The sequence below is a fragment of the Suncus etruscus genome, chromosome 11 (genome assembly GCF_024139225.1).
Source record: "Suncus etruscus isolate mSunEtr1 chromosome 11, mSunEtr1.pri.cur, whole genome shotgun sequence".
NCBI classification, from domain to species: Eukaryota; Metazoa; Chordata; class Mammalia; order Eulipotyphla; family Soricidae; genus Suncus; species Suncus etruscus.
The window spans coordinates 81772267-81844355 of record NC_064858.1 but is presented as its reverse complement, the minus strand read 5'-3'; the positions used below and the strand labels follow the sequence as shown (position 1 = coordinate 81844355).

Genomic DNA, 72089 nt, shown 5'->3' with positions numbered 1-72089 from the left:
TGGGGTATGAATACCAGACTGGCACCTTGAAAAAAGTTTTTCATGAGCCAGCAACAAAATAAGAGTGGGGTCTAGTTCTGGAATAGAACACCAGTGAGCCCTCACTATTTCCAATCCCCTCACCATGTCATAGAAGCCCCGAGTAATGAATGAACCCATGTCAACCTAAGTGCACTCAGAGAAAATATGTCACCCTAAAAGACTGAGCGAGTTACACCTTCATCAAACAGACCAGCTACTGACTTTGAATATAGCCAGATCTCTGTGTGAAAATGCCCATCTGTCCAGAGAGGTAGCCATAGAACCCTTTGCCATGCAAACCTGATGCCAAGCATTTGAACTCAAGAAATACCCCACAGCATCAAATGTGACCCCATTGTGCTTTCTGGGAGCACCAAATGTGTGAACCACAAAAGACATGCACACCCTTAGTGAACAACACAACTAAGTGGGGGACCCGCCCACTCCACATGGCAACAAAATCAAGCCAAAGAGAGGGATGGACATGGAAATGTTAATGTGTCCCTGGTATTGGTAATATCATGTCCAAAGCCCCAAGAGAAAATATCATAATGTACAAAGGCAATATTATTTTGGGATTAAGTAATTAGGATTGTTCTCTTTGTAGAGAAAAGGTGAGCAGGTGAATGATGTGCTTGCCATTTGCTAGTAACCTTCAAAAATCAAACAATAAAATACTATATTTTTATTTCTGAAAAGTTGGTTGTGTTTCAGGGGACATGTGAAGTAGGGAGATGGAAGCTGCTAGAATATATTTTGTTTTTCCTATGCCTGAGAGAAGAGAGGAAAAATGAGTATTTTTAAAAGCTTTCTGAATACTTGGATAATGTAGTGAGAGAATAAATTTAAAAGGGGAGAAAATGTTCCACTTTAAGATGAATATAATTTTCTATAGATGCTATTTCAATTTTATGAGATGTTAAAACATATCAGAAGGAAGTGAGAAATGAAAAGTGAAAGCAGGGTGATGGGAGAGTGAAAAAGCTATTAAGGAAGTAAATGGCCCTTGGTTTTGCTTCAATATTCAGTAACTAGATCTGGAATCATGATCTCTAGTTACCAAATATCTCTTCATACTTAGCAGCAAAATTGAAACACTGAAACAAGATGAATATTTTTATTTTATTATCATTTTTTGTATTGTGGCCACACCCAGTGATGCTCAGGGCTCACTCCTAGCTATGTGCTCAGAAATTGCTCCTGGCTAGGAGGACCATATGGAATTCCAGGATCAAACCTGGGCCAGCTGCATATAAGGCAAATGCCCTACTGCTGTGCTATAGCTCTGGCTCCAACTAGATAAATTTATAACCAATCAGATAAGTAACTTACTAAATTCAGATCCATTTTAGTAATTTTCAATATATTGGAGTGATTGAGGCAGGAAGTTAGAACTGTTAAATAAATAAATATGCTTGCATTTGTGGATGAGTATAATAAGTACAAAGCTCCAAACAAATGGAGGATGCTAGAATTTAGGACTTTATGGCTCTTTTCTATTTATTTATTTGTTTTCTAGAACTTAAGAGATAAGGAACTAGCTTCAATTAATATATTTGGGGTTAGTTCTAGGAGGGGAGATAGATAAAAGGAAACTGAGTAAAATGAACAAAATTGCAGAAAGAAGAGAGGAATATTTTTTTATTTTTCAGGTTCAAAATTTTTATAAAGTAGAATTCTTAGCATAGTATATAATGGTATCTGATTGCTGTGCAATTGCACTTCTTTCTAAGAACCTAAAGGTTTTTCATTACTCGTTTATCAAAAAATAAATCACTGTGAGATACAGAGTTAAAAATTGATAGTTGAGTTTTGACTATTATACAATGTTCCAACACCCAAAACCAAAACCTTTCACCATTATTCATTTTTCACCACCAATTTAATCAATTGCCTCTATCCTCTCCTCCCACCCAACTCCCAGTCTGCTCCTATTGCAGTCTTCTTTCTCTCTTTTTCTCTCACTTACTCTCCCTCTCCCTCTCCCTCTCCATCTCCCTCCTACCCTCTCTCCCTTCCACCCTTCCACCCTCCCTCCTTCCCTCCTTCCCTCCTTCTCTCTCTCTCTCTCTCTCTCTCTCTCTCTCTCTCTCACACACACACACACACACACACACACACACACACACACACACACACCTGATAAATACCTGTAGGTCCAAAGTTCCTGTCCTCAACCTAGCTTCTCAGGATGGAAAAAAATGTCACCATATATATATATATATATATATATATATATATATATATATATATATATATATATATATATATATATATATATAATATATATATATATATGTAAAGCAAAGATGCTCATTTGATTTTCTGCAAAGCTGACTGCATCAGATGCTAATCCCCCTGGCTTTAGGGGGCTGCTATACTCACTCTATGACTCTTAATCCCTTTTATAGGCCCCCTAGAGTAAGTGATACTGTGCTAACTGTGTGGATGGAACCCTGCACACATCTGGTCCCAGAACCCTCTGTTCTTCATTGAAACAGAAGGAAAGATAAATTTGGATTTTCTCTTACTCTGCCTTTAAAGGCTACAACCTTATTACCCAAAGTGCTAAGCTCCTGACTCAATTAGTCCACTAATGTGATTATATGATAATCTGGGTTTAATTTTGCATCTGATTTCATGTTTGCTTGATTTTAAAATAAACAGAAGCCCTCTTGAGTATAGTTCCAACTCCTTAATGGGGTGTATGACTTTTTATTCCTGACATGACCCAGGTGTTCTTAAATTCAAGTTAAAGCAATCTAATATGAGAAACTGTATAAAGATACAGCACTAGCTTTTTTCTGACATGTTTTAAATCTTCAGAATTCTATGATCTTGGTTCTTGACACAGAATTATCAATTAAAACAAGAAAGGTTGAAGCCACTTAAATTTTTTTTACCAAAGAAACCTACACAGATTAAATAATGAAACATAAGTGATTCATATAGGTATTTTAATTAAATTTCTTTATATTTAATGATATTTGACAATAATAGTGATAAACATGGCAAATATTTAGGTAACACTTAACTTACCACACAATATTTTTGCAAAGTATCTTTGAAGAAGATAAATTATCTTATGTGTTTTAAAGATAAAGAAACTAAGACAAAAAGAATTTGTATATAACCAAAATCATATTGCTAATAAGAGGCAAATTTAGGGATTATGAACAATTCAATTATTTATTTATGAAAGTTAAAATAATTAAAATAAATAAGTTCATACTAGACTGTTATATTTTTGATGAATGTTGACACAATTTTATAATTAAGCTCATGTATATTTTCCAGACAAGCAAATAATTTTGTTGGTTTCTTCAAATTGACACCTTACATGGAAACACCCAAGGTAAGCATAATTATAGTCTAGCACTGCAGGGAAAAAGTGCTTTATTGAAAATACTTGATTTTACACTTTTAGCACCATAATTTCTAACATTATTCATAATAATTGCACCAAGCATACAATTTCCAACACCGATTTAACTAACAGTGTGACCAACTTTTATTCATCTACTTTCTGAAAAATCTTGATTTTTTGGTTTGTTGTTGTTGTTTGTTTGTTTGTTTGTTTTGGCTATGCTCAGGATTTATTCCTTGCTCAGTGCTCAGAAATTACTTCTGGCTGACTCAGGGGACCATATGTAATGTCAGGGATAGAATCCAGGTGGGCACATGTAAGGCAAACACCCTACCTGCTGTGCTATATCTATGATATCCCCAGAAAAAATCTTGATGGATAAAAGTTCAGTTTGTCTAGTTTTCCTGGAGCCTAGAGTTGGTCTTTTGCCAGAAAACTTCAGGGGTAGGGTCTCCTTGTATTTAGGCCAAGGCTTTTCCTTTCCATGTCCCTCATATTTTGGTGGGCCTATGCAAACAATAATTGCCACTCTAACACCGTTTTTACTGTGCTTCTTTGACTCTAATCTTTAAGAAAAACAACCCACTTAAACTTTTGAGGTTAACTTAAACTAATATGCATGTGCATGGGAATGTAAAAAAGTACTTTGTCTTCAATGTTTAAGGAGTTACATAAGTTTTATGTCTTTAGATTGCTTTGTGTGCTGCTAAGAAATATTATGTACTACAATCTGGAGACTTGAGGGACAAAGTAAATGTACATGGGTTCTGTTTTATTTTTCTTAATGTTCTTTGGCTGAAAGTTCAAAGTTAAGATATCAGCAATGGGACTACTGAGAATTCTGTTTATGGGTAATTGTCCTTCCACTGTAACTTTACCTTGTGCTCTCTCTTTGCATCTTTGTTCTCATAATTAAAAATTAAAAAAAAAGTTCAGTTTGTCTTTTTTTATATATTTTTTCATTTTTAATACTACATTCTCTCAGGGAGAACCATCATCAATGGCAAGAGGCAGCCGCAGAAGCAACACCTAGAGATTTTGATCAAGAGAAAAATGTCAGGGTTACAAATATTCTGCACAATCCTGGTCTTTACATGTGGAAAAATGGAAGAATATTAAAAATATATATGTTTTATTTGGCTCTGTCTTAAATTAAAATAAAGGAAGACAAAATCTAAACCCGAGTGACTGAATACTTCTCTCTCTTAAAAAATTTGTTAATATTGCTTTTTGTTTTCCACATTGTATTCTGCAAGATTTTGCCCAGCCCCTAATGGCAGACTTGCTAAAGCACAGATGGGACCTTTCAACCTAGTCTGAGTTTCTATTCTCTGATTAGCACCAGACTCCAGCCAACACAAACTCCTCTCAAATTGTAATTGAATCCACACTTTTATAGTTCATTACCTCTTTGATAGATTAGATTACATTAGACTGAAGCTGTGACCAACCATTTGCCTAAGTTGGAGCATAGAAAAGAGGTCTTAGATAGAAAGAACATACCTGACAGAATGATTTTTCTTTTCTCTCTCAGACATTCATTCCCTTGCCCCACCAGAATTTTTAAGACAAGCCACATGAATCCACCCTGTAGGAATTAAAAACTGAAACTCTATAAAGTAAGAGACTGGAAGAGATTGTAGGACCTAAAATTTATCTACATAAAACCATTTTGTCTTATAAAACATTCTGAAGTCTAGATGGAGAAAGAATTTCTCTAAAGTCAAAGAGCAAAGGTACAGCTGTGGTAGCTATGGAAACACCACTGAGACCTGCAAGAAAACTTGGTTGACTGACAGCCCTAAGTTCCTTTCTGAGCAGTGTAGGCAGGAAAGCCACTTACTCATGTGATATTCTCAGATAATGATCAAACAAGTTAATTCTTACAAATTCAGGACTCCTCCAGTAGACAGTTTTGCTCAGGGATTCAACACTGGTATAGCACAAATTTTCTGAGAATTATTCTCTAGACCTGAATATTGCTGAATATACTATTTTTTTCTGTTTTTAATAAATAAATTATTTAATTGAATCACCATTAGATACACAGTTACAACGTTGTTCATAATTGAGTTTCAGTCATGTGTTGTACAACACCCATCCTTTCACCAGTGTACATTTCCCACCACCAATGTCCTGTTTCCCTCACTCCCACATGCCTCTCTTCTGCCTTCCTCCAAGATTGACATTTTTCTTCTCTCTCTCTCTCACTCTCTCTCTCTCCTCTCTATCTCTCTCTCTCTCACACACACACACTTTCTCTCTCTCCTCTCTGTCTCTCAGAACTCATGAACATTCCTTCCCTCACTTTCTTCCATTTTGTTCCCTTTTAGACACTATGATTTACAATATTGTTATTGAAGGGGAATCATGAATATTATTTTATCTACTTTAAGCACCCAGTTCTTGTCCAGAGTGAACATTGCCGATATTATTGTCACAGTGGTCTCTCCTCTTTCCTAACTGAACTCTTCCACTATTTGTGGCAAGCTTCTTACCATTGAGGTGGTCCTCACCTCTTTCACTTCTGGATATTAATATCATACATCTTTTTTTTTTTGTTTTCTACAAATAGTAAGGTTATTCGATGTCTATCTCTGTGACTCATTTTACTCAACATTCTATCTTCCATATACATCTACGTATAAGAAAAATTTGAGTTTATTTATCCTAGCAGATGCACAGTATTCCATTGTGTAGATGTACCAGATTCTTTAGCCACTAATCTATACTCAGGTACTTGGGTTGTTTCCAGATTTTGGCTATTGTGAACAATGAATATAGGGTGCAGATGTCTTTTTTACACTTTGCGTTTGGTTCTCTAGGGTATATCATAGGAGTGGAATTACTTGGATATGGAAATGCAACTTCTAGTTTTTTGAGAAATATTCATATATTTTTTCCAAAAAGACTGGTTCAGTCAGCATTCCCACCAGAAGTGATAATACTAACATTTACCACTCTTTTTCTATCCACTCATATTTTCTTTTTTATTTAAAACCTTCATAAACATTTGCTTTCCTATTTTCTCCCTAAATTTCTAGTTTGTCTAATAATATCTTGGAATTGACTCTCAAATATTATAAATGAACCTAACTTATCCCTTGTCTCACATGTTAATTAACAATCACCTCTTCTTCATATAGACTAGTGTGTATTTTACTCCGTAGCTCTACTTTTCAGCATCCTAAATAAATCTATATGAAATTAATCTTTGAGGCCAGAAAGGTAGCAACAATGGATGAAATGCTTGTCTGTTGTGGGCTCTTAGTTATATTTCTGGTGCAAAATGGCCCTTGGAGCAGTATCGTGCATGTCTCTGGTGGTTCTCCGCATCACATGGCCTACGAAGCTTTGCAATGTCAGGTGAACATTAACTCACTAGGCTGACAGAGCTGGACCAAGTACTACCAGAAGTAGTCCCCAAGTCCTTTGAGCTCTTCTTTGGAGACCTTTCATTCTGATATTTGCCTCTATGTTTTTTTATTCTAGCAAAGTTTTTTATCTAGTCACGATCATTTTACTTTCGTTCTAATTTCCAAAGGTCATGTACGGGGTAACATCAGAGAGTCTTCACTAACTCAAATAAAATGGTGAAGATGTTCAGACAATTCCATCCATAAAGTTAAGCTATATACTTAAGTTATATAAGAGCACCATTCAGAACTACTATGTTGTTGTTGTTGTTTTTTTTTTTTACTCTTCTGGGATGATTTCAGCCTGTTTCATCCCTTTAAACTCCATCTTAACACAGACTTTCAAAAATCACTGCCTCGATTTTGAACGAATTAGTCCAAAATTGAAAAAGATTATTTCCACACAAATTCTGATTAAAATGGGCTCTCTCAGACTCAGCTGAAAGATTAACAATCTTTCAAATCTCCTACAGTCACTAAGTATTCAGAAATAACTCTCCTCTTTCCCAATCTTTCTACCAAAGATTAAACTAAAAGACTGCTAGAAAATTCTGTATTAAAATAATCACTTTGGGCTGATAACCAGAATATACAAAGCACCCAGAAAGCTGAGTCCCCCAAAACCAAAAATAGCCATAGAAAAATGGGGAGATGAAATGAATAAACACTTCTCCGAGGAAGACCGAAAGATGGCCAACAAACACATGAAAACATGCTCACCTTCATTCATCATTAGGGAAATCCAAATCAAGACAACAATGACATACCACCTTATACCAGTGAGGATGGCTCACATAAAAAATAATGGGAACAATCTGTGTTGGCGGGGATGCGGTATGAAAGGCACTCTCATCCACTGCTGGTGGGAATGCCCCCTAGTCCAACACCTATGGAGAATAGTCTGGAGAGTGCTCAAGGAACTCAGAATTGAGCTCCCATTTGACCTAGCAATTGCTCTTCTAGGTATCTACCCCCAAGTCGGAAGGACATTCATCCCAAAGTATGTGTGCACCCCACTATTTATCACAGCACTCAGTATAATAGCCAAGTCTTGGAACCAACCTTGATGTCCAACAACAGATAAGTGGATCATTAAGATGTAGTATCTATACACAATGGAATACTACATAGCAGTCAGAAATGATACAATCACAGACTTTGCAGCAATGTGGATGGACCTAGAACATATTATGTTAAATGAAGCAAGCCAGAAGACGAAAGATAAACACAGAATGATACCACTATTTTGAAGTACCTGGAATATGCACCAGATATACAACCAATACCCCGCAATTAAATAACAGGTGAAACAGGATAGAAACCTCAAACACTGTAATAATCACCATAAACTAGGGAGTAGAGCCCAAAACAAAGGGAAGAGAAACAACACAAAGCCCGACTACACATTATATCATAAAGAAACCAGCAACAGCAGAAACAGCAGCATAGAGAGAACAAGTATGTAATTATCGCTTTTACTACAAAGGCCCATAATAATTTACTAGGGATCTTATACAGGATTACAGGTAAAGATTATGACGATAAATTACTGAGTCCAAAGGAAACACTTCAAAACATTATATTTGAATGCCTTAACCTTGCCACATTTAAAATAACCTCTCAGTTTTTCTGTCCACAGGGGTTCCTGGAGACAAAGGGTGAACATTCTATGGTGGTACCTCAGTGCTCAGTCACACGAGGCACCCTACTCAGCTTGAATCATGAAAATGGCCAGATAAAACTCTTTAATATGCCCTTTATCTCTAGATTATGCCTTCTTTTAGGACCTGAAGCACATGACCAGCCAGATCACTGAAGTAATAACCGTGACCTACAGATTTTTACTACAGGGCCTAAGCATTGAACATGTTCAAGCAAACTAACAGGCCCTTGCTCTTGTACCCTCTGTTCTCATTATTTGGTATTTTTGTTGTTGTTGTTGTTGTTGTTTGATTGTTGGTTTATTTTGTTTTGTTTTTCCTTCTCCCACTTCCTGTCTCCCTCTTCTTCCACCTTCTCCTCCTTACTATCATCAATTCAATCTATGTCAAATAAAAACCACATGGTTACCTCCTCTATAGGAAAGGAAAGCTGACTTATAGGGTGCTGTGGACAATACTGCAAAAGTTAAACACCTATATAGATAGACCTCACTAACACAGCGGTCAGTACTCGAGACACGAAACCTATACATATCCAAAAGTTGATCTTTTAGTTTCCTTTCCTTACAAGTACTATATTTACCTATGTTTCTGTACTCAGCGCACCTCTTGCCCTCCACACCTCTCTACATTAATATACACCTAAGCTAACTTCTATATGTTTATATGTGGGCAAGAGCACTCAGAGATAGGAATCCTCCTTAAGGAACAAACCTAAACCACAAACAACCCATACATATACCCCATATAACCCCTCCTATATATTATTCCCTCCTCCTCCTCCTCCAGAAATCCGACTATCCCTTCACCCCTCAATCCCACGCCCAAAATTTCCACCACATTGTAACTCTTCACCCTCAGTTCTTAATCTATTAGGCATCAAGACCGATCTCCTACCCCAACGAACCAGTACCCACTACCCAAGTGAAGAGACACCCACTCAAGCTCTCACCTCGTTCCCGGCAAGAAAATACAACCAACACCCCGACTGACTCATGCAGTGTGGCCCTCCTAATCACCTCTCCCTAATGGGGACTGTGGCTTGATACTGGAAGTAGCTCCAAAGGACCCCCACGGCAAGAACCCTACCCAAGACCTCCCTGCCTGGACCTCATACCTCACAAGGAAATCTCAAAAGACAATGGGGAAGCCTATACTTTCATCATAAGTATAGACCTATATAACACTACCTCTTACCCTGTTTCTCCCCAAAAATAAAATAATGTCCTGTTTCACTTCCTCCCTTTTAGTTTTTTTTTCTTTATCTTCTTTTCTTTTTGATCTTGTCCATTTGTTTTTGTTTTGTTTTGTTTTGATTTTTTGTTTTGTTTTGTTTTTGTTTTTTTTTTTATTTGATTTGTTTTTGCTTCTTTTGGGTAACTCCAGGCAGCGCTCAGAGGGTGCTCCTGGCTCTATGCTCAGAGATAGTCCCTGGGGGGCATGGGGAAAGACTTATAAACTTCTTTCCAATCAAAAAGAGATGAGAATATGGAGTGATATAGAGAAAGGGGACTCTTAGTAGTCATAGGAATATGGAACTAGTTATTCTAGCATGAGATATAATCAGGTAAGTGTTGAAAGTTTGATTTTATATTGTCGTGTGTGTGTGTGTGTGTGTGTGTGTGTTTTGCTTTTTGGGTCACACTCAGCAGCACTCAAGGATTACTCCTGGCTCTACTCTCAGAAATTGCTCCGGGCAGGCTCGAGGGGCCATTTGGGTTGCCAGAATTTGAACCACTGTCCTTTTGCATGTAAGGCATGCAACAACCTCCATGCTATCTCTTCAGCCCCTTTTTATTGTCTTAATAGAGTATGTCTTAATCAAATCATTCCCTTGATTTTTAAGAACAGGAAGTTTACAGTCAAAGTATAAGTGTGCCAAGTCAGAAACTGTCACTTGCAAGTTGTACCTCCTAGCTCCTAGTGTATTCATGTGAAAAAGGAAATAAGACTGACCATATTATTTTTCTCATGTTGAGAATAAGATATTATTCATAATAAACTTTGGAAACTAACCTGCTTGTGTGAATGATTATTGAACGTCACCAATATTTATTTTTCTGTCCTTTTGCATTACCTAGAGAACATAAATTAAAACTAAGCATTTAACTGCACAGCTTCCTTTACAGCTATAGATGATTATGTGATAAATTCAGACCTTTGATATATTTGCAACCTACAGACCATGCTCTTAAGAATCAATTGCTTGACATTAGCTTGTTCTTGCCACTCTGTCTGGCCATGCTTCACTGTTCAGGTTACTTGCTGTGTCATCTGTTACTTCTCTCTCTCTGGCCTTCAGCTACTAGTGACACATCTCTGATTATGTTCGTCACTGGTCTGACTTATCATATTGTAGTCTCCACTGTTTGTTAATACAAATCAATTTTTTACAGTTTTTTCACACTGACTGCCCTCCTGCATTCCATGTCTTCTGTTTACTATATGAATTCTTCCAGTTTTCTACTTGGATCTCTAAGCAGGATTGTTATATCCTGCATATATATATATATATATATATATATATATATATATATATAATACTTATATATACTTATATAATATATATGTAATACTTATATATACTATATCCTACTCTCAACTATTTTTGCTATTTTATTGGTTATAACCCATATGAATAAAATTTTTAAATGACAAAATCATCTTTACGATCCTGCCTCTTCCATGCCTCTATCCCACACCTGGTTACACTATCACTGGAATACTTACCAAAAAAGTCATACTCTAGCAGTGTCCATTTCTGCTAAATAAAAATAAGCTGATATGGTCCTTAAAATCTTATTTATACAAGCTCTCCTACTCTTCCTTCAAACACAAGCACATGCCACGAAATTCTGATGATTGTTAATAACGCTTGAACACCACTGAATTTTCATAAAACCAATCTAAAAGTGCACCCTACTTTTTATTATTTAACGTGTTGCTGAACAGTTTGACACAAAATAGACGATATTAAGATAGGGAAGGGAAAATAATAAAACAGAAGTCATGAGGCAGGAGCAATAGTTCAGCAAGTAAGGCTTTTTCATTTCTGAGGCTGCCCGGATTTCAAGTCCCAGCCCCCATAAGTCCTTTGAACTTTGCAAGGAGTATTTTCTGAATGCAGAGCCAGGAGTATGTCTTGAGCACTTCCAAATTGTGCTCCTCTCCAAAAATAAAAAGTGAAAAAAACAGGTTGACTGTCATAAATTTCTTTTTTTGAGCTCTCTAATTTATATCTAATAACCTTTACTTTAAAAATCATCAGGGATGGAGAGATAGTATGATGGGCATCGTGCTTGCCTTGCATGTGGCACACCTATTCAAATCTTGGCATCTTGTATGAACACCTGAGCTCTATCAGGAGTAATTCCTGACTGCAGAGCCAGAAGTTACTCCTGAGTATCTTTGGGTGTGATCACCAATCCAAAATATAAAATAAAATTCAAATCTTCTTCATCAGGTGCCGAGTGGCAATATAGTGCATAGAATGCTTGCCTTGAACTTGGCTGATCCTTTATGTCCCCAAACCCTATCAAGAGTTATCCCTGAGAGCAGAGACAAAAGTAACCCCTGATAATCAATAGAAATAACCCCCAAATTAAGGGGAAAAACACTTCATTAACATTTATCAGTGCTTTTGGAAAGTTAAATTTATTCTTTTACTGTAGCCTTTAGGGCCAAATAGAACAACAGGATCTTAATGGAGTTTCAGGTTAAAAGATGCCATAGGACAAGTTTCCACTGGAGCTGGGAAGAATAGATATATTTTTATTTTGGGGTCACACCCGGCAGCGCTCAGGGCTTACTCTTGGCTTTGAGCTAAGAAATCGCTCCTGGCAGGCTCAGGGATCCATTTAGGATGCCGGGATTCGAACCACCATCTGTCCTGTGTTGGCTTCATGCAAGACAAATATGCCCTACCGCCAAGCTATTATCTCTCCGGCTCTGATAGAATATATATGTATTTTTTTCTGAACCAATCCACAGATGTAGGTACTATTTCCTATGGAAACATAGAAAGTTTTCTATGAAGAAAATATCCCTCCAAGGTAGGTAAGGGAAGACAAAGAAACCATATCCTCATCTTTCTTTTGCCTGAAAACAAACACCAGCTGACAGAGGGGGAGGATCAAAATCCTATTACCACCTCTGCACGGTCATCAGCAATCCTCACTGACTTACCTCCTTATATGGAGCCAGAAAATATGAGTCAGGATTAAACTGAGAGCCTGCCTGGATCAAGCTCAGGGTCACTCTGCCCAGATTGCTGCAGTTCTTCCATCAGGACCTCCAAATTTTCAAATCTTCAGCCTCATCTGTGAAATATGAATGTGGAAACCACAGAAGATAAGCGGACAGAGATCAGTGAACTAGGAAGGCAATTTTATTTATGTATTGCCAGCTCACCTTACATTTATGTCTATGACTTTGGTTAACTAGCAACAGAAACCATTTAACACTGTCAAAGTAATATTCAAAGAATGTTGTGTAATATAAAATGAAGTCATAGAGCAAAGGTGGCTTCCTAAAAAGTATATTCAGTATTGCTCCTGATGGAAAAAGCTTGATTTTTCAGTGACTCTATTGTACATTTACTGGATACAGAATTTAGCTATATTATATGCATGGGGTTGACATATTTCTTCCTTGTTAAAGAACAATATTTTCTTTTTTTTTCTCTTTTTAGGAACAATATTTTCTTGTATATCAAGCTATAAGATTGTAACAGGAGGTCTCAGCGTGATTTATCTGATTTATACATAGCGCAGCACAGGCAGACCTCAGATAGAAGCACTCAGGCTTGAAGGGTCTAAGATCGAGTCCCAAATCCTAAGAAAATAAACTAGTTTCATCCCACTATTGCTAGTACAGGGCACAAAGCATTCTCAATCAATATGACTAGAAGTTCACTGCCATAGACCTGTGAAAGAACTGTAACTATTGTCAACTTCCCTGAAGAATTATTAGAAAGATGAATTGATGTTCATAGCTACAAAACTGAAAGTGAAGTTGTATCTATAAGTCATCAGGCTTGACTCTCCTTATAGTGCAAATTTCATGAAGCCCTGGATGTATCATCTGAGACTTAGTTTAAGGTGGTAAGAATGTTCTCAGCTTCACCAAAGTTCAGACAGTTTTCTTCTTACTTTCTGTCCAGGTCTCTCTTTCTTAGAATATTATCTTTAAATAAGTTCTCAATTAGAAATTATCTCCCTAACATTTAAAAAATAAATGTTTTTAAAGGCCAGCTTTATAATCCAGGACTTACTTTCTGAAGAAATTGGGAATCATTTCTTTGAGTTCAAGGAAGATAGCACCCTGGTTTTCTAGTTTATGTCAACAAGAAAGAGTCAATGTTCAGAGAAAAATTTGCTTGTTAGAAGTAGCAAAATAACCTATTTTCATAGAGATATAAGATGCCATTTTTACTTCAGATAAAAGTAGCAAAAAGATGGTTGCTGTTTTTTCCTTATATTCAACAGTACTTTTCCATGAGATCACTCCAATGTTTTAAAACTCTCATCTTCTATTTTAGCAGATTTGAGGTCAAACTGACCTCCGGCCTCTCTCCTGTATTACAATAACCTTGAATAAATTCTTTCTTACCTGTTTCACTTTGTCTATTTTATTGTTGCTTTGACAAACTACTTAGCAGTTCTGCCATAATTAACTCCATTTTCCCTTCTTTTGACTTACAATTTTCTATACAAATAAAATGTATGACTTGAAATTTTTACTTATTAAAGAAATATTTATTAGATATCTACTATCAAGTAGTGACCCAATTATAGTTTGACTATTGTCCATTAAAATACAAACTTCCTCATCTGATAAGGGGTTAGTATCTAAGATAAATATGGTAATGATAGAGCTTAACATGAAAATAAAAACTCCATAAAAAATGGGGAGAAGAGATAAACAGAAAATTCCTGAAAGGATAAACACATATGGATGAAAAGCATATTAAAATGGGGCCGGAGCAGTGGCTCAAGCGGTAGGGTGTCTGCCTTGAACGTGCTAGCTAGGATAGACTGTGAATCCATCTCTCAACATCCCATATGGTCCTCCAAACCAGGAGCGATTTCTGAGTGCATAGCCAGGAGTAACCCCTGAGAGTCACCGGGTGTGGCCCCAAAACAAAAACAAAATAAAACTACATAAAAATGCTTCATATCATTAATCATCAGGGAGAAGCAAATCAAAACAATGTGATATCACCACACACACCACAGAGACTAGCACAATTTAGGGAGAATAAAAACAACCAGTACTGGTGTTGGTGTAAGAAGAAATGAGAATACTCTCATTTACTTTTAGTAGAAATGTCAGCTGATCTAGCCTTTATGGAAAATAATATGAACTTTTCTCAAAAAACTAGAAATTGAGCTTTCATATGACTCAACTATTTATTTTTTATATAATTACTTTATTTAAGCAATGTGATTTCAAATTTGTTTCCTTCGCAGAATGTACACACCACCTTCCACCAGAATACATTTCCTACCACCAATGTCTCTCCAGTTACCAGTTTCCCTCCCACCTACTCCACCCATCTGCCGCTGGGGCAGGCATTTTAGTTCTCTCTCTGGATCTCTCTGTCTCTCTGTTTCTCCCTCTCACTCTCTCTTTTTCTCTCTCATTTTATTTTTGACACTGTAGTTTGCACTACTTTTAATGAAGTGGTACAATGCATATCACTTTATCCCCTTTGAGCTTGTCTCATACTCAGCTGGCCTTTCTATCTCAGGCACCCTAATGATCCGCCAAGCCTGCTAGAATTCCTAATTTCAGAATCAGGAGTAAGCCCTCTGCCCCAATACCTCCCCCAAAACATGTTTTCATGAAAAGGGGCTGGAACTTGTGCAGTAAAGTACACAAGTAAAGGCTGCAAACCAATGCACAGAATTCATTGGCTTTTATATGAAAATAATTAAATAGAAGAGATAAAAAATTCTAGATTCCCAGCATCAAATGTGGTCTTGTAGGCACTACTGTGGTGATCCTTGAGAACTGAAGCATGGATAAACCCTGGGCAGCACTGGGTGTGGCCCATCCGAGTCGCCCCCCCCCCAATAAAGAAAAATATTGATAATTTTGGCAGAATTTTAGAGACTGGGTTCAAATTAATCTAATACCATTTTATTTAAGCTAAAAATGATGTGCAATTGCTTTTCAATTGATCTTCTTTGGCATGGAAAAACAGATTCATGCTTTCCTCCACTACCTTATTGATATATAACATTTAAAGGTGATATGCATACAACTACTAATATTAAAAAAACAACTACTAATATTAACTTTTGATAATTGAGTTTTTTAATTAGAAATATATGTCAGAATAATTACTAGTATACATATATATGACTTATTTTGAGACAGCTCAAATGTGCACTGTTTAAAAAAAGATAAAAATTAAAGGTAAAAAGGCTGGGAAGATAGCACAGTGGCTAAGGTACTAGCCTTACTAGATTCAGATTTGATTCCCAGTACCCATTTGGTGTCCTGATCTCTCTAGGAAGGAATCCTGAGTGAAAAATTAGGAGTAAGCCCTAAGAAAAGACCGGTAAAGCTTATGAAAACAAAACAAAACAATGCAGATAAATTATGTGAGTTTTTGTTCAACAAGACTGCATACAGAATTGCTTCTAAAATAGCAGTTATTCAGTTGATAAATTGTTACTTGTTTACAAAATTGATATTCTGACTCTCAATTACAAAAATAAATGCCAATGAATGATAAACAGAAGGAAAAGTCAAGAATAAGGGGGTCAAAAATGTGCAGAGGCAAGGAGCATTGGACTTATCTCATCTAGGGAATAGATGCAACATCTCTCTCTCTCTATCTATCTATCTATCTATCTATCTATCTATCTATCTATCTATCTATCTATTTATTTAAACCACTATATTGAACACTATAGTAAGCATGGAACCCAAACAACAATGAGAACAACTTAAAATTTAACTGTCAAAGAGTCAGGTTGAAGGTTTGCAAAGAAACTAGAATAAGTGGAGGAACAGGAACAAGAGACTGTGGAATTGATGATGGGAATATTATATGTCTTAAAAACAATTTTTTAAAGAAGTATATAAAATTGGTGCCCAAGAAAATACTATTTTAACTTAAAATTGTTATAAACCATAACAGATGTGTACAGACAGTGTCTGGAAAAATGACCATATTTCAAAGCTGAAGGCCAGCTGAAGGGGAAGCATTGTCAGGAGAGCAGTTTTAAGCTTTCATATATTTCCTCCTGCCCAAATCCCCAGCTTTCTAGTTAGTTTATATAGAATTTCTCTCAACCTTCCTCATTTGGGGCTTTCTATGTAAGTAAAAGTCCATTCATTGTTAGGGTAGTTGCAAAGGGGGTAGAGCTGAAAATTGATGATAAGTTTTTTACATTCTTTTCCTGGCCTTTATTCTTACTGTAGTTCCTCTTGGAGGGGTAGCCATCCTTCCCAGTTCCTGTAGTGGCACCAGGTAATGGTCTTATCAGACCTTTACTGTATCCACAAAATAGGTCCTGGTAGGAAGCTAGAGCTGTTAGAAAATCAAGCCTAGGGAAAGGGCACCTCCTTCACATCCCATTTCTTGGCTTTATTATATCCCAAGGACTTTTATTGCATCCCAAGAATTCATTGCCATGAGAAGCAGCCTTTTCTTACCTGCCTGATTGCTTTAGAATGGAGATCCTGAAATTAGGAGGTTATGATGATGAGGTAGTACTAAGAGTAGCTTTGAGTCAGTGGATCACAATTTGAAGGTCTCAGGTTATATGATAGGGAGAGTTTCACATTAAAAGGTAACCATAAAGGGTTAGTTTTAAATTCAGTAATTCAGTAATATTTTTCAAAGATTATAGAATATCTGGTTTAAGTTAATCATACAAGCAGTCAAGAATAGATACATGTAGAAGGGGACATGGGGTGACCCTGATATCAAGACCAGCTGTTGAGTATTCAAACACCTGCTAGGGATGCCCTGGGGACACTAGGTCTGTTCTGCTAGGGCCCAGCTGCCACAGGGGCCCTCATGACTTCTCACAATAAGCAATTGAGAGGTCAGGAGGGAATAAGACAGGCATTATAATGAGATTCCAATGCTATAGAAAAAAGAACAATTGGGACAGGGAGGGAGAAGCCAAGTGTTTCAGAACTCTGTAGAACTGAGAGGGAAAAGCAAATGTGATAATAAAATTAAAATGACTCAAAATTTATGGAACTATCAGGCAATGAGGAAAGAGGCTGGTTTAATTGTGTATTTCAGAACAGAGAAGGTCAGCTTGGGAGGAAACAGTATTCCTTGTTCCTGACCTTGGACTAGGTCTGTTAATAACACTGATTTGCCTTGCCACTTGAATCTGATCTTGTCTGTAGCTCAGCCATTTATTCTTGGGTGAATTCTATTAATATTTATTAAACTCTTGCCATATATCAAGCCCTTGTAAAGTAATAAAGACAGAGATCTGCAATTCCTTTTCCTACTATTCATTAACTAACAAACCTCAGGGTAAAAGAAATTAGAAATATAGTATTTTAGCAGATTATAACCAGGATTCTAGTAGAAATGGAAACAAAATTCTTTGTGAGTGTAAGCAAAAGAGCTATTAATTTACTGAACAGGATAAACTTAGCTGAGGAGATGTTTATAGTAGAAGAACCAATATCTGAGCTACATGTTAAAGTCTAAGTAGGATTTTGGCAGGCAAAAGAGCATAAGAGTTGGGATGGACATTGTGCCAAGTATGCTAGAAATCAGCTGGTAAAATATACATCAAATAAGGATTTAGAATGTCCAGAAGCTTGGATTGATGTCAAGATAAATGTATTCAGGTAACTACCATGCTTAAAATTAAAACTTTAGTTTGAAAATTATCTGTGTAGCTGTTATTTTACTTATGTTTGCAAGTAGCAAGATGTCTGTTCTCTGTTCTCTTTGATTTTTTTCCTTGTGCAGAAATGCGCCACTGGTTTGGGTAAATGTTTGTTTCAGCATTATATTTAGAAGATAATTTTTAAAAATTTGTCTCTTTATTTAACTATGTTAATAATGGAAGAAACATATTGCAGCAAAAGATATATGGATCAGGTAATCAAAAGGCTCAAACTTGTGCTCAGGGAAGTATTTAAGAGACAGAGTATGTGTTTTTGTATGAGGCCCTAAGTTTTACTTAAACTTATTTGTTTGTATAAAAAGACTTTTGAAGCTAAAATGATTTAGCTCTGAGTCTTGAGGAAGGCATAACTGTTAAGATTAATAATATGGGGGCCGGAAGATAGCATGGAGGTACAGCATTTGCCTTGCATGCAGAAGGACAGTGGTTGGAATCTCGACACCCCATATGGTCTCCTGAGCCTGCCAGGAGCAATTTATGAGTGTAGAGCCAGGAGTAACCCATGAGTGCTACCAGATGAGACCCAAAAACCAAAAAAACAAGATTAATAAAACTTTTATAGAAAGGCTAGTAAAGTAGTACAGGGGTCAAGGCACTTGCTTTGCAGGTAGCTGGCTCCTGTCCAATCTCCAGCACTAAATGATCCACTTTCAAGAATCCTTTCTGACATAGATCAGGACTCGTGTCTCAACAGCAATGGGTGTGGCCCCAATATATATATAAAATAAGACAACCCCCCTCCAAAAAAAGACAACCCAACAAAAAAAATCCATATCTATATTGCATAAAGTGGGCCTCCAGATTTAGACTTAAGGAAAAAAGATATTAAGTAGGTAAGGGACAACAGTATGAGTTCAATGGCTTATTTAAATAAAATCACAAAAGTATTGCTAATAAAAGGCAAAAGCTGACCTTTTTCTCATTTGCTAAGAATAGTATTCTACTTAGATATCATCTACAACAGTGCTTTTTAACTAATGATTCACTCATCTTCGTTGGTTTATTGATATGAAAAGATTGAGTGCCACTGGTCTAGAGTTCAAAGGGGCCAGAGAAATAGTATAAGATGTAGGATACTTGCCTTGCATGCAGCCAGTTCATGTTCAATCTCCAGGATCCCATGTGGTCTCACTAGCCTTCCAGTGTAGAACCAAGTGTAAGCCCTGTGCACTATCAGATACAGTCCCAAAGCAACAAAACAAAAATATAAATAACACTCCTCTCAAATGTTGGACCTAGGTTATTGACAATGACTGTCTATGTTATAATAGATTCTGAGTTCTATCTAGACTCCATAGAATATAATCATACCTCATTAATGGCATCTTAGAGGCAGACTCTGAAGGAAAAAGTGGGGATCATTTTCCATAGTTTTCAGTGAAGTATAAACCTAATCTTTGAATGAAATGAGTAAATAAGTGAAATCCATCAAGATGACTTTTTTCTAGTTAGTAGACTGCTTGTACTATCCACTGTATAACATGTAACTGAATAAAACTAATAAAATTTTAAATTCAGTTCTTTGTCTTGTATTAGCTAGTGTTCACTATAATAGAACATTTCTGACATTGTAGATAATTCTATCAGACAGTACTGATAGACTGAGCAAAGATGTATGCAAAATTGCCTGATTAAGTCTCATGTTTGCCACTTGCAATATAACTATTAACACAATTATATTACATTTTATATATAAAATAAAATACTAGCATTAATTTCTCAATGTAACTATAAAAGTTATACTATTGTGTCAAAAATTAAGAATATCACTTGTCATCTGGTTAGCATTTCCTTAGTGTTGGCTATTCTGAATATTCCAGTGATTTTTATTTGTTTTATTTTGAAATTTGATTTTCAGGCGACACCAAGAAATGGTCAGGACTTACTTCTACCTCTGCACTAAGAGATCACTCCTGGAGATCCCAGGGTATCATATCAGGTGCCAGGGAACAAAGCTAGGTTACCAGGGTGCAAGGCACACACTCTACCTGTATTATTTCTTTAACCCAAGTGGTCTTCCTGGTTTTATGCAGAAATCTAAGGGCAAAACTAAATACATAAATAAATAAAAAACAAGAGAGGCCTTGGTACCTAATTTCTCTCTCTACTTCTTGCTCTTATTAGTGAACAGGCAGAATACCTTTTTCTTACAACCCAACACATCTCTGTTCTTACTCCATTTCCGTATTTCTATCTAGTGGAATCTCTCATTTTGGGCAATTTTTTGGGCAATGCCCATGCATCTCTCCCTCCCTTTTGCTTTGCCTTTTATCCACTCTTTGGGAATCCAGACTTCTGAGAACTGCTTGCAACTGCCATCTCTTTTCTGAAGCTGCTGCTTGAAGACGGGGCAACATGGTTCAGTGGTGCTCCTTCTCAGTACTAATTTTTCTTTTATACTTATTCTTGAAATTTTGTTGCACTATGTCACAGCAAGTACAGTGTCAGTTGTCCCCATCCCTCCCCCTAGTACCTGATGCTTCAGCTTTAGGACCCTCTGTATTCAGTCTCCAGCTGAGTCACACACTCATGAGTGCAACCAGTAATGTCTTCTGAGGAGTTTAGTCCCTAATATCAATTGCCTCCTCATAGATCATCTTTTTTTCTTTTTTATGTCTGTCATCCAAAATAATCTGTGAGTCTCTACCTAAGCTATGCAAACACAAATTATTTGAACCTCTTTATAATTATATAGGAAATAAAACACTTTTCCCGAACTTATATGAGTTTATAGGAATGGAAAGTTAACACTATTCTTAGAACATATTTAAATTGATAAAATAACTTCTCAAGTAGTTTATAAACTAGTGGAAGCAATATATATGGAAAGAGAAATTTTACCTCTAAGACCAATTATAAAGATTACCTAAACTCTAAAATAAGAAGTGAAATATTAAATTAATATAAAAGAAGCAAAATATAATTAAAGAAATAGATGGGAATAAATGCATAACTTTAAAAATGCCAGACATGTTTATCATATTTGGTAAAAGACTTATCATGGTGCCATTTCAGTGAAGTTTGAAATATAAATACAATTTTAATAAATAAAAATAGAAGCAATAGCACTCCAGGGAAAGGCACTATAGAGTAAAGATAATACAGCAATTTCACTTCACAATGATAGAGGAATAGTGATCCAAATAAGCAATTCAAGTTTATTTCTAGGGATGAGATTTAGGGAGAATAATAGTGAGGGGATATGACTTTTGATAAAAATGGGGAGAAGATTTGTTTGTGTATGTGTACATCTAGAAATGCAGATCATTGCCAAGTGTGGTCCACAGTGCTTAAAGATTAGAGTGAAAAACGTATATATTTTTTTCTAAATTAGAAAATAAAGTACCGGGGCCGGGTAGGTGGCGCTGGAGGTAAGGTGTCTGCCTTGCAAGCGCTAGCCAAGGAAGGACCTCGGTTCGATCCCCCGGCGTCCCATATGGTCCACCCAAGCCAGGGGCAATTTCTGAGCACATAGCCAGGAGTAACCCCTGAGCGTCAAACGGGTGTGGCCCAAAAACCAAAAAAAAAAAAAAAAAAAAAAAAGAAAATAAAGTACCAATGAAGGTAGGTTTGGGCTTAAGAAAATGACATAGTTGTGCATTTAAGATAATAAATCCTTTATAGGATAATCTTATAAAAATAAATATATCAGATGCAAAATGGTTGGACTTTGAAAGAGCTCTATTGCACAAATCCACAAGTATAAATACTGAAGGTCTGAGTCAGGAAAGTGACAGTGAAGACGAGACTACAGGAGTGAAGAAAGGCTAGCATATTATGTTCCTTTATGTGTTATTTTAAAATGTTGCTCATTTTATGCCACTCTATGGCATTATTAGAAATTGCTACCCCCCTTGATTATTTCTCTCAGTACCCCTTCTGTAACTGTATATCTGAGTAAATGTAGAAATCTGGGTCAATTCTCTCTCTCTCTCTCTCTCTCTCTCTCTCTCTCTCTCTCTCTCTCTCTCTCTCTCTCTCTCTCTCTCACTCACTCTCTATCTCTCTGTCTCTTCTGTAAATGTAGATCTCTGGGTCAATACTCTTTTCTGTCTCTGTGTCTCTGTCTTTGTCTCTCTGTGTCTCTGTCTCTCTATCTCTCTGTCTCTATCTCTCTCTCCTTCTCCCCCTCCAGCAGGGTGAAAAGACCAGGTTTTTTTCCCTAAAGCATCTGTTTGGGTGAGAAAATAATCTGCCAGTAGCTGCTTAAGATAAAGGTAGACTTCAGAATTTCAAGTTTCATTATCCAAACTTCTCCAAAACTTGTTTCCTTTGTAATCCCAACTGGTCCTCCATCTGTCTCTGTGTCCCAGATCTTCCTGGACCGGAATTAAGTAATTGCACCATTCCCATCACTATGTTCAGGGGATTGGCAGGAAGGAAGCTTCTGGCTGGCTCCATGAGCTCTTGGAGTGCCAGACGCATGCCTACCTGAATCTGCTTCAACTGAGGTCAGTTTTCAGAAGAAAAGAGAGTTAAATTTAAAGAAGGAGGAACATTACTTAGGGTACCAGTTATAGTTCAATAAAAAAAAAGAATACACATCACCCTCAATTTCTCACCTCCTTTCTCCTTATTCAATCTTTCTAGTTCAATTATAATTGAATAAGTTCAATTATAGTGAATGAATAAAAGAACTCATGCTATATATTTGCTAAGAATTAAATTTCCCATCCCACAAGTATTTTTATTTCACTTTAGATTGTCACTTGATATTGGAGTACATTCAAATACATGTGTGTTTTCAACATGCACCAACATATTTGTTTTCAAATGAGTGTGCTTTTACAGTTGTTTATATACATACACATACATACACATTGCATGTTTGTTTAATATGAGAAAATATAAGTTTGGAAGGTTTTAATGAGTTACATGCTTTGATTTCATTTTTGCATTTCTATATTCCTATGATATCAAAATCTACTTCAATGGCTTATTTTGAGAACCAACCTTAAAATATTGGGAACTTAGTTTGACAACCTTGACCTGGCATGGATACACAAAACTATCCTCTTCCAAGTTTTTGAGTTTTTATCAATTTTTAATTTTTCTTCAGTTCACAATTAATAAGCTAATTGGTTTACCTTTTATAAAAAATAAAAAATATCATTGTGTACTAAAGCATTAGGATGAAATTTCTTTAAGTTTATGATCACTTAACCCTAATTACTGTTCAACCGTCCACACTTAGAGTTGGCCACAATTTTCTTTGCATTAGATAATATTCATTTTAATTAATTTTAGTAATTATAGTAAGATAATTTAGGTCTAATGGGTTAATTAATTTTGCAGGAAAAACACACTCAGTGGTGTTTATGGTCTACTCCTACCTCTGTTTTTAGATATCACTGCCAAGTGACCATGTGAAACACCAGGGATCTAAGATGGGTCAGCTGTGCAAGGCAAGGAATCTACCCACTGTACTATTCCTCCACCCCCAAGTTAATGAATTCAGCCAGCTATTCAACTAGAAATTTACCAAAAATTATTATGAGAACCTTTAACATTTTCAAAGAAATATAATTTAAGGACACAGAGCAGGAATTAATATAAGACCACATGTCTGGCATATACAAGATCCTGAATAAATCGCTGGGTTATATGATCCCAAATTTCCTGTGTACCCTCAGTTTGGCACCATAATTTTTTTTGGTTAACTGTAAAATAAAATAATAATTTTTAAATCAAACATTATAATTTTATAGTTTCTGACTTACATTTTACTTGCAGGTTTTTTTTAACTATACTTGCTTTTCTGGAATTCAGTAAATACCAAAATTTCAGTTTCTAATTTCAAATATAAATATTTTACTAACAAATAGTATCTATAATATTTAAACATTCTGCCTCACATTGCTGGCAATACTGAAAAACTTAGAAAAGACCTTATTAATGTATACTCTGCCAGACTATAAATCCTTAAAACATGGATATATATTTATTTCTGTATTCTTTTTATATTTTTGTTTTTGTTTTGGGGCCACACCTGCTGTTGCTCAGGGGCTACTCCTGGTTATGCGCTGAGAAAACGCTCCTGGCTTGGGGGGACCATATGGGATGACAGGGGAAAAATAACTATATTAAGAACTGTCCTAACAATGAGAATGTATGAAGAAAATAGAAAGCCTGTCTAGAATACAGCCAGGGGTGGGGTGGGGAGTAGGGAGATTTGGGACATTGGTGATGGGAATGTTGCACTTGTGATGAGAGGTGTTCTTTTCATGACAGAAACTCAACCACAATCATTTTTGTAATCAAAGTGTTTAAATAAAATAGTATTTAAAAAATAATTTTTAGAGATTCTTCAAGCCTTTTTCAGATACTATCAATATTATCAGTTATATACTGGGGCAAAGAGAAATGTAAGCATGACAATTAAAAATGAAAAATAATCTGCAAGGTAATAATAACCATATACAAAACAACTGTTACTGTTACACATATAACATCTCAACAATTCATCATAAGAAACCTACTCTAAAACTATTATTTCCACTTTTAATTTTAGAGAATTTAGAATCCATAAGATTATTAATTCCTATTAAACCAAGATGTTTTTATTTATCAAAGAGGCAATGTTTCTAATTTATATCAAGCTATACTTTTATAACACATAGATTAAAATGTAATTTTATGTATAGAATGGCCTGTTACTTTATTTTATTATTTTCACATTAATAATCTCCTGTTAATTTTTTCTACAACTTTGAAACTGTATAACACAGAAAAATAGATTTAGCTCCTTGGACAGATGGGTAATTTTAAGAAAAACTAAGCATTGTTCTGTGATGTAGGCATATGATATTGAGAGGTAATGTATAATGCAAGTTGAATTTGCATTGCTAGAAAGTTTCTTCAGATTTTATTACAGAGCTGGCATGTAGACCAGATTGACCATAGATATCACAGAAAACCATAAGTAAAAACTGGATACCAAAAGATAAATATTTTAATGAGAATAATGGAATATCTCTTACAGTAATAATTTTAGTATTGAATTAATTAATGTATGTAAATAACTTAGAAAATAAATCTATAGAAGTGTTTTCTATTTAAATATTGACAGAGAAGGGGCCGAAGAGATAATAGCACAGTGGTAGGGTATTTGCCTTGTAAGCGGCAGACCCAGGAGGAACCTAGGATTGATTCCCTGTATCCCATATGGTCCCCTGAGCTTGCCAGGAGAAATTTCTGAGTGCAGAGCCAGGAATAAACCCTTAGAACTTCTGGTTATGGCCCAAATATACATATATACAGAGAACATGGATATTAGTAGGAGAATGGCACTTTTTATTTTATATATTTTTTTATTTCTTAAAATTTTCTGTCAGGGTCAGAGCAATAGTACAATGGGTAGAGCACTTGCCTTGTATGCAGGACACCTTGCTTTGATCTTTAGTGCCACATATGGTCCCTTGCCAGGAGTGATCCCTGAGCACATCCAGGTATGTACCCGCACCATACACACACACACACACACACACACACACACACACACACACAACTGAAAAAAGTGAGTTGCTTGTTCTTTGAATAATCAACTTTGTTTCATAAGTGATTATGGTATCATAATTATTTCTTTATCATCATTTAATGCACATAAATAGGGCCCTGAATGGTTAAAAAGCAAGAAATTTTAGAAAAAATCTGCAAGAAAACATATCTCATAATATTTTGAAAAGTTGGTATTCTCCACATACCTCGTGAATAGTAGTTTGTCTACCTATAGTCTACTCTCTATAGTTTAATGACCAAGATTCTCCAACCCTTGATTTCTGACCATTTTTCTCCTCAACTACAGATCAGATGGTGAAAGAGGCAAAGATGGGCATTTCTAGGGTTCTAAAAAACTAAGTACTTATTACTTATACTTAATTTGCTTCAATTCATCAAACCTTCTTTCAAGATCACCTGAATTATGGAATGTCTTCATCATCCTCATTGGCCAGATACTACTCTACTGAACAGTAAATGAAAATAAGAGTGAAGAAAACTTTGAAAACTGACACGCAATATCTGTTAAGACTCACAGTTTTATTTTTCCTAGAAAAAAAGAGAGTAAAATGCTAATTTTTCTTACAAAAATATTGAAAAATTATTTTTTACTTTTTTGGTAAAATTCTCAGAAGAATGACACAACCATTTTTTGAAGATTTGGTTACTTCTAAGCATACAGAATTTCTAAATTTTCATTCAATTATAAAATACTTCCATACAACTTCACAAAGGCTTGGTTCAGAGATACCATACTTTTCAATAGCATAAAATAAAATTTTAAAAAATTATCTGTGTCTTAAAATAATGGAAAACAATCTATCAAAATAATTTGCATAGCCATTAACATTATTGCTGCCTTTTACAAAAACATTACAAGTAATCCTGCTCTTCTTCCTCTATACTTACCTTCCAAACCCAGAAATTCCTAATAAAATTATTAACCATTTTGTTCAACTAAAGCTTTAGAGTTTGCAAGTTTATGTACAATACCCTAGTAATTACATAAAAGGAAAGTAGAAATAAATTAAATAAATAATAGCTAATAAATAAATTTGACATCATTCATTATCTACAAACTTAAATGCTAACCACCAGAATAGTTTGCCCTATAGTCTTCCATGAAGGTAAATGCCAGTATAGATTCAGAAAACACATGGAAAACTTCATAAATAGTTTAGCTAGTCTATTCCCTCTAGGACCATAGTGGGAAGGAGAATCATCTTGGTAGATGGTGATTTTAAGATATCTCTACAAGTATTCTTACAAGTGGTTTTACAAAACAAGAGTGAAAAATAGAACAGGGTTAGCATTGCAAATAAAACAAAATGAAAATAACAAGTTGCAAATAAATAATAAATTAGAATGTCACCTGTAATAAGAAGAAAAATAAATATCCTATAAACAATGTTTGGTAAAAATATTCACTGAGCTTGTATTTCATTTCTGCATATAACTAATATATCTTAAATGTGAAGAAGAAATAACAATCAGTGGAAAGAACAGTAGAAGTATACACATAAGGGAAAAATTCAAGTTTGGCCAATAAATTCTTTGATGCTGTGTTTCTAAAATAATATGAGATTAGTGTAGACAGAGATCAGCAGTTTACTTTAATCAGTACTCTAACCAGTTTGCTTTGATCAAATGAAATGCATTTTGCCAAAAAACTCTATTGATTTTTTATGGCAGTTATGATCTAAAGAGAGTCTCTAAATTCTGGTTAGTTAGTATAGCATATAGTTATTTTATTGCTCTTGAATATGATCTAGGTTGTTTATAATTGTAGCACCTCAGCTTTATCAGAATTCCAACAATACACTGGCTATGGTTTATATGAACTGGTGACATATATAATCTCATTGAAGTTTGATTTTTTAATTATTGCTTACTTAACTTCTAGTACTGAGAAAAGTGCTTCTGAAATGTTGTTAAGAATCAAATTGCTGGGCCCGGAGAGATAGCACAGCGGCGTTTGCCTTGCAAGCAGCCGATCCAGGACCAAAGGTGGTTGGTTCGAATCCCGGTGTCCCATATGGTCCCCCGTGCCTGCCAGGAGCTATTTCTGAGCAGACAGCCAGGAGTAACCCCTGAGCATCGCCGGGTGTGGCCCCCAAAAATAAAAAAACCAAAAAAAAAAAAGAATCAAATTGCTATGAGATCACTATGTTTCTCAAATTATTAGGAAATATATATTTAAGTTGGGAAATAATACAAAAAATACACTCCACCTGAGTTTAATTTCCAGTACCACATGTCACTGGAGCATCCACTCGTAGAGCTCTAGAAGTTCTCCTAAGCACCAAGATGCTTAGGAGATGTCCTGGATATTTTTAGGATGAATGGGAAGACCCCAGGTATCCTCAGCACTGCAGGACTCAGAAAGTGTCAAATTCTCAGCCTAGTTGACTGAGAATTACTAATGAAACCCTCCCCAAATAAAAAAAGCAAACAACAACCCCCCAAAAAACCCGAAGAAATTGTTCAGATTTTAGCACAAGAAATAGATATTTCTTTAAAACTTTGAGTGGTTATTTATAGTAACAACCAAGTTATTATTTTAACCTGATGGGCTATTTTTAAATAGATCCAAAGGAGTTATTTCAATGAATTAAAACAAATTTTGCATTCAGAAACCTAGTGTTCCTTTGACAATTCTCTTTTGTCATGCTACATACATAGTATCATTTTCTATTATTGCTCAAGTTTTACATTTAAGGAGTTTATAGAAATGAATGCCAAGCTTACAGCATTTTTAACTATGAAGGACTTTAGAAATCCTTCAGATTAAAAGTAACTGTCTCACCAGTCATTACACAAAGACCAAAATGGAAACTTTTTGATCTAGATTATTCAACAAGATTTTTGAACCATTAAAATGGAATCCAGAAGTTCTTTTCTATCCTCACATAATTGTAAACAATTAAACAATTTGAGGCCGGAGAGATAGCATGGATGTAAGGCATTTGCCTTGAATGCAGTAGGATGGCGGTTTGAATCTCGGCATCCCATATGGTACCCCGAGCCTGCGAGGAAAGATTTCTGAGCATAGAGCTAGGAGTAACCCCTGAGTGCTGCCGGGTGTGACCCCCCCCAAAAAAAACAATTAAATAATTTAACTTGAGAAGCCTAAATAAAATAATCAATACAAATTGAGATGGTGAAAAAAGAAAGGAGCAGATCTGCTAAATGGTCTATCACCATTGTATTTCACATGTATCTATAGAGTCATTGAATCTTCAACATATTCACTTCAATTTTGGAGAATGTCTCCACATCATGTTTGATTGTTTGTGTTGAACTGTCCTAATCAGTAAATATTGTATTTATCTGGGCCCCAATTTCATGGTGGTGATAGGAATCATAGGACATATCTATGGGAACATCATAGCGAGAGGTACCAGATTGAAAGGGAGTTGAATGCACATGCCCTGAGCTTATACTTGAAGAAGGGTAATGTGCTATGAAGCTGTAGGATTTTTCCAGGTCAGGAGAGGCATCCTGCTTCAAGGAGAAATTCCCACTGATACTTAGAGGTGGAGTAAGTGAGCCCTCGTAAGGAGGGGTACTGCAGTCAGGTGGATGGCTCCCAAATGATGATTCTCCCAAACTCTTGAATACTGGGGGCTTGAGATTAATAAGATGTGTTTCCATATGGCCATAAGGAGGGCTGGGGAGCCCAGGAGACTGATAGTTGAAGTTGTGAATAGAAATGGCAGTGTCACAAATAGATGATTTCTCCTCATGCTTCTCTAGGATAGACTGAGGGCCTAGCTGGAGGCATCCAGCCACCAGGTTACTTGTGGGCTGCGAGAGCCCTTTACAGAGCATCTCCACAAAGCCCTTCCCCTCAGGTGTCTGGCCAGTTTCCAGGACCTCAGACAAAGCCCAAATATAGTTCCTGGCCAGTCTTAGAGTTTCTATCTTAGAAAGCTTTTGGGTCTTAGAGTAACATGGCATGACTTTCCTGAGGTTGTCAAGGGCATCATTTAGGCCATGCATTCTGGTCCTCTCTCTTGCATTAGCCTTGACTCTTCGAGCCCTGAATCTCTCAAGGCGAGCTTTGGTCATTTTCTTTTTCTTAGGACCCCTCCGTTTAGGCTTATCACCATCCTCTTCCTCTTCTTCCTCAATACTGTCATGATCTTCAGTTAAGTTGCAGATCATCCCATAAGCAGTAGGTTGTCTTTCCTCTTCTTTTAACTCATTCTGTGAGCTCACACCTTTGTCCATCCAGGACTGAGTATTGACCAGGTCTGACACCTCCTTTGGTTTCGCATAAATTTTTTCCATCTCCAGATTCTAGAAAACAAAAGTTAGTGCTTGTGAATATCTAATGTGATTTTAAAATAAAGTTCATATTTTAGCTTAAAATAGATATATAGACATACTTAACCTGAACAAATTATTTTTCAAATAGAACTTCTAAAAGCTAAAATAATAATAATCATATAATGTAAAAACTACATAAGTAATTTGAATACATTTTGAAAAAAATCAAACAATAGCAAATGTAAACCATTTAAATATACACCAGAAAAAATTGAAAATGTGATTAGATGTTTTATATAAAAAGTAAAATATATACATATTCTACAAAGAACATTTCAGATTCCTTTGAGAAACACAGCACTAACATTTAATCTAGAAATTGCTGTTTCCCATTCTCATTGGCAATTGTTGGCTTCAAGCAACTCCCAAAAAACAGCCATGGCATAACACACCATATGATCAAGAAATATTTAATTACTATCCAAAAAGCATTTTGTTTTTCTGAAATCAAGAGCCTTTGGTTTGCTTTGTGTTAGCAGTATTAAATGTATTGGTGATGTGGTGTTTAAAAGCATCAAATATAGGAATAAGGTACACCAATGAGTGTCTTGCAGTTTGGGGTTATATGTTATATGACATATATATCATTATATATGTAACCAGGACCACTATACAAGAAAATGGCAATGTTTTGAACTATAAACTAGAAATTATATCAAACCTACAAAAATAAATTTGCTCTAATATTGCAATTGTACTTCGTTAATGGTTTTTATATAATTTGAAGCAAATAATACACTTAATAAAATTTAGTTACTTCAAAAATAAGCAAGGACTATTTAGGAAGATATGAAAATAACGTGCCTAATTCAATTGTTTGACAGATAGTTCAATTAGGATTTTCCTGAAAATTTGAAAACTCTATGGAAAAAACTTTATAAACTTTCATAAACACTTTTTCATTCAGTTTTAGAAAATTTTAAATTGTATTCAAATTTGTAGGTGTATAATTGATTGGAAGAAACTTAATTGGTAAGTTTTGATGGGAAATTTTCAACTTTCCATTATTTGTATATGTAAGAAATGGGAGAGAGCATGATGAATTTTTTTAATCCTTGGTGCTTGATCCTCAAATCAATACAGGGATTAGTGCATAGTTTTAAAAGTAAATATATTATTTAATTCCTTTCTGATAATTTGAGCTTGTTTGCTTTGAAACCTCATTTACCTCCTATAAATAATTAATGACACTGCTTTGCAAAAACAACCTAGGTTTCATGTTAATCAGCATAGAATCATGTCAGCTTGACTTACTCACTTAATAAGGCTTCCTGGGTAAGCAGCTTTATTGAAAACACACATTGAAAGCTATTGGACAACTGACTGCAGAGGCCAAGTCAGAAAATCCCACTTTTAATATGGATGATGGAGCTTGTGTGCTGAGCTGCACTTCTAACTCAGGCAGATATCCAGAGGGAGAGTGAAGCACCTAATTAACTTTCTGTTAAAGTAATACAGGATTTTCAGAGGCAGGTGCACTCTGAAGCTAAAGAGGATGGAGTAGGCTTGGGAAGGGTAATGTTCCCCCACATAATTATAACAACATTTGTATGTTTTATAGGGTAACTTTGAGAGAGATTGAGATTGTTATAGGGTTTTAGGGTTGAGGTCACTGTGGGTCATGTAGATTCAATGATAAAAAATATAGAGACATAGACCTGGTAAAACAGGATATAAAACCAGCTTTTTCAATTCCAAATCCTAGGGGTTTTTTAGTTCATTTACATTTTTAATTGAATCACTGAGAAATAATTACAAAGATGTTCATGATAGTTTCAGTCATACAGTGTCTAACACCTATTCCTTCACCAGTGCATATTTCCTGCCACTAATGTCCTGTTTCCCCCTTGCCCTACCCCTGGCCCATCACCCTGCCTCTTTACCTGCCTCAAAGACAGAAATTTTTCCTCACTCTTTCTCTCTCTCTCTCATTCTCTTTCTTTCACCTTTTTCCTTTTAGACAATGGTTTGTAATATTATTATTAGAGGGGTATCATGCATCGTTTTATCTCCCAAGGCACATCCTAATAATGGTTATCTGTGATTTTTAGCCTTTCTTCTGTCAATATTAGAAGAAATGTTTTGAGTGCAGTGCATGAAGATCAGACAGCCAGAAGTAACTTTCTTCTTTGGTTCTAAGGATAAAAACTCAGTCTTCCACGTGTAAATCAAATGCTCTAGCTGTTGTAATATCTCTCCTTTCCCCAGTGGTGTTTTTAATCACATAGTATGATTGGTTCTTTTTTTTTTTTTACAATTTTTGTGCTCTTTTGACCATTAATTCCTCTTCCTTCTTTAACTAAAGCTATCTACATTTTTCTCAACACCTCTGCTTCATACCATGATCATTGAGTCAAATTTACACACACAAAAAGGTGAGAAAGAATAAAAAATCATTTACTGGATTGCTCCCTAAAACTAAATTCCAGCTCCTTCACTTTGACTTTATCATTCTTGTGCCTGGCCTCTGAACTCCAATCAATTTCTATCAATACTCACACCCATCAAGAAAGAATATTAGGGGCTGGAGAGGTACTCCAATGATAGAGCATTTGCCTTGCATGCAGCCGACTAGGTATGGATCCGGGTTTAATTGAAGGAAACTTATATGGTCCCTGAGCCTGTCAGGAGCAAATTCTGGGTTCAGAGCCAAAAGTAACCCCTGAGCACGACCGAGTGTGGCTGAAAAAAATAAAAAACAATAAATGAAAGAAAGAATGTTTGGAGAATAAAACAAACTACCTTTTTCTTTTAACATAATTTTGTATTTTAAATCAAATATATGCTTTCAAATGAAGTGTTGGCAGTATGAAGGGAAGGGATCAACTGGCTTTGGTTAAAACAACAGAAAGACAATCCCTCTTAATTTTCTAGATTTTACTAACATGGAAAAATATGTGTGGTCACAGTTTAATGAATTTTCCCTCATAGAAATATAGATTTATTTCAAAAATATCAAAACTGGAATAATATACACTTCAATTCTAACACTTAATTTTTGGTTGTAGCTCTCAAACACATTTTAAACTCTGACATCTTCCCTTGCATTCTTGATAAAAGAGAGTTGAAGTATATTATGTGGTTCTTGCAAAACAAATGTGAGAGAAATTTTAATTGTAAATGTTTCTAAGTAGTATCCATATATTTATCTTGAATCTATTTATTTTTATTTTTAATATAATTTATTTACATGTTTGTCTAACATTAGAAAATGTCTACTACAGGTCTACAGTAAAAGTACATTTCATTGTCAACTGAAATATTTTTTATTGACTTAGAGCAGGGGTCTTCAAACTACGGCCCGCGGGCCACATATTGTATTTATTCCCATTTTGTTTCTTCACTTCTAAATAAGATATATGCAGTGTGCATAGAAATTTGTTCATAATTTTTGTTTTTACTATAATCTGGCCCTCCAGCAGTCTGAAGGACAGTGAACTGGCCCCCTGTTTAAAAAGTTTGAGGACCCCTGACTTAGAGAATTTTACCTGATAATTATTTTTTTATTTTACCAGTGTTAGTTAAAACACTTGCCTTGAATTCAGCTGTTTCCAGTTGAGTGTCATATGCTGCAGATGATCCTTATGGACCTACAGTGGTTGTTCCCGAGCAAATTTAGGGAAAGCCACTGAGGACCTCCTCAAGTGTGTCCACAAAAAACAAAATTCAAATAAAGTACTCACCAGATGTGTGACTGTGGACACAATACATGCTTTCTTTGCCTCAGTTTTCTCCTCTTTAAAATGGGAGTAATAGTATTTCTATCTCATAGAATAATATTATAAACATAAAAAATCATATTCTGACATCATAAAGGCCAAGAGTTAACTACTCCACAAGGTGCATAATTTTTCCTGGTTGTCTAAACAAAAAATTAGTATAACTGAAATTTGTGGTTAATATTTATTTTAATCCCTAAGCCAAATTATTACATCTCAAAATCCATTTTCCCAATTTCCTGATTGGACCAGCGATGCAATGCAAAGTGCTTACAAGTGTTTACACTTGCTTGCAAGTGGCTGACCTTGGCTCAAGCCTTGGCATAACATTCAGTCCCTGAGTAACACCAGGTGTTAACTCCAGCATGAAGCTAGGATTAAGCCCTGAGTACTACTGTATGTGATCCAAAGACAAAAAAAAAATCACCTGATATAACCATTCCCCTAACCTCCTAATGAAACCAAATATTATAGTTTGAAATCTGTTTTAAAGGTGAAAATACAGAACACTTATAAACTACATCTACTTAAATGTCAAAAACTCTTCCATAATGTGGTAGCAGAAATTTTGCCACAGGTATTTTTTCTAGTAAGGAAATAGAAGCTTGCCAAACACTCACACTTGAATTTTCAAGTTTATGTAGTTTCTGGTAGCATCTGGATGTGGGGAGAGAGGGTGGGGAAAAAAAGAGGGATTTCTGCAAGCTGGCCTAGAATATAAAACAAAGTCTCTGTTCAGACACTTGTGTTCCTACTATTATGAGTGCAAGATGAGCCTAGGAGAAAGTCATCCAGGTCAAAGAACCGGTCTAGGCTAATAGTGCCATAAGCATTGCAACCGCTTTCTTCACATACTTCCTGATTTAATGATGCCATGAGTATTGCAACCGCTACATGCTTCCTGATTTAATGATGTCATGAGCATTGTAACCACTATCTTTGCATACTATCCAAATCAATGATGTCATGTAACTCGTGACTGTTGTCTCTGCGTACCGTCTTGTTGCTCAAATGTCTAAGCTGTATTACTCACATTCTGTTTCCCGCTTAAACTTTACCATTAATAGCCTTCTCCCTACCTTCAGAGCCTATTGCTCTGACAATACTTTCTACGAGCTGTCTATGGCTCACAGTTTTCCCTTCTTTTCCTGAATCTGGCCTCTGGATCTACGGGCTGGAAGAGACCCTTACCCACCCTTTGCATTGGCCTCATGGGGGGCCTGGCGCCAGAACCCTACATTTGAACATCATTTTCATTTGTCTTTGAATGAACTTGTTCAGAGTAGTATTGAAAAAAATTATGAAACTGAGACCCTCATCAATCACTCATAAAAAAACATATAAAATACTTTATTTCTTCTATTATTAAAACAAAATAATAACAAATAATATTTTATAGTTCCTATCTTATTTTAAATATGTATCAAATATTTAAATATTTATCAAAATCCAAATATAAGTATTTTCTAAACTTTAATGCAAAAATAAGATTGATAGTAGTTTGGTATTAAAATACACTATTGTATTATTTCACCAAGTACTATGATATACTATTTATAGGTCTTCCCAAATTGGAGGAAAAAACAAATTTCAAAATATACATGAAGCTATCATCAATATGACAAATACTAATGAATACTCACTTCAGAATATAGTCCTATATACAAACATAATTCTTATCCTTAAAAATTACATTTCAGCTTTTGGCCAAAGTATTTTAACTTCCTCATGCATATGAACACTTTAACAAAATTTAATTTCTTTCTCTAGCATGAATCAGTACATTTTCAAGTTTAGTCAATTCTCTAAAATTCTAAATATTTATCTCATAATTTTCAATTATTTACAACAAATGTCCTAGGTAATTATCATAATTTTCAATATTTTATTCTTAAGCCTTGGCTCATTGGACATTACTGCTACATAGAGTTGTCCTGGAAAATTAGCCTAGAATTACACTAATATTTGATTGGTTCTGGAAAGTTTTGATTTACTAATAAATGATTAATAAGTATATTACTTGTGCTTATAATAATTGATGAATATTTTCAACACAAATGCTGTTTAAATTTTGAGCCTGTGACTAAATTCTAAATAAAGCAGAAAGAATATAATCAGTCTAGTATCTAAAGAAACTAAGTACCAGAATAAACTAATGCTTTTCTCAGTTTTACAGTGTATGCACTCCAAAAAAATGCATAATTTGAAATGTAAGTCAGTGGTTCAGTGCATGCCTTGTGTGTATGAGGCTCTGAGTTGAACTTTCATCATTGCAAAAATAAATAAATAAATAAATAAATAAATAAATAAATAAATAAATAAGGAAAGTAGGGCAGAGTTTGCACAAGTTGTACTGTCTGAAAACAGCCAGTAGACTATCCTCCTTTCTTCCTTTATACTCTATCAGTTTTCCTTCTGATTAATATCTTTACACTTGCAGGTGCACACCTTATCTAGCATGGCCAGGATAAATTTTAGTTTTCATATGCTCAAGATAGATTGGTGAGTTTTACAAACCTAAAGTTTCTTAATTCTCATTTTCCCATCACGGTAATAAGTGTTTTGTTTGTCTTTGGTCCCTCTGTCAAGAAAAGGGGGCAAACACTTTATACTATTAATTATAAAATTATGAATGTTTAAATATAATTATGAATATTTTAAAATATAATTTTAGGGGCCGGAGTGGCGGCACAGCGGTAGGGCGTTTGCCTTGCATGCAGCTGACCTAGGAAGGACTGCAGTTTGATCTGCTGGCGTCTCATATGGTCCCCCAATCCAGGAGCAATTTCTGAGCGCATAGTCAGGAGTAACCCCTGAGCGTCACTGGGTATGGCCCCCAAACCATTTATTTGCTAGCGTAAAATTATATATATTATATACATAATATATTATAATATATAATAATACAACATATAATTTTAAGCTAGTGAATAAATTAGAATTAATTTTCCGCCTAGAAGGACTCAGGTAAAGAAAACCCCCAATTTTATCTCAACAAGCTGAGAAGTTATAGTAGATGAAAAGGTGTTAAGACATTCTTTATTCTACATCTATACTCCTCCCCCCCCCCCCCCGCTCCTCACTTTGCAAAACTCTAAAATGTAGTGTAAAGAGTTAACATTGAGTGAAGTGGTTTAGGTTCATTCCTGCAGTCTACTCACCTTGGTAAAGCAGTTAACGTTGCAACATACTATTTTTCTGCTTTAATATCATAAAACTGTTTTGACAGAAATGGGAAGGTATTATAATAATAAGCAGTCACTAGTTCATTAAAATGTTTTAGAGTATCTAAGTTTCACTTTGAATTGCAGTTGCTATGAAAATTAGTAGTGTTATCAAAAATTTAGTATCTGTCCCTAAGTAGTTTGACTTCTGCTCCTCTGTTCAAGTTTGTAAATCCTGTTCCCATCTCACTTAGCCCAGAAGAAACTTACTTCTATCACGAGTGTTCTGGGTCTCTGGGAACTTTCCGCAGAAACTTTGATAGATTCAATATCACCCCATCCTCTGACTTACCTTTGTCCTTGGCCGTCTCTGGTATAAATAAACCCTGAACCCTTGTTCTGCAGGAAAATCAGAGGAGCGATTCTTGTGATGATCCAGATAAAGGACTTGCTTTTAGCGATCCATGTGAATCCCAGTCGCTGCCTCTTAGGAATGTCAGGTCTGTTTTACTTATTCTACTCCTTCTTGGAGTTCCTGATGATCTAGTTAACCTTTTGTGCTGATGCCCCTATAAGGAGCTGGTTTTGTGAGCTTCAGTACCTCTAGTCCCTGGTTAGTTCCCCGAGCGGAGTTTTCAGGACCACGTCCTCTGGGCAGCTCCTATGCGTGGAGAAGAGCCTCTGAGTTACAGCAGTTTTGGTCGCAGTCTAGTGGCTGACCCTGGGAGCCTGGCTCAAATGGACTCCGCCCCCTTCCCCGGTCTAAAGACACACCTACTTCAAAGGGCTCTTCTGTCCAAGTCCTGCAGTTTTCACTGGGTTGTTTAATGGGAAATAGAAATCGATAGTAGAGGAATAGGAATAGGAGAGCTGCTCAACTTTAGGGGTAAAGAAAAGAGGATTGAAAATCTTTGAGATTAAAAGATGAGAAATAGGTGTCTAGCAATATGGGGGGAAGGAAGGAAGGAAGGAAGGAAGGAAGGAAGGAAGGAAGGAAGGAAGGAAGGAAGGAAGGAAGGAAGGAAGGAAGGAAGGAAGGAAGGAAGGAAGGAAGGAAGGAAGGAAGGAAGGGAGGGAGGAAGGAAGGAAGGGAGGAAGGAAGGGAGGGAGGGAGGGAGGGAGGGAGGGAGGGAGGGAGGGAGGGAGGGAAGGAGGGAGGGAGGGAGGGAGGGAGGGAGGGAGGGAGGGAGGGAGGGAGGGAGGAAGGAAGGAAGGAGGGAGCAAGGGAGGGAGGAGGGAGCGAGGGAGGGAGGGAAGGAAGGAAGGAGGGAGGGAAGGAAGGAAGGAAGAAAGGAGGGAGGGAGGGAGGGAAGGAGGGAGAGAGGGAGGGGAGGAGGGAGGGAGGGAGGGAAGGAGGGGAGGAAGGAAGAAAGCTAAGGGGGTGTAAATGAAAAAGTGGTCCCAACTGAAATAAAAGGGGGAGCCTAAAACAAGATGTACATAGTTTTACCTAACATATGTAAATTAGTGATTATTGCTTTAAAACTTAAAAATTTCAAAAACAAAAGAATATAATACCCTTTTCATTTTTAATTAGTGAATTGAAGTCATCTGTATTTGTTGTATGGTTTGTTTAAACTTTATGAAAGCAAGTAATTATTTTTTTCATTTAAGGACAGTTACCTTTATTAACTAGAAGACATTTAACTTTATATTAAAACCTGAGACTCTATATTGTTTGAAAACATATGGTATCAAGTATTTAAGAAGAAAAATCCACCTGAGTGGCAACAAATTTGTAAGGAAATAAGGACATACATTTCAAAAAGACTTTTGCAATATTATTCATTGAGATTAAATTTTTACATGAGAAAAAAACCCTACATTTTGAGTATTTTAAATACATGAACAGACTTTAATAGAGAGCTAGCAAGTCAACGTATGGAATCTTCAGTGTTAGAGATTGGAGAGTTTAGAGTATCACCTTATGCAAATCTTTATCAAAGTCAAATGAATAATTCTGAGACAATGATTTTCATCAAAAAAGTTTTTTTTAATCTTCTAGTGGTTTCAAGGAATAAAGGGAAAAGTGCTTGGATTATGCAATTAAGCAATAATCTTCAGTAAGTTATCTTAAATTATAGCATAAATTTATCAGTTTCTATATCAGTAAAATAGCATATCACTTTATATATTTTCTTAATAGCAAGCAAAATTTATATTGTTTTTGTTTTTGGGTCACAACCGGCAGCGCTAAGGGGTTACTCCTGGCTCTACACTCAGAAATCATTCCTGGCAGGCTCAGAGGACCATATGGGATGCCAGGATTTGAACCACCGTCCTTCTGCATGCAAGGCAAACACCCTACCTCAACACTATCTCTCCGGCCCTCAATAAGCAAAAAATTTTAACAAACCTCATTCCCTTTATGAAATTAACTGGAAGAAAATCATCCAAAGATTTGGAGGCTTGGAATTTGTATCATTAACAATTGTGTAAAATGTACAAAAATCTATTCTTATGTCTGTGCACAAAAATGATGCAAAGAATTAAAACTACAGGTAATTTTGTCAGCAATGAAGTTGAAATAAATATCTTCAGTGTGAAATAAAGAATTTTTGCTGTTTTTGCTGTAGTGCTAGGGATCTGACATAAGGTTTCACACACTCAAAGTCCTGTATCTTGACATCACTTTTTAAAAAAATAGATTTTTATGCTCAGAAAAAAATTAACTTTACTTTCTTAGTAAAGGAAAGGAATACTCTAAGGAATGGTCGATTTCTGAAACCCAAATGAGAATCTACCCATAAATCAGAGAAAATATAGCTATGGAATCATTTGTAATTGGCATAGAATGAGCACTTATAGAATTAATTATTTCCTTTATTGTGTACTTGGATAATTAAGAGTTGATAACACACAACTGCCATGTAATTTTGGAGTGGGAGAATAGGAAAGGGATTAGGGTTTCAGTGACAATATTGAGGCAAAGATGAGAGTGACATAGACAGAACATTCTGTGATGCTCCTTCCTTTCTGTAACAGTTACAAGGAACTGACCACAATAGGATTAGCTCTCAATCCATTTCCAGCAGTGATTTTGCGAGTGTACTAGCACGTGCAGTCTGGGGAGGTCGTTGAAAGAGGACATGCATTTTCTTTCAGAACTGCCTTTTGCTGCAGAGGGGTGGAGTTTTTTTCACAGGGGTCACCCTCATCACAACTTCTCAATAGTTGTACAGTTAGCTATTCAATTCTGAGAGGGCAGAAAGACTGAGAGTCAGCAGGGGAAAGTGGGTGTTGACTAATGCTGTAAATTTGCATCTATTCTCCTCCCCACACATGGCTCCAGGACCACAGGGCCAATCCTCAGCCCTTAGGTCTTTACTGGCTGCTTTTTGTAAAGCCCTGAAGGAACCTGTTAGAACCATCTGCTGGGTGGGGGGGAAAGCAACCAGCATTCAGTTGCCAGCTCACAGGCCTGATGCCAGGGAGTCATTGAAGCTGAGAGAAGGGAGGCAACAGGCAGATTTATGGACAGCAATCTGTTCCACTCAGCCCCCAAGGCCCCTCTACCAGGAGACAGCTTGATAATCCATCAACCCCACTAATGAATTAATTAGTATTCCCAGTAATCCTGACCCCCAAAAGAGACTGGCCCATGGACCCCTTGGGGGATGAGAAACTGCCTTCTTGGACCAGATATTTAAGACCCTGGACCAATGCCTTATATTAGGCCCCAGGGTGCTAAACTGTAAGCCACAGAGCTTGTGGTTAATGATCCCCAGATGTCCTCTCCTTTCCACCTTCACTTGAGAGACTGTTAGCTTTAACTAAATTAAAAACAGTATATAATGGAGCCAAGAACTGTAAGTCAGAGCCTATGAGGAGCAAGACGATGAACTTCCTAGAAAGGTAGAATTTAGATTTCTTACATATATAGTGTAAAGTCTGGGTATTTTCAAAATCTGTTCTGCAAGTAATATGGGGCTAAGATGGGTCAGAAAACAGAAAGTAAATGAAATAACAGTCATTAACTCAAGGAGCTCAGCATTCTAGGAGGAAAATGATGAAAGGTAAAAAAAATGATTGGAAAACAGAGGCCAGATAGTAAAGGTGTTAAGATGCTTGAATACAGCTGTCCCCTGTTCAATTCCAGGTACAGCATATGGTCCCAAAGCTTTGCCAAAAGTGATCCTTGAGAACTGCCAGTTGAGGATACAACACTCCCCCACCCAAATAAAAATTGTGAAATAAAGATTGAGAAAATATTTAAACAAAGAAATAAATGAATGAATGCTGGATTAAAATTAACAGTCTGAACACTGGCTCCTGAGTATTCAATAACCCTCTCTAACAACTGCAGACTTGTTCATTTCTAAAACTCTAGGAAGTAGAATTTTACAGAGACAAAAATTTGGGATAAGGAAATATTTTCGACCTCTAATTTTATAATTTGTGCTCTTAGTTCTCTGGGTCTTACATTTCATAGGTCAGCGATGAGGCTAGATCTTTGGTTTCTGCTAACATTCAATGATAATATCATAGTAGGAAGTTTTAGTTCTCTTCTTGTAAATCACAGTAGCACATTCAAAACTGTGTAGCTCATGTCTTTAAATTTAAGTAAGGTAATAAGCCAGGTTCATAACAGAAAAAGGTAAAATACTTGGGTATTCTTCATCTGGTCTCTTGAGAAAGTCACTTGATTTTCTAGCTCAGTCTGTCTAGTCCTGTGATTTTGAGTACTCATAGGGCATAAAAAGTGATGTTGTTGACATTTGTAAGAAAGCTTTTGAAATTTGAAAGCTCAGAACCATCTGACTCCAGTATCTTTATTTTAAGTCTCCCTAATTCTTCAGAGTAAAGTTCTTTAGGATTCAATTGAATTCCAACATTTTCATTTGCTAATATATTTACTTCAGGCAAGAATTTTTTCTCTCTAGAAATAAACACTTTGATAAAAAAGAAATACAAATGGCCAAAAGGCACATGAAAAAATGCTCCTCATCACTAATCATCAGGGAGATGCAAATCAAAACAATGATGAGATACCACCTCACACCACAGATATTGGCATACATCACAAAGAATGAGAACAATCAGTGCCGGCGGGGATGTGGAGAGAAAGGAACTCTTATCCACTGCTGGTGGGAATGCCGTATAGTCCAACCTTTATGGAAAGCTTATAGAGATTCCTCCAAAATCTGGAAATTGCACTCCCAATAGACCCAGCTATTCCACTCCTAGGGATATACCCTAAGAACACAAGAACACAATACAAAAACTCCTTCCTCACACCTATATTTATTGCAGCACTATTCACAATAGCCAGGCTCAGGAAACAACCAAGATGCCTTTCAACAGACGAATGGCTAAAGAAACAGTGGTACATATACGCAATGGAATATTATGCAGCTGTCAGGAGAGATGAAGTCATGAAATTTTCCTATACATGGATGTACATGGAATCTATCATGGTGAGTGAAATAAGTCAGAGGGAGAGAGAAAGACACAAAATAGTCTCACTCATCTATGGGTTTTAAGAAAAATAAAAGTTATTTTTGCAACAATCCTTAGAGACAATGAGAGGAGGTCTGAAGCTTCCAGCTCACTTCATGAAGCTCACCACAAAGAGTGGTGAGTGCAGTTATACAAATAACTACACAGAGAACTACCATAATCATGTGAATGAATTAGGGAACTGGAAAGCCTGTCTAGAGTACAGGTGGGTGTGGGGTGGGATGGGATGGAGGGAAATTTGGGACATTGGTGGTAGGAATGTTGAATTGGTGAAGGGGGTGTTCTTTACATGACTGAAACCTAATCACAATCATATATGTAATCAAGATGTTTAAAGGAAAAAAAGTTTCATAAAGGGAAAAAAAGAATTTTCTCTCTCAGATCATAGTTTATCTTTAACTAAAAGTGATAATATTAAAAAAATATTTTGTTTTGTGGGCACTCCCAACAGTATTCAGGAATGACACCTGGCTATGCACTTAAAGATTACTCCTGTAAGGAATAAGGGGACCCATAAGGGGTATCAGGGATTAAACCAAATTGACTGAGTGCAAGGCAAATTACCTAACCACTGTACTATTATTCTAGCCCGAAAGGATGATAATATTTATTAAGAAATTTGTTCTGGTAATTATAGCAATAGTACAGGGGGGTAGAACTTATGCCTTGCATGCAGCATGCAGCTGAGCCAGGTGGGAGTCTCAGAATCACATATGGTCTTATGATCACAAGAGTGATTCCTGAGAGCAAAGTCAGGAGTAACATATGAACACTGCTAGAGAAGGTCAAAAAAATAAACAAATAATTTGATCTGGTCAGTCAGTATATTGAAACTTCTCTGAGTTGACTATATATTTATATATATATATGTGTGTGTGTGTGTGTGTGTGTGTGTGAGATCTAGCAAAATATCTTGTACACAGTCTCATGCTTAGCAAATAATCAATAAATAAAGCTATTATTGATAATTTATCTTAAATATTTAAGTCTAACATTTCATTAATAACACTAGGAAAAATGATGTCATTATCTTATAGAAGTCTCTCTCTTTAGAAAATGGAATACTATGCAACTGTTAGAAAAAATCAAGTCATAAAATTTTTATATATGGATGGATATGGAGAGTATTAATCTGAATGAAATGAGTCAGAGAAAGAGGGATAAACAGAATAATCTACCTCATTTGCGGTAATAAGAAAAATAAAAGATAATATGGTAATAATATCCAGAGACAACAGAGATGAGAGCCAGGAGGATGTTAGGAAGCTTGCCACCAAGAGAGTGAGTGCAGTTGGAGTAGAAAAGGGTCTACTATGACAATAAAAGTTGGAACTGATCACTCTAGATAAGAACTGAATGCTGAAAGTGAATAAAGTGATATGTATGATATGCTTTCATTAACAATAGTGCAAACCAGTGTCATAAATGAAAGTGAAAGAGAGAGGGGGAAGTAAAATGTGTGCCTCAAAGGCAGGTGTGATGAGTGTTAGGAAGGAAACTGGGAACACTGGTGGTTGAAAATGTGCACTGGTGAATATACATTCTATGGCATAAAGTCAATCATGAACAATTTTATAAGCATGGTGCTCATATAGATTAATTATTAAAAGAGAAACCCTATCTCTCACCCTAATAAAATACACATTTATTCATTATTACCGTTATGACCCTGCTAGCAGTGACTCTTGCTCAGGATATTTCAAGATTGATTTACAATGGATTCAGATTAGATACTTACCAAAGAAGACTAATCTTTTTATAAATTTTTGGAGGGCCATATTTAGTAATGCATAGATGCTCTGTTTTCAGGGACCACTCTTGGCCAAGTTTGGGAGACAATATGAGGTGCTATTCATTGAACTGGGGTTGACTATATGCAAGGTGTTGTGTAATTTTTGCCTGTCGCCCCACCTGGATCTTCCAGGTGGGGGCGATTAAGAAAGAATAAAAAGCTTGAGGAGGCTAGAAAAGGCTTTTTTTGAGAACTCTCGGCTGGAGTAGGAGGCGGATTGAATGGTCCGGAGACTGATAAAAGGTTTTGTTGCCGAAACTTTGGTCCAATAAATTCTCTGACTGGAGTGGTTTATTTGTGGGGTACGTGCCCTAACTGCTGTACTTTCTTTTCAGATCTTTCTTTGTACAAAAATGAAATATACATGGCTGTGAATATGTTATTGCTATTCAAATATAATTAAAATATGCTCTCTTTAAAATTGTACTAACCGGGGCCGGGCGTTGGCGCTGGAGGTAAGGTGCCTGCCTTGCCTGCGCTAGCCTAGGACGGACCGTGGTTCGATCCCCCGGCGTCCCATATGGTCCCCCAAGAAGCCAGGAGCAACTTCTGAGCGCATAGCCAGGAGTAACCCCTGAGCGTCACAGGGTGTGGCCCAAAAACCAAAAAAAAAAAAAAATTGTACTAACCACTTTTAGAAAATTTGTTTATAGGAAATATCTGCTAGCTTTTCACCTTAAGAAGACTACATGGGGCTGGAGAGGTGGCGCTAGAGGTAAGGCGTTTGCCTTGCAAGTGCTAGCCTAGACCGCAGTTCAATCCCCCGGCATCCCATATGGTCTTCCCAAGCCAGGAACTTTTTCTGAGCATATAGCCAGGAGTAATCCCTGAGCGTCACTGGTGTGGCAAAAAAATAAAAATAAAAAAAAAAAGAAGAAGACTACACTAGCTCTTATCAACTCTGCCTCTGACACTGAGACTCAGGAATATTTACCTAATATCAGTATCAAGCTTTAAATTGAATTAAGGACTTTAATTATGTGGCTTTTAAGCACTTAGAAAAATTTGGTGTTACTATTCATTGTAGCACTCAGTCCAATAGCAAGACTTGGAATCAATCGAGGTGTTCAACAACAGATGAGTGGATTATGAATATGTGGTACATGTATTCAAGGGAATACTATACAACTGTAAGGAATTATTTAATTATGCACTTTGCTGAAACATGGATGGAACTTTAAGATATTATGTAAATGAAGTAAGCCAGAAGAAGAAAGATAAATACAGAATGATACTACTTATACGTGGTAATTTGAAAAACTGCACTAAGAAATGCAATAGTTTAAATGGGAATTGTCTCAGACACTGGTCCCAGAGTATAGCAAAGAGAAGGAAAGAAATTGAGTGAAGAAAGAGAATAACACATATGAAAGGATGGGGTCATGGGCCAAGTGGTCTCAGATATGATGATTGCATTATAAAAGGACAGAACTTAATATTCAAGACAAAGGAAACAACAATGGAATCAAGAGGCCTAAACTTTAACAATCTAAACTTAAAAAGGGCCTGTTATATACTGGCAGGGTGGGGGCAGGAGGGGTATTATGGAGTATTATGGTACTTGGAAAACATTGGTGAGGGAGGTCAACACTGGTAATGGGATTGGCCCTGATTCATTGTATTACTGAAACTCAGCTATAAAGGACTTTGAAAATCACAATGATTTCAGTAAAATAAAATAAAATTTAAAGGAAAGAAAAATTTGACGTTGACTTTGATAGATAGCACAGAAACTAGAGCACTTGCCTTGCACATGGATGACCCACTTTAGATTCCAGGAATCCTATATAGTCCTATGAGCTCCACCAAGAGTAACCCTGAGTGCAAAATTAGGAGTAAATCCTGAATATAACCAAATATGCACCCCCAAAAACCAGAGAGGTATTTAATGTAGTCAATGAGAATTTTCTAACTCATATCACTAGGAGAAAGGAGAAAAGAGAGATGAGAAAATGTTTTCTGAGTTCATAGTGCTATAAAACATAAGATAAGGTGTCTCACTCATCTATGGGTTTTAAGAAAAATAAAAGTCATTTTTGCAACAATCCTGAGACAATGAGAGGAGGGCTGGAACTTCCAGCTCACTCCATAAAGCTCACCACAGAGAGTGGTGAGTGCAGTTATAGAAATAACTACACTGAGAACTACCATAACCATGTGAATGAACAAGGGAACTGGAAAGCCTGTCTAGAGTACAGGTGGGGGTGGGGTGAAGGGAGATTTGGGACATTGGTGGTGGGAATGTTGCACTGGTGAAAGGGGGTGTTCTTTACATGACTGAAACCTAATCACAATCATATTTGTAATCAAGATGCTTAAATAAAGATATAAATAAAAAAAGAAATATCCTAACAATGAGAATGTATGAGGGAAATAGAAAGCCTGTATAGAGAGAGTACAGGGAGGGATGGGGTGTGTAGGAGGGAGAATTGGGACATTGGTGATGGGAATGCTGCACTGGTGATGGGGGGATGTTCTTTACATGACAGAAACTCAACCACAATAATGTGTGTAATCAAGTTGTTTAAATAAAATATTATTAAATGAAAAAAAGGTGCTGGTTTTGTGTGTCATTAATGCTGGTTCTGTCATTGATACTGATATAATCTCTCAAGTTCTTCCTGTGACCAGTCCTGAGCATAGAGCCAGGTACATATCTAAGACATTTTAACACCCAGCTAGCACCTTTTACATCTAAAATACATTAAAACCCCTTAACTTATGAATATATCTTAGATTTAATATACATTATATGATCATAATATTTACACTCAATATTTCAAACTTTCCCATACCAGGACTCTAGAACCATCACTTCTCTCCCTTGCTAGCCTAAATTTATATTATTAAAGGCAAACTACCTATCCCTACACATCTCGTCTATTGTCCCTCAAAGATCTGGATGAAGGAAGTAGGAGGAAAAGTGTGGAGATAGGGTCAAGGCCAAAGAAAGAAGTTAAAAGAAAGAAGATAAAAATAAGCAGCCTGAACAAGTGAGGGAGGGAGATGCTAATAAGCAAAGGCAAAAACAAAATCCTTGTGTGTTCCTCATACAGTGAGCCCCATAAAAATCCCCAGGCTCAATTATTTGATATTTAGCCCCCACTCTTTCTACCTCTACCAGCTGAACCCAGAATTAGAAGCCCAAATCCAGCTTTAAGAATGGGACCAGTGGTTTATTCTCCCCCAGGCTAGAAGGGATTTAAAAGTCTTAACAGGCTAAATTAAGGCTGAATATTTTCTGTGGATACCAGCTGAGGCCAGATTAAAATTGTGTCTCTGTATCTCTGGAAAAAAAAAAAAAAGAAAACCCACAAACAAACAAAATAAAACACTTCCATACAATGTTCTATAGGAAGAGTTATTCAAAGTGTTGGTGTAATCTTTCATTAAATATTATTTATCTGCTAGCCACCAACACCCAGTTTTACCTATAGTACTGAGATTTATTTAACTAGGATTTGAGAGTAAATGAAATGCATCCAAGTTGGCTGAGTCCTTCAGTTAGTAAAACTCTGTCCTCCTTCTCCCCTACATCAAGTATCTGTACTTGATATCTCTTATATTTTCTAACTGTTCCAGAGGACTGTCAGTCTCAAAGGAAGTGTTTTCTTCTTTTTTTCTCTCTTAAGTCTGCTCTCTTTTCTAGACTTTAAGGGGATCTGTCTTTCTATTTCAGCCCCTATCATGCGCCCTTTCCCCCCTCCCATCTTTCCCATTCTTCCCTGCACATGTTCCTCAATTTGATTTACTTCTGTACATTGTGTCGCTTTTCAAAGGTTGGTCCTTAGAGAGCCCTCAAAGGGGGCACTCCATCTGTCTCCCTTTCACTGTCCCCTCCCTGGCCTGCAACCATAGTTCCTCCCACCCCCTTCCCGGTGGACAGTCTCTAAGGGAGCTGTGGAAGATTCAGGCACACTTCCCCAAATCCACTTCATCCCAATTTAGCCTTCACTTAAGGATTTTATTTTCCCTGCTTTCTTCCCTTCTCCCTCAATTTGATTCTTATCACCTTTTTAACAAAAGTCTTTGAAGTCACAAAAGTCAAAGAGAATGCCAAGTCCAGTAAAGATCCAGTCTCAATCTTCTGCCTTACTGAGATGCCTGATGCTATATAATTAACCCTATTGATCTAACATTATACTGAATTATCGGTAAATTCAGGATTAGACACACACCAAGAGTAGGAAGCAATACTGCAGACCATTTCAAACCGCAGATTATTCAATATGATACCTCATTAAACAAAAATCTAATTGTTTAAATCTTGTGAGGTACCTTTGAGAGACAAGAACATGAATAAAATGAGAAAAACTTCAAGGGTTCATTATTGAATAAAGATTTTTCAAGTATCCTTAACAGAGGAAAAAATAAACAATGCATGCAGAGTATCCACTAGAACTTTAGCAGGTGTCTGAGGTGTCTCCTGGATCAGGAATGTCTCCAGAAGGAAATGGAATTTGAGTTCTACTTCAGAGAGACATGGCTTTTTAGTGTTTTTCAATTAACTCAGCATAAACCAGGAACTGACAGTTACATGTAATTTTCAATAAATCTTCATAATACCAACCAGTTGCTCTGCACAAGTTAACTCTCAGACATTTAATTAGTTTTAGCGCAAAACTTATTGTGTTGTTTTGTGAAGTAAATTCTGAAGAAAAATCAACAGATTTTCTCATTATTTATTGGACCTAATAATTCAATTAGTACTTTTTTCTGGGAAATGCGTTACATGATAGCATTAGTATTTGTTTGTTTGCTCATTTTTGGTTTTGTTTTTGTGAAAAATGAGGGCTCTCTTTGGTAATTCTGAGCAAACTTGGCTTAGATTCAACCCAAAGACCAAAGGAGCCACCCAGGGACTGTTTCTAGTGGTACTCAGGGGAACGTGTTTTACCCATAAAAACCATAATAAGCCTGGTAGACACATGTTAGGAATGCTCTTACCACCATAAGATCTCCAGGCCCAGTAAATAGCATGAGCTTTGAAGATTGTGGCAGTTTGGAGATATGGAGATTACCAAGTCTATGTTGCAGAAGTCTCTAATATCTTTCTTATATTTTCCTCCCTCATGCATAAAAACTATATTATTTTGTGAATAGGAAAAAATAAAAGAAAAATATACCCACAGAGAGAAAGATCTGAGATGATTTGACTTGCAGGACTGAGTCTTATCTAAAGACAATAACAAACAAAAAAACTATAAATACTTTTAAGTGTAAATATATGAATGAAATCATTTGAGTCCAGAATATATATCAAATTACCTATCTAACTTACTCTGAAGTATATATAAACTAATCTTTGATGAAGGGTCAAGAAATATGAGATGAAGCAATTAATACCTCTTCAATAAGTAGTATCAGGAAAATTGGTCAGCTATAGGCAACAAAGTGAACTCACACCTCTTTTTAATGCCATTCACAAAAGTAGAATTAAAATACAATAACAACTTTGATATCAGACCTGAAACCATAAAGTACATGGAGGAAAATGTAGTCAGAACACTCCATAACATTAAAGTTAAATGCATCTTTAAGGATGAAACAATGCTGGCCAACACCATTAACAATAGAACATTAAGCTAAACAACTTCTGCACCTCAAAGGAAAAGGTGACTAAAATACAAAGACTACCCACAGAATATGAGAAACTATTCACCTAATATCTATTGATATGGGATTAATATCCAAAACATATAAGGTACTACAAATGGCTAAACGGCACATGAAAAATGCTTCACATCACTAATAGGAAGATCCATATTAAAACAATAAGGAAATATAATTTCACACCAGAGTTTGGCACACATCACAAAGAACAAAAGCAACCAGTGCTGGTGTAGATGTAGGGATAAAGGAACTCTCATTCACTGTTGGTAGGAATATGTGCTGGTTCAGCCTTTATAGAAGACAACATGGATATCTTCAAAATAACTAGAAAATTAAATTCCTTATGACCCAGCAATATCAGTCTTAGGAATATACTTCATAGCCCTAAAACACAACGTAGTAAAACTCTCTGCATTCCTATATTCATTACAACTCTCTTTACAATAGCCAAAATCTATAAACAACCCAAGTGCCTGAAAACAGATGAATAAAGAAACTGTGGCACATCCACACAATGGAATACTCTTCAGCTATAGGAAAAACAAAGTCATGAAATTTGCTTATACATGGGTGGATATGGAAAGTATGCTGAGTGAAATGAATCAGAGGGAGAGTAATAGACAGAATAATTTCACTCACTTGTAGTACATTAAAAAATAAAAGATAGTATGGATGGTAATAATATGCAGAGGCAATAGAGGTGAGAACCAAGGGAACCAGTCCATGGTAGGAGGCTTGCCATAAAAAGTGGAGGAACACAGTTAAAATTGATCACCCAGGAGCCAGAGAAATAGTATAGCAGGTATGTATTTGCCTTATATGCAGTCAACACAGTTACTTTGCTGAACATTTCCTTGTAAATATTATGCCTTACAGACCTAAAAAGAGTTTTTGGGATACAAATTCAAAGAACTTAGCATAATGTCTAAATATGCTACTCTTTCTTTCATTTCTTTCATAAGAGCAAAATTGCTAACATTTTAGTGCCTACTACTAGTTAATCATGACATAAAATATTATAGATATCCTTAATTTTTCAAAAGTCATATAATTATCTTACACATAACTAATATGAATTATCTGTGAATATAAAGTTATATTCAGAATAATAAGAGGCCCTGATACTTTTTTTAAGCAGGGGAAACTCACCTGGCTCTGTTCAGGGCTTACTCCTGGCTCCTCACTCAGGAATTACTCTTGGTGAGGTTCAGAGGATAATATGTGATTCCATTAGTTAAACTTGGTTCTACTGTGTGCAAGACAAGCACCTTACCAGGTGTTCTATTTCATTAGTCATCAATTCTTTTATTTTCCATGTCACATATATAATGAAGAAATTGGTTTACAGCAAATATGCCATAATTTGATGAATATACTTTTCCTTCACAGATTTATCATTTGATTTTAGTGTATCTCTGCCACACAACTAGCATAGTGAACTTACTATTATATTTACTAAATACAATTGTGAAAGGTTAAGTTAACAACACCCTGCCAGTAACAGAAAATCTGATACTAACACACAAATTTACTAAGCATGTAGGATTTCTGGGCACAGTACCAGGAATTAGATATCTAATAGGGAATCAGGATTACAGGGTTCTCTCTAATTACATAATATTATTTATGTTCTAGTAAAAACTAGAAAATGTAAATTTACAAGTGTTTTCAGGAATAATTTCATGAAATTGAAATTTAGAATATTCTTCCTTGGTTTCAAGTGTTTTATATGCATTCTACTATGAGAAACTTTTCTTTTCTTTTTATTGATAGGTCCTCTTCAAAATTATTAATCACAAGATTATATTCGTCGTAGGTTTCCTAAGAAGCTTATGATTTTAAAAATGTAAAAGACATTAAACAAGAAATTTACATACATACAATTAAAAGTTCCAAAGGGAAAATGAAGTTAGATATTAAGAAATAAATCTGAAATGTTAATTGGCAAAAATTAATTATTATATAAAAATTAAACACAGAATCAACCAAATTTGGAAAGAACCACTTCACACAATGTTTATTGCTTAATACTGTGTGTTTTCCTTCATTCTAAATCAAATTTGTCCAAGATCTGGATCTCTCTCTGGTATCCAAAGTGTGCTTCACAGAGGAATAGGTAGGCACATAGATGCATGTTTGAGAGACAGATAGACAAAGACTGAGAGACAGAGAAAGACAGAGACAGAAAGGTAGGAGACATAGGTAGATAGAGGTTGACAAAGAGAAAGAATATGTTGAGCCAGAAGGACCAACTTTGCCCTGAAATAGCTCTCCTTTATACACACTGGATTTATAATGACAGGGTTCAGATATACCATGAAGGCCAGAAACAAATTAGCTAAATATGTAAAAGAAAAATAGAACTTCAGTAAATTAAACCTACTCACAAATACATATTTGGTTTATGTCCTGACTTAATTAGACTCTGCAACCTCTTATTCTCAAATAGTGTCTCACTTGTACAATGCATGTAGTAATACCACAGTAGTTGTGTGGGAACTACTTAAAGCACAGCAAAAGAACAGGAAATGACAATATTTGCTTATAATGGGTTTCTAATTGAAAGGGAGAGACAATCAAGTAAATAAAGACCAAACAAAATGTCAAAAAAGTTCAATTGGTGAGAAAGAAGCATTGATGAATTGTCAAAGGACTTGGATTTCAATGCTGAATTTGTCAGTGGTTACCTCTGTAAAGTCCAGCAACGTGCTTCCTCTGTGAATTAAGGATCATATACTGAATGTTTAGCATGTTTCATTTCAGATGTAGCTTTTTGAGATCACATTAAGAAGGCTCTGAATGACATCACATAAAATCTGTGATCTGTAATGGGGAGACAGGCTTCCTGGAAGGGCTGATGTAGATCTATGAAGGGATTTCTAGACTAGCAAAAGGACTAAACATGTATATTTTCTCTTCTCTAAGCTTTGCTCTTAGATTCTTTGGTAGAAGTGGATACATATAAAAGTGTTTGAGAGGAGTACTGAAAATAAATACTGATCTAAGAAGTTTCAGGGACTATATAACATTTAAAATTATGAGAAAATTGCATGCTTCTCTCCCATACCCTGAAGGCAGTGCTGTAAGCTGAATATAAAATAATTTACATTGTTTTGTGATTCCTTTCTCAATTTTATATTAAACACCAGTTAATATTCGTTAGTACTTTGTAGAATATTTTCTAGTAGAAATATATTTGAACTGCATTTAGTCCATCAATAAACAAACTCTTGGTGTTTACTTTGACATAGGAGCAGAAATAAATGATGATACATAACTCTTATGAACCATCTCTGCTCCTTTATTAGGTTCTTGATGTGACAAGTTTACAAAAGCAACGCTAGGAATCAAATCAGCCAGTGCCTGGGGCCTGAGCAATAGCACAACAGGTAGGCGTTCTCCTTGTAAAGGAAACCTGAAAAGAGCGATTTCTGAGCTCACAGCCAAAAGTAACTCCTGAGTGCCCCCATGTGTGGCCCAAAAACCAAAATAAAATCAAGCAATGTTAGGAATCAAGTTTGTGATCTCAATTATGTAAGACAAATGTGATTCACATGATCTCCCACTTCAACTGAGCCTGAGCAGCAGTGCATTGGCAAGACTAGTTGGAAGATACCATTGCAAGTCGTATCTAGAACCCAACCCCTGCTTGTGGGAACACACACACACACACACACACGTGTGCACACACATATGCAAAGTCTAAATAGCTGATTAAACATTGCTGTGTTTGGAGCAGATGTCTGTTTAGGTTGGCAGAGCTGGGTACAATTTAATCCACAAAGAACGTGAGTGGAACTAAGAAAGGCAGATTAGCTTTCTACCTGAGTCGAACATTTCCTGTCTTAAGATATCAGTATTTCTGACCTTTGAGCTTAGAGTAGGATTGACTCTCAGGTTTTTCAGCCTTTTGTATTGAAATTTATACAATTAGCACCCCTGGTTCTCAAACCTCTGAATTCAGAATGAATGATACTATCAACTTTTTCCAGATTATAGGAGCATATATGGAAATTAGGGCCTCCATTGTATGAACCCATTTTTATTATATTATTGTATGATTGTATGAACCATATTATAGATAAATATAAAGAACTACAGATGTATTGATATCTATATATAGATAATTATCCTCTAAGTTTTGCTCCATGTGAAACTACTGAAATGTATATGTGTATAGTTTTTAAATAGTAATATTGTGTTTGTCCTTTGGATTTGACTAAGGAGTAAAGAAAAGTAAATATCCAAATGATCAATTTATGCTATCCCAGTGCCATGTGAAAGTCCTCTAACCCACATTTATCTGATTGCAAAAGTGATCATATTTTGATTATCTAAAATGGATGGACAGATATATAAGACCTGTGAGTAAAGAAAAATGTGAAATTAAATAAGAATTAATAAAATTATTATAAACACATTTATAATAATACAAATAAGCTTAATTAAGATGTAGTGAGAAAGTGTTAGGATTTCCAGTGACAATCAGCTTAAGATCGAGATCACTCCTTCTAATATAGCCAGCAACTTATATGAAAAAGGGATCTAAAAAAATAAGTGTCAATTGGCCCATTGTCTTAAATGAAAATGAAAACTCAAGTTTTCATTCAAGCTTTATATAAAATACATGAGTGAGGCCTGAGGTGCAATTCCTGGTATCACATGAAAAAAATTTGAAGTCAATACAAAGTTAATCTTTTCTTTTAATTTGTATTGAGACCAATGTGAATTACAAGTCTTTCACAGTTATATCTAAGGTACATAGTGACAGTGAATTAGGGCAATTCCCACCACCATTGTTGACCTCCTCCAGCCTCTGTTCTCAGCATACGTCCCATAGCTTCATCCTTAGCCCCCTTGACTGCTAGTGTAACAGGTTCCATTTGTATATAGCTTGTTGTAGTTTGGGTCTCTTGATTCTATTGTCATTGACTTTGGGTTGGGTATTGAGGTCTGATCATTTTTGATTTCCACTCAATGCTCATGAAAACGTTTTGTCCCTAGTACCTACTACTTATTTTTTTCTCAATTTGTCGGAAGCCATAAAAATATGAGGTCAAATAAAATGATTCATGTTCTATGATTCTGTAAAAAATGAAAAAAAGAAAAAAGAAAGCTGATGGGATCCCCTGTCTAGAAGCTATAAATATAAATTTAAAAGGACAACAGAGAAAGAAAGAACTACGAAGTTAATTGTACCAAATTTTAAAGACAGAGCTTGCATAGTTTGCTTAAATGTGATCACCTGTCATATATATAATATTTAAATATATATATATGGATATCTAAAGGACCTAGGGAAAATCATCAACAGGAATGCTCCATTTTACACATTAGTAAGGCAACTGTGTGTATTAATTGTCTTTCTCTTGAGAAATTAAAACAGTTACATACATCTTCTGTTAAGAGATGAGATTTCAGTTCATCTCTACTCAAGAGTTCCACTTGCTTTCCTAAATGCCTTATTCTCCATCCTAGGTATCACTGTTGCTACTTTCACTTTCCTGCATAGTCTAATAGTACTCCTAAAGGAGATATTTCCTCCTAACTTCCTAGACCCTCCCTGATGTAACTTTTTTTATTCATCATCAATTAATATTATTTATCCCTATTACTTATAGAATTCAGTTTAACAAAAAAACATTTTAAAGAATAAGTTAATTAAAACAATAGTAAAATACAAATTTTGATCCCTGCAGTTTATATTTTTTTTATATCAAGTCTTTCATTTATTTATCTCTGGAACATGAGGTCATGAGGTCAAATCCCAAAGAGCAGTAGTGCTCAAGGATTACTCATTATTTTGAGTTAGCAGAATTTTTTTAGTTTTTTTCTTTATTTAAACATCTTAATTACAAATATAATTGTGATTAGATTTCAGTCATGTAAAGAACATCCCCTTCACCAGTGCAACATTCCCACCACCAATGTCCCAAATCTCCCTCCATCCCACCCCACCCCCACCTGTACTCCAGACAGGCTTTCCAGTTCCCTCATTCATTCACATGATTATGGTAGTTCTCTGTGTAGTTATTTCTATAACTGCACTCACCATTCTTTGTGGTGAGCTTCATGAAGTGAGCTGGAAGTTCCAGCCCTCCTCTCATTGTCTCTGAGGTATGTTGCAAAAATGACTTTTATTGTTCTTAAAACCCATAGATGAGTGAGACTATTCTGCATCTCTCTCCCTCTGACTTATTTCACTAGGCTTGATAGATTCCATGTACATTCATGTATAGGAAAATTTCATGACTTCATCTCTTCTGATGGCTGCATAATATTCCATTGTGTATATGTACCACAGTTATTTTAGCCATTCATTTGTTGAAGGGCATCTTGGTTGTTTCCAGAGCCTGGCTATTGTGAATAGTGCTACAATAAATATAGGTTGAGGAAGGGGTTTTTGTGTTGTATTCTTGTGTTCTTAGGGTATATCCCTAGGAGTGGAATAGCTGGCTCGAATGGGAGCTCTTCACTTTCCATAGAGGTTGGACTAGATGGCATTCCCACCAGCAGTGGATAAGAGTTCCTTTCTCTCCACATTCCCGCCAGCATTGATTGTTCTCATTCTTTGTGATGTATGCCAATCTCTGTGTGTGAAATGGTATCTCATTGTTGTTTTGATTTGCATCTCCCTGATGATTAGTGATGAGGAGCATTTTTTCATGTGCCTTTTGGCCATTTGTATTTCTTTTATATCTAAGTGTCTATTCATTTCTTCTTCCCATTTTTTGATGGGATTAGATGTTTTTTTCTTGTAAAGTTCTGTCAGTGCCCTGTATATTTTGGATATTAGCCCCTTATCTGATGGGTGTTGGTGAATAGTTTCTAACTTTTAAAATAGATAAGCAAACTCAGCACAATATTGTCCATATTCATACATTTATAAACAAAATTTATGACATAAATTTTCCTAACAGCAGAATAGTTTTCTATTGTGTACATGTTCCTCGGTTTCTTTAACCACTCATCTGTTCTTGGGTACTTGGATTGTTTTCAGATTCCGGCTATTGTAAATAGTACTATAATGGACATAGGAATGCAGAATATTTTTACATTGTTTTTGGGATTCTAGCATATACCCTTAGAACTGGTATTGCTAAATAATATGTGAGATCAAGAGCTAGTTTTATCAGGAATATCCATAATGTTTTCTAGAAGAATTCAGTCAGCATTCCCACCAACAATAATGAGATTCCTTTCTCCATCTGCTCCAGCACTGATTATTCTTGCTCTTCGTGATGGGTGCCAATTTCTGAGGTGTGATATGTTTATATTTGTATTTTTATTGCATTATTATTAATTATTTATGTTATACTTGCATTGTTTATATTTGCGTTTCTCTGATGATTACTATGTGAAGGATAGTAATGTGCCATTTGGCTATGTTTATTTCTTCTTTGTGAAAATGTCTGTTCATTATTTCTCCTCATTTTTGGATAGGGTTAGATATTTTTTTCTTGTTAAGCTCTATTAGTGCCTTGTATATCTTTTATATTAATTCTTTATCAGAAGAACATTGTGTGAGTGGTTTTTTTATTCTATGAGTCTTTGTATCCTAGTTGTCATTTTCTTTCTCGGATGAGGAATAAACATAGAATGATGTCACTTATTTGTGAAATATAAAGGGGAAAAAAAAGATTCCATGGCAATAATAGCCAAAGGCAATAGAGATGAGGTTCAGGATGAGTCATTGATAGGAGGCTTGTCACAAATAGTGAAGTAGTACAGTTAAGGTAGAGAAGGGAACATCGTAACAATGATTACAATTGTTGAAATTTATTACTCTGGATAAGGACTGGGTGTTGAAAGAACATAAAGTGATATGTATGGCACTGAGAGAGAGAGACAGAGAGAGACAGAGAGCGAGAGCGAGAGCGAGAGAGAGAGAGAGAAAGAGAGAGAGAGAGAGAGAGAGAGAGAGAGAGAGAGAGAGAGAGAGAGAGAGAGAGAGAGAGAGAGAGAGGTAAAATGTCTGCCCCAGTGGTTGGTAGGATAGAGTGCAGGAGAAAAAGAGAAACTGGGACATCAGTGGTGGGAAATGGGCACTGGTGAAAGGAGTGCACATTGTGTGACACAAATTTAATCATAAATTTGGGACCTGAATTCTGAACAAGGAGGAATGCCATTTTGTAAAGGACACATGGCTTCTTCTCAGGTTCGGAGCAGGGAGAGATGACATTTTGTAAGGACTACATGGTGTAAGCCACATGTTACATCTTCACAAGCCTATTTTTATAGATCCCGCCCCAAGCTACCTGACCATACCAGGTTGCCTATCAGGAAAGGACAAGGGACCAGTAGGAAGGTACCTCTAGACAAGAGCAAATCATTTTAAGGACCATTAAAAAGCTGGAATCTCCCTATATCCCTTCCCTATATAAAATTCCTCATGACTTTGGGCGGGGCTCATCTTCTTCGAGGGATGACCCCGGCTGGCCAGACTGGGGGTTTTGTTGGCAGATGAATTAAATTATTAAATTTTATTCCAGTAGTGTGGTCTCATCCTTCTACTCTGAAACTCTACAATAAACAACTTTGTAACCATGATGTTTGAATAAAGTATTTAATTAAAAATAGCTAAGAAGAGAGAATTGAAGTGAATATGGGTAAATGGGTGGATATGTAGAAACAGTACAGCAGGTAAGGCATTTGCCAGACATGCAACTGGCAGAGGGTTAATCTTCAGCATCCCATATGGTCCTCCAATAACCACCAAGAATGATGCATGAGCACAGATTCAAGAGTAAGACCTGAGCATCACTGAATGTGACCATAAAACAAACAAAACTATGGGTAAATGTTATGAATCTGGAATACTTTTTGGGTAACCTGGCCTGCTCAATGTTTGGGTGCCCTAAGCATACTACTTATTCATTCAGCATGCAAAGATTTATTTCTCCATACTTCCTGGTACATTCACACTTTTTCTATACTTTCAAAACTTCTCCAATTCTATATCCCACAACATCCATTCCCAATGACTTAATTTATTTTTCTTTTGGTGTTTGGGCCCACCTGGTGATGCTCCAGGGTTACTCCGGCTCAGTGCTCAGAAACCACTCCTGGCTTGGGTGACCATATTAGATGCCAGGGGATTGAACCACAGTCTATCCTAGGTCAGCTGTGTGCAAGTCAAACACCCACTGCTGTGCCACTGTTCCAGCCCCCCTTTGATTTAATTTTTACTTGAGTTTCTGTATCTAAAGTTCAATTACTCATGCCTTGAGAAAAGTTTTGATTCATCTTCAAAGATGGAGGTGCTTATTGCAACGAAATTGAGATATCCCCAAAGGATGTGCTAACACCTTATTTTTAGTACCTTAGAAAATTTGGGTGGAAAAGGTTATTGTGAATGTTAGATAATATATTTTTAAAATTTGGGGGGTGGTGTTGAGTTACATTTGGTGGTTCTCAGTGCTTATTCCTGGATTTGTGCTCAGGGATGACTGTTTAAGGTGCTCAGGGATCACTCTTTTTTTTTTATTTTTGGTTTTTTGGGCCACACCCATTTGATGCTCAGGGGTTACTCCTGGCTAAGCGCTCAGAAATCGCCCCTGGCTTGGGAGGACCATATGGGACACCTGGGGATTGAAACACTGCTCTTCCTTGGCTAGCACTTGCAATGCAGACACCTTACCTCTAGCGCCACCTCGCCGGCCCCAGGGGATCACCCTTTAAGGTACTCAGAGATCTCTCTTTAAGGTGCTCAGGGAACTATATATGTGATGCCAGAGAACCTTACCATCTGTTCAATCCCTCCAGCCCTCTGTACTTAATATGTTAAAATTAAAATGAGGTCACATTGGAAAGAGCATAGGATCTTGTACAAAGTGACTGTTTTTTTATAAGATTAATATATGAAACAAAGATAAGAAAAAAGAATGCCATATATTTCATTACAAGTAATAATGCTGAAGCTTGCTAGTAAAGCATCATAAAGCATGAAGAGAAAGGAGGAATTTTCCTACTGACTTGACTGAACATTGAATCAGCTAGCACCTTCATTTTGTACTGTCAGCCTCCATAACCAAAATTTATGGAGAATGGGCTCAAAGGGCTCAACAAATGCTTAGCATTTCCACTGAACCTGTTCCATTTTTTAAATCATATATGTAATAATTCTTCTTGTCTGAAATTCTTATGGGAAATGACTCTTTGTCATCAATGCCAGATCAACTCTAGGATACTGCTTACTATACAAAAGGATCTAAAAATATATGTACTCTATGATAGAGAAGTAGAAGGGACTAGGGATTACATGAGAGAACATTAGAAGCACTATTTTCGTTTTACTGCTTTTAATTATTTCACCTTATAAATGAATTAGCATAGAAAATAATCTTTCAAAAATGGAACAAATATGTGGGACACACTATTTCCAACAATTTAGAGATGGAAAGTTAATACCAAGGAAAGGGTCTAACTCAGGTAGCTCAAGTGAATAAGAAATTTTTATTTCTACAAAAAAGACCTCAATGAGGTGCTCCAAAATATAGCATTCCTCTCCTTATCAAGATTCATTCTTTGGCTAATCCTTATATTCTATTTCTTATTATTTCTGATTATGATATTGCTATGCTTTTTGTTTTTTGTTATCTTTCTTCTCCCAGAATTCATCTTCCAATTTTGTTGATTTTCTCAACAACTTTTCAGAACTTTACTCAAGGACTCAAGAACTTTACTCAAGAAATAATGAACAGACATTTCCACAAAAAAGAAATAAACATAGCCAAATGGCACATGCTCTTTTCAGAACTTTACTCAAGGACCTTTCTGATTCTTATTTCAAGACTCCTGGGCTGCAGTCCTGGGACCTTCTGCAGGGATATACATGTTCAGTTTGTAAGGCCCTGATTTTGCTGAAAGTAGGTATCATAGTTTCACTCTGGGGCATTAGAGAGTGCATAGTTAATGTTGGTGATGAAAGATATAAATGGTTTTCTAGACAAATGGGAACTTTTTTTTTTTTTTTTTTTTTTTTGGTTTTTTGGGCCACACCCATTTGACGCTCAGGGGTTACTTCTGGCTATGCACTCAGAAGTCGCTCCTGGCTTGGGGGACCATATGGGACGCCGGGGGATCGAACCGCGGTCCGTCCTAGGCTAGCGCAGGCAAGGCAGGCACCTTACCTCCAGCGCCACCGCCCGGCCCCTGACAAATGGGAACTTTTTAATTTTTTCAGCCATACATATAAAAACTGGAAAGTTGATTATGAAATTACTATTCTAGGGCTAGAGTGAGTACAGGTGTGAGCCTTTCATGCAGTGGACCCCAATTAGGTCCATAGTGCCGTTTATGTTCTTCCAAATACCATCAGGAGTGACTCCTGAGCACAGAACCAAAAGTAGTCCCTGAGCACTGTAGAATGTGGTCTTACTACCCCTCTCACTCCATCACCACCACAAAAATTTACTGTTTGGGGAATAGTTTTGCTTTCTGTGAAAGGCAGAATTAAAAGAAATAAAAAAAACATTGCATAACAAGTGGCAATAAATATTTACAAGAAAAACTTGAGATTTTGAAATAGCAGGAAAAATCCAAACAGGTAACAGTAGAACAGTATTCTTGAGAAAAAGTTCCAGGCCCTTAGGTCTTTCTTGACCTGCCTAGGTAGGGTAGCCAGGCACAAGCTGAGCTAGCCTGCTGGAGAATGGAGGAGGGTTAGGAAGATCCTTTGAGTAAAATTCTTCGCTCATTCTGAGCTAATCTAATTCAAGGGGCCCAGATCCGTTGAGAAAGACAAAACCACCCTGGCAAGAAGAGTCAAATAGCCTCAACAAATATTGGCAGTGCTCATTTGCTCTCCATTGGTTCCGTACCCCAAAGGTGAGGGCAAAGAATTTCAGGCCAGAAAATATAATTAGTCAGCCTGCTGGTTTAGGCTCTAATTTAATCTGGGCAGCTGTGCCAGGGGCCTGTATTAGCATGACACTGGGAGGTGGAGAATATAATTACTGAGCAATAGAGAAGGGGAGGAGAGTGGGATGGTGACCAGTTTGTGCCTGTGTGAGAGAATGGGGGTGGGCCTGATGTCAGCAGAGACTAAGGATTCCCCTGAGAAGGGGATAGGGAAAAGGCTTCCATCAATAGATGTATGGTGACTTCAATTTGGCTTTTGAGAAATTATGTGTGTGGTGTGTAGGATGTGTATTGTGTAAGTTTGTGTTGGTGGGTTGCTGTATTTTTCTTTCTAAAGAGGGGGACTTTGTAGCCAGGGGTGAGTTCACTCTGCATGACAAAGGTAAGATTTAGGAGTTGATGGATGGGTCTTATAAGGGTGAGGAGCTTTAGAGAGGGGAGTGGGAGTGGCTTAGTTCTGGCTAAATTATCTTAATAGTTTTTCAATAAGCCTTACTCCAAAAGAAAGCAAAATCAGTATTTAAATTTTCACACTTACTCTCTTTTTAGTTTACAGCAAGAAAAAACAAGGTAACAGAAGACTTAGGTGATTTATTCATTATAAAAAAATCTATGAGCTATTAATTTTAATTGAACAAGTACTTCCTCTGTGTGTAAACTGGATGAGACTGTTTACAATTTGTAATTGTAAATCATCCTTATAAAATTTAACAGGAATTTGCTGTTATGATCCCCACTTATCACTGAGGAAAAGGGCCTCAGGGATACCCACAAATATTTAGCAAAAGTTAAAGGTATTAATTCAAATTCAGGACTGCCTAAACACTATGCTAGAGACAAGCAACTCAAGGCAGACATTACCCAGTCTGAAAAATAAAAGCTCAGAAAAATCACATGGTTTGAATTAGCAGAAAATGTGAATCAATTTCATTACTGGAAGTATAAAATGAATTGTATACAGTACTCCTTTCTTTATTGCATTTAGGGCATATAGGTAAAAGAAGACATTATTTGCCTGGAAAAAATAAAGGGTTCTCTCTCTCTCTTTCTCTCTCTCTCTCTCTCTCTCTCTCTCTCTCTCTCTCTCTCTCTCTCTCTCTCTCCACTCACTCTTCCCCTCCTTCTCTATATATTATATTTTTAATCTGGAATAAAAGTAAAATGCTATTTTTGCCATAAGTAAAAGTATTATTATCAAAACAGCTAAAATCTTTGCCCACTCACTCAACAGGAGGTGATACATCAAACTATATGTACACTCTTTTTTTTAGAGATGATTCCATTACTTTCCCATGTAGTATGAAACTGGGGTTTCCAGACTAGGTAGCTTGCTTAGTTTCTAATAATTGTTCTGGTGCTAGAGAGATAGTTCAGTGGGAAGGGTGCTGTATTTGTATACAGTCAGCCTAAATTTCATTCCTGGCACTAATTATGGTGTTTAGACTCCTTCTAGGAGTGATCCTGGACCTCAAAGCCAGGAATAAGCCCTGTTTGTAACCTAAAATTAAAAATAAACTGGGTGTGGTCTTAAAACAGCAATAACCAAAAAAAAAAATTCCACAGCAACAAAAACACCAAATCAAATAGCTGGTCAATCAGAATAATGGCTTCTTCACACCCTTCTCCTTGGTTTGAGGATCAAACTAGGAGGTTTATTTAGCCCAATACGTAATATGAAATTTTGAAGAGTGACAGAAATTTTTCTTGAATTTAGGTCTCAGGGTAATCTGAGTATATCTCAGATTTAGCTTGTAATTCTGAGTGGAAGAACATCAAGCAATAATGGCGAACTTTGTCTTCACTTTCAGACTTAAAATTTTGGGTTGAGGGATAGTGGGGTGAGTGGTACACCTTTGCTTTGCTCAAAAAGGACCTGATTTGTTCCCCAAAAGAGTCAACCTTGAGCATAGTCAGATGTGGCTCAAAAACCAAAACCAGACAGCAGTACGTTTCGGAGGGCTTTGTTTTACCTCCCTCTCTCTTTTTTCTTTAGATTTTTTTTGTTTGTTTCTTTTTGGGGGGGGGGGCACACCCAACAGCTCTCAGGGTTACTCCTGGCTCTGCACTAAGAAATCACTCCTAGCAAGCCCAGGATACTAGTGATCAAACCCATGTTGGCCATGTGCAAAGCAAACACCCCTACACCCAATCTAAAGCTACAGGAGTCTAAGCAAAATGTGTGTGCTATCCCTACCTTAAGCAAGGTACCTGCAGGGTATAACCAATGACATGCTGCGCTTGTGTGAATGAAGTGTGTCTCTTGCCATTTTGTTTTATTTCTTTTTTGTTTGTTTGTTTTTGAGCCATATCTGGTGATACTCATGGGTTACGTACTCCTTGCTATGAGCTCAGAAATCGCTCTTGGCTTTGGGGATCGTATGGGATGCTAGGGGATTAAATTGTGGTCCATCCTAGTTTATTTGCAAGCAAGGCAAATGTTCTACCACTTGCACCACTGCTCCAGCCCCTTTCTTGCCATTTTAACCATCAAGACTGTAATGTGTTATACTCAGAGTAAAACTGTCCTAAAGCAATATCAGAATTTCAGACAAGCAGGTATAATGTCTAGGATGCTTTCTTTCTCTTTCACACAGACACAATTTCCTGAATGTCATTTAAAATAGCTATAATTATAACCTGGAATATTAGTCATAAGCTTAATATGTGCTTGGCCTCACTATTAAGAAGATAAAATGCTAAAACTAGTGGATAAGAGCTAACAGTTTTATAGGAATAAGATGGGCTTGATATATAGGTTTGAAGTATCTAAAAATTAAACCTTTATTTAAAAAGAAAATAAAAACTTTTCAGTAAAAATGAAACAAAGGTGGAGCGGTCCCTAAATTCTTTTATCAGTCATGAGAAAATAGATACAAGGTACTTTCTGGTGAAAAACACTAAGAATATTTTTCAACATACTCATCATCCTGAGCCAAACTGAATTACATGTAATACAGGAACATTCTACAAAATGGAAAGCTCATACTTTCCAAATCATCAATCACAGAAGGCAGAAAAGCTGAGGAAAAGTTTCAGCCTCATGGACACAAAGAAGACAAAACAGTGTGTGCAGTTTTAGAATTTGCACATTGTTAGGAAAATGAATAAAACTTAAATAAATTATATAAATTAAATAATATTGTGCCTGTTTAAAATTTTCTGATTTTGATCATATTGGTGTGCTTTGTGAAAATCATTATCCCTGCTATCCCCCATTATCTCTTTGTAAAAGAATTTAAGATCTGCAAATTTATCCCAAAAGGCTCAGAAAAAGAGTACATAATAAAGGTGAATATTGCAAAAACGTAGTAGATAATGTGAATTTTCTCTTCACTTTTTTTAAGTCTTCCATAAGTTTGTAATTATTTTTCAAAAATTCAAAATATTAATCAAAGGTCAAAATACAAAAAAATGACAATCAAGGATTTCTTAGACCTAAGATTACTTGAATGGCCTTATGTCCCACCCATTCATCATTATTATGCAACTAACATCTCAGCTTTCCTCAGTTATTTATTTTTTTCAAACATTGCCTATCCTTTTCACTTTGGTAATAATGTTCATTAGGCTCTGCTACATCTACATAGTGGAAAACTACTCAACTGTTAGAAAAAAATGAAGTCATGAAATTTGCCTATACATGGCCAGACATGGAGACTATTATGCTGAGTGAAATGAGCCAGAGAGAGAGATAGACAAAAAATAGTCTTTCTCATATGGGATATCATAAAAATGAAATAAAATATGGTAATAATACTCAGAGATGATAGAGATGAAGGTTGGAAATATCAGACCACTCTCATAAAGAGTGGTAAGCGTAGTTACTACGCAACTACTATGACTATGATAAAAAAAAGAGAGAGAGAGAAATAGAATACCTGTCCCAAAGAAAGGCATGAGTGAGGAAGAGGAAAATGGGGAATATTGGTGGCGGAAAGTTGCACTGGTGAAGGTGGAATCCAATTAGGAACAAGTTTGTAACCAGAGTATTTAAATAAAGACATTAACAAAATAATATTTATTAGTACTTTTCTGCCAGAATAGTTGACATTTTACCCATTAACCTTTTAAAATTCTATTCAAGTCTAGACATCCTAATCTAGGATTCCCTTTGCCCCTAAATCCAGCCATTCTAGATTAATTGATTTAGGTTGGCTTGCAAGAAAACACAGACAATGGGTATAGTCTGCCCCCTCGTGTTCATCTATATTCAGAGGATTTTTCTGTTAGCAACAGTTTGTAAAATGAAGACACTGTTCCCAGTCTCATTCATTTCTTAAGTAAGTTTTAATGCCCACTTTAGAGATTGGTCTAAATATTAGAGTTAAATTCTCAATACAGAATATTTTGACTCTTAATTTCTTAAATATATTTAGGCAAGAACAAACAAGAGAAATAGCATGAAGATAGCAAAAATTTTAGATTGCTTAAATTTCATTCAGTAGTAGCCTTTCATTTATTCTCACATTCTAAGGTAAGCCTGGGAAAACTAAAGCTCAGTGGCTCAAGGCAAAGAGGGATCTCAGAAAGAAAAATGCTGTGGATGAAAGAGGACGGTTGTGTCAGAGGCAAGCGTCTAAGAGTGAGTTTTCTTAGGAGTTAGACCAGAACAATTAGCCTATCAAAGTCAGTTTCACTTTCTCTGGCTTGTGAACCATTTCCTTTCAAATTATCTCCCCTTTACTCTGGTTCAATTTATCTTACTTTCGTCTCTGTTACTTCCTCCTCTTTTTACTCTAAAGGCAACAAAGAGAGGTCTCATTTGAGTCAAGTCTCTCACAGACCAAGTAAGGGGCTGGACACCTGCAGCATATCAACTTCCTCTGATTAACTGACATATTCTAACATCTTTCAAGCATATTTGTTCTCGAGTTTATTTTTGCATTCTGTTCACACTTTCTTCTGACCCTACATCTCTTGTGTTAATTTCTTAGCCTACTCTAAAGTCTTATATTCTCTCTCTCTGTCTCTCTCTGTCTCTCTGTCTCTCTGTCTCTGTCTCTCTCTGTCTCTCTCTGTCTCTCTCTCTGTCTCTGTCTCTGTCTCTCTCTCTCTCTCTCTTGCAGAAAATGGGGTTGAAGCAACAGTCTGCAATGACTTAGCTCAAGGATCATATCTGTGGGACTTGGGGCACTATATGTGGTGGTGGTGATCTAACAAAGGTCAGGAGCATGTAAGGCAATATCTCTAACCACTGTATGTTTTTCTAATCCATGTTTTGTTTTTAAACACTAACCTCATATTAATTTTCTACATTTCCTCCTTATACAAAATCTTCAAAAAGTATTCTGTCAAAGCTTTTATGCTATGCTTTTTAAGTTTTCAAACTACTAGGTACAAAGACCCTATTTGAAATGTTTCCCCAAATCCATTAAGTCACTCTTCACCTCACACATGCTCCATCATTCCTCCAGGTATAGTCCACCTTAATTTTTCTTTTATTTTCTTGAAAGTGAAATAACAGTTTTTATTTTAACACCATAATTAGAAATGTGTTAATAATTGAATTTCTTTCTCTCTTTTTTTTTTGGCCAAAGTGGATGACAAATCTTTCACAGTAATATTTTAGGTACATAGTGACATTGAATCAAGGACATTCCTACCACCCCTGTTCCCAGCATGCATCTTATATCCCCCTCCTTTACCCCCCAGGATGCTAGTATAAGTGCTCTCCTCTGTGTCTAGCTTGTTGTAAAATTTAAATTATGAATCTTACAATGTACATCACCCTTCCCCTATTTGCACCAGCAATATCCCCGGTTTCCATTCAATCCTCCCCCTGCCTTCCTCTGGGGCAGGCACTTCATACTCTTTCTCTCTCTTCTTTACTCTCTCTTTTTCTCACTCTCCTTTTTTATTCTTTATATATACCGTGGTTTGCACTGTTATTAGTGACAGGATACCATGCATATTACTTTATTTCCACCCAGCATCCTTTTATTGTCCTAAGTATCAGTTCCAATTGTTGTCATAGTGGCCCCTTCTTTGTTCTAACTGCACTGCCCCACTATTTGTGACAAACTTTCTAACATGGACGGTCCACCTCTCTATTGACTCTAGATATTACAACATTATCATATCTGGATATTACCGCATAATTTTTTAGTTTTTTTATTTCCCATAGATGAGTGACATTATTCTATGCCTAGGTCTCTCTTTCTAGCTAGTTTCACTCAGCATAATACTCACCATGTTTATCTATGTATAAGCAAATTTCATGACTGCATCTTTCCTAATAGCTGCATAATATTTCATTGTATATGTATACCATAGTTTCTTTAGCCACTCATTTGTTCTTGGGCACTTGGGTAATTTATATATTCTAGCTATTATAAATAGTGCTCTGATGAACATAAAAATGCAGAGTTCTTTTGTACATTGTGTTTTGGGACCTGAGTATATATATTCCTAGATGTGGTATTGATAGATTATATGGGAGCTCGATTTTTAGTTTTTTGAGAAATTTCCATATTTTTCCAGAAAGGCTGGACTAGATGGCATTCCTACCAGGAGTGAGTAAGAGTTCCTTTCTCCTCACATCTGTGCCAGCACTGTTTGTTTTTGCTCTTTGTGATATGTGTGAGTTTCTGTAGTGTGAGACAATACCTTATTGTTGTTTGTATTTGTATCTCCCTGATGAATTATAATATGGAGCATTATATTTTTTATTGCCAAATATTAGTTACTCTTTCATTATTCTCCTCTTTCGAACACTATTACTATGATTTTTGATTTGCATTTGACATCTGTAGAAGTCATTGAGATCAAGCTAGAAATTATTTGATACTTCTATTCTCCATTTCCAAGGGGCTTCTTAAATGTTCTTGGGGTGCTTCTAAAATATAAAAAATAAATTCAGATGTATTTGGGAAATATAATCACTTTCCTTATAGGATAATCAAATGTAGCTTATTTAAAGCTTTAGTAGGCTTGAGTGTGTGGACTGAGGGTATAACTTGCATGTGATTAACCTTGGAACAGAGAGAGAAATGAAGAAACAAAGAAAGGAAGGAAGGAAGGAGGGAAGGAAGGTAGGAAGGAAGGTAGGAAGGAAGGAAGGAAGGAAGGGAAAGAAAGAAGAAAGGAAGAAAGGAAAGGGAGAAAGGAAGGAAGTAGGAAGATATAATGAAGAAAGTAAGAAAGAAGGAAGGAAGGGAAGAAGAAAGAAAAAAGAAGAGAAAGGAAAGAAAGAAAAAAGAAAAACGAGAAAGAATGAAAGGAAGAAAGAAAGGAGGAAGAAAAAGAAAGAAGAAAGGGAGAAAGGAAGTAGGAAGATAGAAGAAAGTAAGAAAGAGAAAGACAGAAGGAAAGAAGAAAGAAGAAAATAGAAGAGAAAGGAAAGAAAGAAAGAAAGAAAGGAAGAAAGAAAGAAAGAAAAAGAAAGAAAGAAAGAAAGAAAGAAAGAAAGAAAGAAAGAAAGAAAGAAAGAAAGAAAGAAAGAAAGAAAGAAAGAAAGAAAGAAAGAAAGAAAGAAAGGAAGGAAGGAAGGAAGGAAGGAAGGAAGGAAGGAAGGAAGGAAGGAAGGAAGGAAGGAAGGAAGGAAGGAAGGAAGGAAGAAAGGAAGAAAGGAAGAAAGGAAGAAAGAAAGAAAGAAAGAAAGAAAGAAAGAAAGAAAGAAAGAAAGAAAGAAAGAAAGAAAGAAAGAAAGAAAGAAAGAAAGAAAGAAAGAAAGAAAGAAAGAAAGAAAGAAAGAAAGAAAGAAAGAAAGAAAGAAAGAAAGAAAGAGAGAAAGAAAGAGAGAAAGAAAGAGAGAAAGAAAGAGAGAAAAAGAAAATGTTTATAGATATTGAACTTGAAGCCAAGTTTTGATTAGAGGAGATCACACAGGAGTCAGATATATTACTTGCATGTGTGGAGACTCAATTCTTCACTCTGGTATTACAAACTATGTCATGCTCATAAATTATTCAGAAAAATGGGTGTCTTAGAAAGTTATCATTGTTCATTTCTTGCAATTCTTTACCCCTAAAACAAAATCAGAGTGAAGGATAAAATGAATTCTGGGTTCTGTCTGAAGAATATTTTGAAAAGTTAGATTAGCTGAACTTCTCCCCAAGTGTTTTCTCCACTTTCTCTATTTTTGAACATTTTGGTGCACAGGCAAGGAGAAACTCCTTCACATTGTCACATTTGCATTTAAAAGAGACCTATTCAGTGAAAAATGGTCTTTCGCAAACCCAGATTCAGGAAAGGGGAAAGCTGAGACGAAAATGGAAACAGATGACAGGGCAACCTGGTCAGAGGACCCAGCTGCAGAACCCAGAAGTGAGGTTGTAAGCAGCAGCTTCTTTGTGATGAGACATTCAGTTTGGGGAACAGTGTAGTTTTTTCTCTAACTGCACTCACCACTTTTTGTGGTGAGCTTCATATCGTGAGCTGGTCCTTCCAGCCCTCATCTGTATTGTCTTATAACAATCATGTCTTTTATTTTTCTTAAAACCCATAGATGAGTGAGACTATTCTGTGGCTATTTCTCTCCCTCTGACTTACTTCAAGCAGCATAATAGATTCCATGTACATCCATGTATAAGAAAATTTTATGACTTCATCTCTCCTGATGGCCGCATAATATTCCATTGTGTATATGTACCACAGTTCCTTTAGCCATTCCTCTGTTGAAGAGCATCTTCATTGTTTCGAGAGTCTGGTTATTATATATAGTGCTGCAATAAATATGGGTGCAATGAATATATATCTTACTCAAAGATAAATGCTTATAAGTAAACGATACAGTGGAAAAAAAGATAAAACTTGAGGAAAAACTGCACACAGAAGAATACTTTAATGGCACAACATCAAACAAGTAATTACAAAAAATATATAGTAGAAATCACTAGGGATGCGGGTAGAAGATGGTCTACAATGCTGTATGTAAGCAGGGCTGCAGTTACTTTACAGAAGATTAGAAAAAGATAGCTGAAGTTTTTTGTTTTTTTGTTTGTTTTTTGGTTTTTGGGCCACACCCGGCTGTGCTCAGGGGTTACTCCTAGCTGTCTGCTCAGAAATAGCTCCTGGCAAGCACGGGGGACCATATGGGACACCGGGATTCGAACCAACCATCTTAGGTCCTGTATCCGCTGCTTGCAAGACAAACACCGCTGTGCTATCTCTCCAGGCCCTAGCTGAAGTTTTTTAATGTTTTATCTAGTTTTTTTTAAATCAATATCTTTATTTATTATTACAAACATGTTTGTAGTTGGGTTTCAGTTATAAAAAGAAAACCCCTTTATCAGTGCAACCTTCCCACCACCAATGCCTCCATTCTCCTCCTCTCTTACCCCTGCCTGTATTTGGGACAGGCATCTAATTCTCTCACTACCATTCTCATGATTATTGTCAGTGTAGTTATGCAACTCGAAACTACACCAATTTATTAAATCCATCTCTACAATATGGTGCAGTTTTTGCAGGGTGCTACACTCAGAGGTGCTCAGTTCTATAATCAGGGATCATTCCTAATGAAGCTTTGGAGACTACATAGAAGCAGGGAGCAGGGCATAGAATCCAGTTTGGCACTATGCAAGGCATTATGGAAGTATTTTATGTTTGGCCTCATACAAGTACAATACTGGCTGTACTATATTTCTGGCCTCATTGTGGTGAATTTTTAATAATAACATTAAAATTTTCTTAGTACTGGGAGACAAACAATGGGCTGGAATATATACTTCACATATGGGAGACTGGGTTTGCTCCCAGAGCACAACAATGAGTGATTCTTATTAAACCTAGAATAGTGGTTCTGCATTACTGGAAAAGTAGAGTGAGGTGATCAACAATGATGTATGCTAAACAAGGCAGCAATTAGCACGGCTGGTGTGGCTTCAAAACATTACGCTCCCCCCCAAAAAAAATTTAGGGGAAAATTCATTCCAAATAAAGAACATTTTTGTAGTGGTTTGAACATAAAACACAAAAATACTGAAAATTAGTTGTTTATGATCAAGCAAAAAAGCATTAAAGCATTAAGCAGTGAGCTTTAAGTTGATTAAAAATTATCTTAAGGGCTAGAGAGATAGTACAACAGGTAGGCTGTTTGCCTTGACCATGGCCAACCTAGGTTTGATTCCTGTGATCTAGTTGGTCCCTGAGTACTACCAGGATTAATTCCTGAGTGCAGAGTCAGGCCCACAAGGTGTGGCCCTCAAACCAAAAATAATATATATATATTTATTTATTTATTTATTTATATATATATTGATTTTCACTGATACTGACTTGAAACTATATATTTTATAAATAAATGTCATTTCAATAAAAATAAAACTTCTTTTTCCTGGAAGAAC

The 72089-nt window shown here is 36.2% G+C and overlaps 1 protein-coding gene across 1 annotated transcript; it reads right to left on the bottom strand.

Annotated features, from left to right (window-relative positions):
* Positions 1–29167: 29167 nt before the first annotated feature.
* Positions 29168–30154, bottom strand: NEUROD4 (neuronal differentiation 4). Its single transcript, XM_049783531.1, has one exon. The coding sequence runs from the start codon at positions 30152–30154 to the stop codon at positions 29168–29170; it is 987 nt and encodes a 328-aa protein (XP_049639488.1).
* Between the last annotated feature and the right edge of the window lie 41935 nt (positions 30155–72089).

Coding starts and splice junctions, on each gene's coding strand:
- NEUROD4 (XM_049783531.1), bottom strand. CDS start 30,154: ATGGAAAAAATTTATGCGAAACCAAAGGAGGTGTCAGACCTGGTCAAT.